This window comes from Dasypus novemcinctus, chromosome 9 (assembly GCF_030445035.2).
Source record: "Dasypus novemcinctus isolate mDasNov1 chromosome 9, mDasNov1.1.hap2, whole genome shotgun sequence".
Taxonomy (NCBI): domain Eukaryota; kingdom Metazoa; phylum Chordata; class Mammalia; order Cingulata; family Dasypodidae; genus Dasypus; species Dasypus novemcinctus.
Window position 1 is genome coordinate 61,078,982 of NC_080681.1, and position 72,089 is coordinate 61,151,070.

Here is a 72,089-nt window from a genome sequence, read left to right on the forward strand (position 1 = left end):
ATCCACATCTCATAAATTTTATAAGGATGATTTAACTTGGACATAATTAATGATGGAGTTCATGCTTTAAAAACTATATAAATGGGATTTCCACTAGGCCTCCCATATAAGAAGTGGGAGCAGTGGCTTTCTATCTCTCTTCTTTCCCTCAGTCATGAACTGTCAACCTATGTTGCCCTTCTCCTCAGTGCAATGGCGTTTGAAGTGTCCCTGTCTATGTTCCTACATGTTATCCAAGAGACAGACAAATTCCCTCCAAATGTGGCCTCAGTGTCCCATTGCTGTCATTAATATTACAGGTTCATTGACCTCAACCATGTGCTCTTGCCCTTTCTGCATTTGTCTATTTTATCTTATCTCTTTTATATTGCTTTTTTCTTTTCTCTCCTGCACATTGCAGTGTCCTCTCTCTGTACCCTCTTTTCTTCTGCTTTAGCTCTCAACCATGTTAAAGAGACTATTTACCTTAGAGAATGCTTTTATTTTGCCACCAGAGAAAAACCCACCCCCTCCCCAAGGGCTTCTTCTCTAACTTACTGTTAGTCGTAAGTCGTTTTTCTTCACTCCAGAACTACAGGGGCCATTGCTACACAGCAAGGATCAAAGCAGGCACACATCAAAAGCACCCCAGCTGAGAGGAACAGCCCCAAAGCTCAATGCCTCAGGCTCATTATCATCACTGCCTGTAAGTCATATATAGCTCATATCATTTTCCCTGTCTGCTGTTGCTTCTCCAGGCTCAGTGGGGAAATCTACTCTTCACCAAACTTTCTTAACAATTCAGGATAAAAACTCCCTCAACTTCTCCCTCCTTCCTTCTCTCACATTTACTAATGTATAAATAATGTCAGTGATAAATTCCTTTAACATTTTTCAGCCCTTACATTGTGCCAGGTACTGTGCCAAGGAAAGGGGCTAGAAAAATGTCTGCTCTAAAGTAGCTTTTAAAGTAAAGGAGTGAGACAGAAAACACATAAATTGACCATTCTAATATCATGTGAAAAAAGTCAATGGTAGAGCCATGCACAGGCTTTTTGGAGAATAAATGGATGTGGCATCATTTTTCAGGTGGGCAAGTTAGCCTCAGTTCAGTACTTAGTCAAACAAAGAAAGCAGGGGTGTAGAAAAAGAGGTGTGGAAGAGAAGAACTACCCAGACATGTACATGAGTGAGAATTAGCAGGATGTTTTAGGGAGAGAGGTAAGGAAGCAAATCAGGATTGCTGAACTATATACTTGAGTCAGGGAATTACTAAAAATAAAGCTGGAAAGAAAACATTGTAAATATTTATGTAAGTCACGTTCAAGAACTTGGACTTTATTCTATAAAGATGAACTAGACTAAAGTGTGGTAGGATGAATATTGGGTTCTTAAGTGTCCACATCCTAAACCTCAAAATCTGTGAATATGCAACCTTACATTTAAAAAATTAAAAAAAAAAAAAAAAGACTTTGAAGAGGTGACAAAGTGAAAGATCTTGAGATGGGAAGATTATCCTTGGTTTTCTGGGTGGGCTCAATGTAATCACAAGGGTCCTAATAGTCACAAGGGCCAGAGGCAGAGGAGATATGAAGATAAAAGCAAAGGTCAAGGAGGAGAAAATATGCTATGCTAATGCCTTTGAAGGTAGAAAATATAAGCAAGGGGATGTAGGCAGCTTCTAGAAGCTGGAAAAGATAAGGAAACAGATTCTCCCCTAGTCCTTCTGGAAGGAGCCCAGGCTGGGACCCATTTTAAACTTCTGACCTCCAGAACTGTAAATTTGTGTTGCTTTAAACCATTACAACTGTGGCAAGTTTTTGCAACAGCAATAGGAAATTAACACACTTCTTGTGAGGAGGGATTTGATTTTGTTCGCAGCTATACCCCCAGTGCCTAGAAGAGGTCTAGCACACAGAATGGCTCAATAAACATGAGTGGAGCAAGTGAACAGAGAAGCTTGACAATAAGGCTCCTCAGAGAGAGAACCTGAGGTCTCATGAACTTTTATCCTTTATCTGCTGTATCCTCAGTGCATAAAATATGCTTTAATGCTTTACCATATTGGTCTAATGTACTTTTCCAACAGATGCAAGGTCATATGCCAGGGCTTAACTGAAGTCACAGGATAAATAAGACCCTTCTTCTTGCATGATAAATTTTTTTTCTTTTTCTTTTCTTGCAGGTCATGAAATTTTGGAGGAAGAAGCATGCATTTATATAAATATGCTGCATTATACGGTAGATTATATGAATTTTTTAGACTTTAAAGAAAGTTGGTTCTTGGTTCTTTAAAGAAAGCTAGTCGCTTGAGTGTAGGTTCATTCTCATCCAATCTTAAGACTATTTTGATAGCAAGATTTGAGAGACACATGTCTACCGTTCATGCTGAACCACTCAAACTCTGTGAGATTGCACTCTCCTCTCTCATGAGAAGCATTTGAGTGCCTTCCTTTTACTTCATTTCAAAAATTGGCATGCTTTTAAGCTGGTTCTACTTTTTATTGCTTTGTTTCCTTGTAAATCTAGGTTTCTAATGAACTACATGACCTCTTGTACAAATCATTTAGCCTCTTTAAAGGGGCGTCAGTGTCTTTATCTATAATCTGAGGAGTTTCCACCAAGAAATCTTTATGGTCTACCCCAATTTTAAAATTCTTTGATAATATGTTCTAGTTACTAGCCAATGGCTAGTGGGTGGTTGTGAGTAGCAAATGAGCAAATATTTATCATCCAATACCTTTCCCTTAGCATTAGTTACAGTATGCATCAGGTAGCTATTTTTACATTAAATGATCACCATCAGAATTTGAGGTTTAAAAGAATGACCATTTATTTAGCTCCCAAATCTAATTCTGAAGGTCAGCAATTTCAACTGGGCTCAGATGTGTGTTTCTTCTGGTCTCGGCTAATCTAGGATGGCCTCAGTTGAAATGCGTTATCTTTGCTTCATGTGGTTTCTCATCCTCTAGCAAGCTAAACTGAACTTCTTATGGCAGAGGCAGGGTACCGAGAGAGAGTAGAAAAGCACAAGGCCCCTAGAGGATTAGACTTAAAATTGGCACACTTTTACTTCCACAGTATTCAATTGGCCTAAGGAAGTCACAAGACTAGCTCAGATTCAAGGGGTGGGAAAATAAACTCCATCTCTCAATAGGAGGATACAAAAAAACATTGTAGAGGGAAAGAGTATAAGGAGAACATAATTTGGGATCACCAGTGTCATCATCTACCACATAGTCCAATGACTCTTTCCTTTTTTACCCCTAGCCTCTTAATTACTCTCATCTGAATGACAACAATAATAATAGTTAATATTTATTAAGCACTTATTGTTGGCACTATTTGAGTACTTTCCATCAATAAACTGTCCAGTTTAGGTATGTTTATTATTGCTATAGCACGATGAGGAAATTGAGGTATGAGGAGGTCAAATAATTTTCCAGGTCCTTCCTTCTACAGCAGGGAAAAAAGTCTCAGGGGATGAGTCATTGTATGTTTATGAAAATTGAGCCACAATTTAACAATTCCCTAGGTCACCTGAGCACCCCTATAGACCCTCTCATCGCGCCAAAAGGCCTTGCATTTGCATGTGATTCAGAGGCTAAAAAGCACTTGAGAGAATGAAGTAGTCCCACCATTGTTAAATAGATACTTGCACACATCAGCCAATGATTTTAAAAAACAGACTTTTAAAATAATCTTTAATGAACAGAATTCCTCTGAATAAGATTTCCAGGAATATGGATCAAGTGACCAATGATGCCGGCACCAAGGATACCAAGACCCACAGGGACTTTTAATCTGCCATACTGAAGTAAACCTCTAATCTTCAGAACATTCTAGAGGAAGCCCACCAAAGTCACTATAGAGCATCAAATCTCTCCTCAGAGCTACAAATGGCCCTCAATGATCTCAACTTTGACACACACTCTGACAAATAATACCGAGGTCCTTGACCTCTTTACTTCACCTGCCTCTGGATCCTGCCCTTTTAACTGTTCTTTCCCTGATACAGCCATCTACCTTCAGTTGTACTGTTTGCCTCAGCTTGCCCTTAAGCCCTATTCTAATGTTTTTCAACCTTTTCTAATCTATCAAATCATTTCCAGTGAATCAGAATCTTCAGGGAAAGAATCTGAATTTTTGCCAAGCACTTCTGGGGATTCTTATGATCATGTAGGTTTGGTAAATACTGCCTTATCTCTTGTCTAACCTGACCTTAACTGTAGTCTAGTTCTACTTGGCTTGACTGAGTCTTAAAAGTTAGGTTCTTGAAAATTAGTTTCCATGCTGAGAAGTAAATTCTGCCTGGGAATTCTGGGCATTTTGTTTCAACATGTCACATATGACCCTACTGGGAGACAAGACCTGGACTCCCCACTCTCAGTAATTAAAGGTGATGTAGAAAAGTGCTATCTTGCATCCATATGGGCTTCTAATGGGCTGTTAGGAGTAAATATATTCTCTGGATGGTGAGAAAGAATAAGACTTATTAATATTTTTAAATGCTTTAATATACCTCAAATCTAGTTGTTGTACCCTGTATCAATGCAATTTGACTTTTGACTATTTCAGAGTATATGTTAGACAGTTTTTAAGATGTTTTCATCTTTTTGAGCTTAATTTCCTAACATGTAAAATAGGAAATTTGGACTAGGTTAACTAATCTCCTTTAAAGACTAAGGTCTTGGCTTCAAAGAGGCAGTTTAATCGAACAAAATATGACAAGGCTTTAATGTAACTGAAATGTTTATTGAATTGATAGTATTTTCATTGTACAGACTGGTTGATTTAATTAAGACCTGGGGACCTGGCTAATGTTTTCCATATAATCCCAAGTTTGGATGTAGGGGAGGAAGAAAGAAGGAACTCCTTGTCACTTCCTTTCCTCTTTACCTCCTCTCTTTCCAGCCCTTCTGAAAGTGTCCAATGGTCCAGGGATTGGTTGGAATAATTTTCACCAATTCCAAAGTAGAGAAATTTAATTATGTCCTTCAAAGAAGAAATTGCACACATTCCCATTTCTACTTTTATCCCATTTCAAATTCTAACTTTATTGATTCTTTTCAAATCTATAATTTCTTAGCTTGAATGTTTTGCAAACATAGTAACCTAAGATATGTCTTTTGAAAGTACCAGTTAAAATATAATTACAGTGCAATCGTAACCCTTCTAAATCCAGTTATTAAAAGAAATTCCTGATTAAATAAAACATCTCTAATTAGTGAATGAAAAAAATTATTACATTAAGTGCTCAAAAACTTGTCCTCATGCAAAAACAATAGCATGGAAATTCGACTTATCAGTAGATGATTCAAGAAAAGTATTAAAATGTTCTTTCAGAAGCATGATTGTTACAGTTCAAAGAATTTTTTAAGGTCAAGATTCTTTAGATAATTACCTCAACAGCATGCAGCCTGGGCAGTTATGATTAATTTAGCTAAAGAAAGATTATGAAGGATTTAAAGTGAAAAGAAATATAGCTAGCAAATCTGATTGTATGCACATTTCTGTATTTATGGATAGATGCCAGGAAAAGATATTGCAGCAGTTTCATGGCATATTTCACAGCCTTAATGTACATTTTTTGCCATTATCAGCAGTTATAAACTAATAGACAAAAGTTGCATGGTACACTCTCAGAATCTACTAATCTGTCTCATTTTTCTCTCATCTTATTTTTTCATATGGCAAGATAAGCAGAGTCTTGAAGTAAGTAATTCAACAAGCCTGATTTGGGCATCTTAAATGGATTTGTTCCCACTATTTCATCTTTTCATAATTACATTTGATCTTGAATGTAATGTCTTGGTAAATGTTTAATTATAAAATATTATTAAAGCCTTATCTTAGCCCTTACAACATTTTCTCTTATGCATGGCTTGTATCCTTCTCCTACCCCAAGCCATTGTGCCATTCTGTTGATTCCATACCAGGGCCTTCTGAGAAGCAAAATACTCTGGCAGAAGTTCCCAAAGTGACATCTCATTTTGCAAACTTGATTTGAATTCTTTTTTTCAGCTATTCTCTCAGAGTTATTATTTTACTGTAATGAATTAGATTTGACAGTGATAATAAACTGCTTTCCAGTCCTCTATTTATTAATTCATTTTCCCACTGTGTTCTAGGCATTGCTTGAGATTCTGGAGATACATTCAAGAATTCTGCTGCCATGGACATGGCCCACAATTTGCTGCTGCCATTGTTTTTCCTTTTCATATGGGATCACAGAGCTGTCTTTGCCATATTGCGAAGTAACTATGAGTAATGCTCAAGTGGACATAAAATTAGCTTCTCTTTTGAGTCAGGAAGTAATACTGCTCACTTGTTAAATGTGCAGGAAACAAATACTTGAAAAACTTAATGTTGTCATTAGAAGATTATTATCAAAACTTTAGAAAACATATATTGAGCACTTAGCCTAGTTTCATTACACACAACCTGTTACAGCCCAGCTCCTAAAGAGCACAAGGCAGGGTGGCAGCAAGACCGAAGGACACACTCGACCAAGAGTCAGATGTGAGCATTATTTATGGGGAATGCTGGACAGGCGAGGGCCTTCCGTGGTGGCAGCCGAAGAATCAAAGTGGTGGTCCACAAAGAGGCAGGAAAATGAGGGGCAATATATAGGGTCTCAGAACAATGACTTTTCATAACAGAATTTATGCTAGGGTCATGTGAAGCACATAAATGGTGTCTGGTGATGTTGTTGTAGAAAGGAATTGTACAGCTAGGAGAAAATTACAGTTTCAGATACCATTTTACATTGTTCTCCTGTGAGGAGATTTGTTACATTTTAACTTGTGTACTGGAGCATGCAAGTACCATGTACTGTGGGAAGAGTTTCCCTTGTGGGGCAGAAGCCTGGGCTAGAGACCCACTGGACTCCTACACTGCCCTTTAAACCCAAAGACCTATTTATCCAAAATAGCTTCCTTGACAGTAATCCCTGGTATGAAAATTTTCAGCACTCATTCATCCTTTCATCTACTCATTCACATGTGCCATGTTCCCTACACTGTGCTAGACAAGGAGAACAAAACACTAAACAAGATACCCCAGTTCTGATCCCTGAGAAAGCTCACTGACTGGTTGGAGAAAGAGGCAAATACATTGCCAATATCATATAACAAGTTTCATAACTGGGGAGTATAAAGATATAAGGGAACACATACATTGTGTGTTTTTTGTTATACTGTCTTTCTTTGCACTAGAATGAAGAACCATAAAGAAAGAAACATTGTCTTGCTCACTACTGTATACACAGTGTATTACAGATCTTAGATGATCAAATAGTATATTGACATGAATGAATGAGGAGCATCTAACCTAGACTTGTGGGGAAGGAAAATAAAGTCAGGGAAGTAGAGAGCAAAATCAAAGCTGGAATCTAAATTTGGATTCAGTAAGGACAAAAGTATGGAAGAAAGAAGAAGAGGTGGTAAAGGGGTTAAGGGATGGTAGTGAGGAAGGAGAAATGTGGAGGTGCGAGCTTCAAACAAATGAAATAGCACGTGCAAAGTCCTAGAGGTTAGAAAGAGCAGGTAACAGTTTATCAATTTCTATACTTGCAAATTATCAATATTCCCTTAAAAAGTAGTTTAAAACATTTTGATCATGTACCCCTATGTGTAAAATTATTTTAACATGCACCTGGAATAAATGTATATTTATTTATAAATTATGCATATGTACTACTTATTGAACTATAATTTAAATACATTATAAAATACATAGAAAATAGAAATATTTAAGGGACATTTGTAAGTGGAAATTTTAATATTTTCATATTAAACTCCTGTGGATCATTATCCAGATCTACTATCCCCTTTAGAAGCTACTGTCTGTTTTAGTTTCCTAAATGCTCCTGGGAGGAATATATCAGAAATGGGTTGACTTTAATAATGGGAGTTTATTAGGTTAAAGGCTTACAGTTCTGAGGCTGTGAAAATGTCCAAATCAAGGCATCATCAGAGATGCTGTCTCACTGAGGATTGGCTGCTGGCAGTTATTGACTTCTCTCTCAGATGGCAAGACACATGGAGGCATCTGCTCCTCCCCCAGCTCTTGTTGCTCCAGCTTCTGACTGCTACATCTGTGGCTTCCTTTCTCCCAGGTTCCTCTCTGAGCTCCTAGGTTTCTTCTCTTCATCTTGCTTTTTCTCTGTGTGTCTCCACTTTCAGTCCTCCAGTAAGAGGACTAAGACCCATCCTGGGCCTTGCCTCACTGAAGTAATCAAATGAAAGACCCCCCTCCCAACTGAATTCAATCCAATCAAAGAGTCCCACACTCATTGGAATGAATTAGCTTCCAGAACACGGTCTTTCCCGGGATCTACAAAAACCTTCAAACTATCACACTGTCCTAGATAATGGAAATGGTTCACTTGACTCTTTCTAAGAGGGAATGCTCAGACTGTTGCACTTCCATTTATTCAAAGACCATTTATTGAACCTCTATGTATGCCAGGCCATGATACCAGCTTTGGAGATAGAATGATGAGTAAGCTACCGCAAAGGGTTTGCAAGTTGCTCACACTGGAAGAACACAGAAAAAAGACCCAAGTTCATGGTTTGGCATATGGGCTCATTGAATGTAATAGAGGACATAATTTTATTTCCTTCCTTTTCTCCATGCTTCTGTCTCCCTTCTCCCTTCCCTTCCTGTCTCTCTCCCTTTCTGTTACAAAGCCTTACAGTGAAATCCACATACAGTTACTTCAATAATTTTTTTTATTATTGTGGGTAAGATAACAATGAAAGATAAGGTTTGGTTGCATATCAAAGGTCAACAAACCCATTCTTGGGAAGACAATAGGGAAAGCTTCATGGAGAAATAATAATCAGCTGATATCAAAGGGTAAATAAAAGTGACCTTAGTTCAGAGGAGCATACACCAAAGCCTTAGAGTGAAGATCATGTATTCTAGGAACTGCCAATATTTCAATCTGGCTGTGAATTTGAAAAATGAAGCGCAAAAGCCAAGAAAAGAACCTGGAGAAATAAGTCAGAGCAGATAATATTAACACTTATATGCTATAAAGCATGCACTTTAGTATGAAGGCAGTGGAGTGTCATTGCAATGTTTAAAGAAGGGTATTAATGGTATCATATTTCAGTTTCAGTAGGATAATTTTAATTCAGTAAGGGTATTAAGGGTATCATATTTCGATTTCTGTGGGGCAGGATTGGTAGTTGGGAGACAATTTAGAAGCCTGTTGATGGTCCATGTGAGAAATGGGATAGTACAAATTACAGTGGTACAATTAGCAATAGTCTTTCTTAGGTTTGCTGCTTCCTGTATTATCTACCTCTTCCTTAGAGGTTTGCTTCCCCTTATGCCTTCAGTCTTGAAATTCCAGAATCTCATTTCCCCACTTCCAAAATTCACAACACAGACCTTCTGAGCTGTTCCATGTAAAACCCTGGTGAATCTCTGAAATTCATTTTTTTCATTTTTTATTTTTAAAGAGACTTTGGATTATATAAAGTTATATAAAAAATATAGGGGATTCCAATATGCCCCACCCCCTAATCCTCCCACACTTTTCCACATTAATAACATCTTTCATTAGTGTGGTACATTGTTACAATTGATGAAGCATTGCTACTAACTATGGACTATAGTTTAATTATAGTTTACACTCTGCCCCACGCAATTTTATAGGTTATGACAAAATGTATAATGGCCTGCATCTATCATTGCAATGTCATGCAGGACAATTCCAATGTCTCAAAAATGCCCTCATGTTACACATATTCTTCCCTTTCCCTTCCCTCAGGAATTTTAAATGAAATTCATTTTAAAACAAATCATTTGGTGAACTTTCAATTCCAACCAAGATTGAGCACTAGGGACCAGAATTACCCTCCTGCCTGACACAATTAAAAAATCAAACAACAGTGTTCAAGACTCTGGATATCAGGCAATGAAGAACAATGGTGATGGGGAAATAGGAAAACAACAGGGTTAGCCATCCAATTGTACCAGGCATGAAAAAGTTTCCAGGTGTGGTACCCAGAAAGGGAATCCAGACAGAGACCAGCAGACTCCCTGAGTTAAGGAAGGACCTGAGAATCTGGGGAGAACAAGGTGACTAGAGCTCACAGTAAGGAGTACCTGAGAAAAGAAACTTTCCAAGAGAGAACTCTGAAGCACTACAGAGGGTCTTCTTTGAGTATTTAGTTGAAATAAAGATTAATGCTTCTGTGTGAAAAAATTGCCCAGGGTCGAAAGAGAATTACCTACCTGAACAGATTAGAGATAACAGAGCCAGGCACAATAATCTCTGTTCCCAACAGCTAGACTAGAAAACCTCATGATTCATGGGGAATTGGGGATAATACACAAAAGAATCTCACCTTAGTACGGGCACTAATACCAAATAATACAATACTGGGGAAATTTAGCCTAGATTGAACAAGGTTTCAGTCCTGCCTAGTAAATCTAAAAGGATCAAACCATTTCCAATAATACTGAGCCCTAAAACAAAGCTCAAGAATATTTATGGTAATAAAAATAAATCTAATACCAGTGAGGTAAAATTCAAAATGCTTAGCATGCAAAGAAGCAGGAAAACACAACCCAAAATAAAGGGCAAAATCAGTCAGTTGAAACTTACCCAGAAATGACACAAATGTCATTAACAGATATGTATATTAAAATAACTACTAAAACAGTATTCCATATGTTCAAAAAGTTAGATCAAGATATGGAATATATAAAATGAAACCCAAATAGACATTCTACAGATGTAAACTACAAAATATCTGAGATGAAAAAGATACTGAATAGGATTAGCATAAAAATACTACTTGATTAATCCAAAATAAGTCAGAAAGAAAGAGGGAAAGGGAAACAATAGAAGAGATGAACAGAGAACAAATAAGATGATAGACTCAAGTTTAACAGCATCAATAATCAAATAAATGTAAATGGTCTAAATATCCCACATAAAAGGCACATATTGTCACACTGGATTGAAAAAGTGAGACCAAATTATATTTTTCCTAGAAGAAATGCAGTTTAAACATAATGATAAAAAACAAATATGTTAAAAAATAAAAGACAGGAAAATATATAGCCTACTAATACTAATCAAAAGAAAGCTGGAGCTATAGTAATATCAGACAAACTAGAAATACCACAGCAAAAAATGGCAACGATAAAGAAGGCCACTTGATAATGAAAAAAGGGTCAGTTCATTGAGGGGCATAACAATCCTAAACATTTTTGTATCTAATACCAGAGCTTCAAAACTCATGAGACAAAAACTAATAGAACTAAATGAAGAAATACACAAATCCACAAACATTATGGGAGATTTCAAAGCCCTTCTTTTAATATTTGGAAAAAAAAAAGTAGACAGAAATCAATAAGGATATTAAAGACTTAAACACTATCAACTAAATTGACCTAATTGACATTCATAGAACTCTCCATCCAACAACAGCAGAAAGCATAGTCTATCTAAGTATATACATTAGCATTAGCTTGAAAGACCATATTCTGGGCCATTAAAAAAAAAAATTTAAAGATTCAAGTCATGTAAATTATGTTCTCTGGTCACAATGAAATTAAACTAGAAATCAATAAAGGATCAATAAAAGAAAGAACTCTAGAAAATCCTCCAAATATTGGGAAGCTAAATAGTACTCTTCTAAATACATCTTGTGTCAAAGAAAAAAAGAAAAAGAAAATTAGATAGCAGTTTCCCCCCCTAAGATGGCTCCCTTGTCTTTTTACTCATTGTTTGTGCTAGTTGTTTTTGCTCATTGTCTGCTCGTTGTTTTGTTTTGTTTGCTCATTGTCTGTTCATTGTCTGTTTGTTTTTTCTTTAGGACGCACCAGGAATGGAACCCAGGACCTTCCATGTGGGAGGGGGGTGACCAATTTCTTGAGCCACATCCACTCCCTGCTCATTTTGTTATTTCTTGTTGTCAGCTTGTTGGTTTTTTGGTGTTTTTTTTTTTTGTCTGCTCATTGTCTGTCTTCTTTAGGAGGTATCAGGACCTGAACTTGGGACCTCCCATGTGGGAGGCAGGTGCTCAACTGTTTGAGCAGTCATCTAAAGTAGTGCTTAGCAGAAAATTTATAGCACTATGTGCCTATATTAAAAAATAAGTATTCTCAAATCAGTGATACTGGCTTCTACATTATGAAACTAGAAAATGAAGAACAAATCAAATCCAAAGTAAGAAATAAAACAAAGGGAATAAAGATCATAATGGAAGTTAATAAAATATAAAATGGTACCAACTAGAAAATCAATGAAATTAAAAACTGGTTCTTTGAGAAGTTCAATAAAATTGATGAGCCTTTACTCAGTCTGATCAATTGAAAAAAAAGTAGAAGGTACAAATTACTACTGCCAAGAATGGGAGATGTTCCATATGTACAGATTATACAGATATTTGAAAAATAATATAGGATTATTTTGAGCAACTTTATACCAGTATATTCATTAACTAAAGTGAAATGGCAAACTATGACAGTTCAAAGGTAAAGCAATTAGGTTATCTGTTGTCTGCATAGCCCTATAGCTATTTAAGAAATAGAATTGACAGTTAAAAACATTCCTAAAAAGAAAACCCCAGGCCCAGATAGCTTCACTGATGAAATCTATAAAACATTAATGAAGTAATAATACTAATTGTACACAAACTCTTCCGAAATTTGGAGAGGAGCTAATTCCCAGCTCAATCTATAAGGCCAGCAATACCCTTATATCCAAATCAGGCAAAAATATTACAAGAAAATAAAACTATAAACCAATACCCCACATAAACATAGATGCAAAAACTGTTAGCAAAATGTGAGCAAATAGAATACAACAATCAATTAAAAATATAATACATCTTTCTGGTTTTTCCCAGAAAAGCAAAATAGGTTTAGCATCCAAAATTGACCAGTTAATCACCACATTAACAAACTAATAAAGAATATTCATATGATTATATCAATGAATACATAAAAAAGCACTTGACATTATCCAATAGCCATTTCTGATTAAAAACTCTCAAAAAGAGAAATAGAAGGAAATTGCCTTAACTAATAAAAGGCATCTATCGCATGATAATTTAGGTTGGGCATTTTTCCATATAAGCTAAAAAATACCTACCTTAATTTTAAATAAAATTTGTATAGTATACTCAAAAAAAAAAAAGAAAGAAAACCTACAGCTGGCATACTTAATGATGGAAAAACTCAGTGTTTTCCCCTTACAATCAGGAACAAGAAAAGGATGTCCTCTCAATCATTTCTATTTGACATTCTGCTGAAGGTTCTTCCAGTGCAGTAGGAAAAGAAAGGAAGGAAGGAAGGCAAGGAGGGAGGGAAGACATCCAGACTGGAAAGGAAAAACAGTCTTCATTCATAGGTAGCATGATCTTCTAAGTAGAAAAATCTGATGGAATCTACAAAGTAGTTACTAGTACTAATGAACTGGATTAGAAAGGTTGCAGGATTCAATAAACAAAAGTCAAACAAACAGAAGAAGAATTTAAGAAACAATACTATTTGCAATAACACAATATTTAATAACCACTTACTAAGTGTTGGGCTCTAGGATACAGTCACAGTCAGGGGCACGTCCCTTAGAGACCCTTTAAGTGGGGAAACAAAACAAACATAAAAAAAGATGGAACGCTCTGGTAAAGACAGGAATTAAATGTGGATATGAAGTCAGTTATCAGCAGATTTTTCCTGTTAGGCAATCTATTCTCCCATTATCTGAACATCAGCCACCAAACAATCTTGTAATACCGTAAACTGGATCAGCACAACCAGAATTCCTACTGCTATTAGAATGGCTCTTTGTCTGATGTTCACATGCCTGCAGTTAAGAGGATAAATTTTTCCTAATCCACTTTTGAAGTTCTTTTGTCTAATAAACTAGTTCTCTGGCCTAGAAAAAAAAGTCTCTCTGTTCTAAAAGATTTCAACTGCCCATTCCTCTTTGAATTTGAACTGATTGGCAGAACCTGAGAACTTGCAAGTGTACCATAGAACTTCAATAGCCAGGGCCCCCCTAGCCCAATAGGGCTGGTCTGGAATCCCCTTTCTGGCTTTTTTTTTTTTTTTTTGCATATGAATAGGGCTAGTAAATTAAATTCAGAGTATAAAAATTATTTTAGGAACAATATTTCAAATTCTTTATGAAAAACAATCTATTATTCTTGTATGCTCAGTTTATTAAGCCATTTCTCCTAATGGCCTTTACTTTGTTCAGCAAACAACACTATTTATCGAGTTGCAGGCCCTGAGCATAATAATGGATAAGTGTTGAGGTATGCTTCCCGCCAGGCTTTGCATTTGTAAGATAACAAACACCAAAGCACATTCTCACTGAGGCCAGAGACCACAAGTAATTTAAAAGTTTATGGGAGCAAGGGTAGCTCAGTTTTTGAGCACCAGCTTCACACGTTTGAGGTCCTGGTTTCAATCCTGGTACCTCCTAAAAACTTCAGCATATGCAAAGCAAGGGATATTCCATGAGTGTGTGGAGGTACATACCAGCAAGAAGGCTCTCTGATGTCTGCTAGAGGGAAAGAGAAAAGAAATGAGCATCCGTGGTTAGGGCAGGGCATGTGTGTGTGAGTGTGTGTGTGTACCACCCCCTTACCTTCCTTGATAACTTAAAATAGGCAGACTGAGCTCTGGGGGCAGTGAAGAGACTAGTGAGCAGACCAGAGGGGCAGGATGGGTTGTCTTGAATGTGATTTAGGAGAGATGCAGCAGAAATTGGTCCACACCCAGTGAAGGTCTATAGGCTTCCCCTTTGAAGAAGCTTCTGGGGTAGCCATCCTAAATTGACAGACAGATGTTTGACAATTTAGCCAGATGTCATTTTTCCGGGGATGATAATTCTATTTCTCCACAATAAGCAAGAAACTCATAATTTAAAATGAAAGACAGACTTGCTAACAAATGAAACAAGGCAATGTTTGTCTATAAAAATAGACTTACATATGAGTTTCAGAAAAACTGCAAAGGAGATTCTGTCTAAGGCATCACGGGAAGGTGATACTATGTCAGGATTGTGATGCAGAACTAGGAATTACCAGGAATTTACCAGATGGAAGAGGGAAATTAGGGAGTGGAAGGCAAAGGGACTAAATTGTACGAAGGAAGGGAAATATGAAACAGTAAACAATCCATGAAATACGATGAATAGTTTGGTATAACTGGAGCCCAAATGTAATAGGAAAGTGGCAGATGATAACAAGTAAGTGGGAATCAGAGTCTGGAAAATCTGATGCTTAAGTGCTTGGGCTTTATCCAGTAAGTTACATGGATCTCTTGAAAGGTTCAAAACAGGAAAGGGATATGGTCAGATTTTCCTTTAAGAGAACTAATGACCACCATTATGGTTGGAGAAGGGTTGAAGACCCAGATTAGGGGCAGGTCAGGTCGAAAGTTTTCAGGAGCATCTGTCTAAAAGGAGCACTAAAAAATCATTAAGCATGTAATAAGATGGAGAAAAAACATTTATTAGAGCTTCTATATGCAGATAAAAGTAGGCATTATAAGAATGAAGACTCTGGAATCAGACTGGCTTGGTTCAAATCCTGCCTCAACTTAGCAAATTCCTCCAGGTGCTGCAGGAGGGAAGAGGCAGGATGGACAAGTGAACCACGTGTAGAAGGTGAATACCTCATGACATCTCAAATTTAATGGTTCCTCCTCTAGTCTTGGGAATGGTATAATACTTATCCAGTTGCTCAATCAAAAAACCTAGAAATTCTATTTGGTTTCCCCATGTGCAAAGCTGAAAAAATGGCCCCAATTTTTTACCCTTCCCTGAATCCATGACCTTTGGCATGTAGCACTGTCATTCTTCTCACTAAAAAGTTAGGGATTATTTTCACATCCCTTGAAATCTGGGCTGCCCTTCTGATTTCCTTTAGCCAATAAAAGTTGGTGGAAGTGATAGTGCACCAATTCTGGGCCCAGGCCTTAGTGAGCCTTGTGTGTTGCCACTTGCTCCCTTCAATCTATACCCAGGCTAGCCCCCTGGAGGATGGAGATACATGGGGCAAAGCTAAGATACTCAGTCATCCTGGCTGAGACCTGGATCAGCTGGGGGATAAACACTTAAACATGTAAAACATTGTGGTTTTTCAGAGCAGGTATAACTCAGAGATTGCATGTAGGAGGTCCTGGATTCAATTCTCAGTACTCCTTTAAAAAAAATGAGAAAACATTGAGGTTTGTGGTTAATTTTTATGTTATAATATTAATGATAGATAAATGATATACCCATAGTTCATTCTTTCTACCCAACCATATCAAATCTATGATGAAACATCTACAAAATCATAAATCCATCTATTTGTTTCCCATTTCCATTGCCAACATCCTTGTCTAAGAACTATCAGCACCTCGCCTGGACTGCTGGCTTCCCTGTTTACACTCTATACTCCTTTAATCTATTCTTCAAATGGTAGTGACACTTTTTTTCTCAAAATATGAATCAGATCACCTCACATCATTCCCCTACTTAAAATCCTTAATATCATCTCTTTACTCTTAAAAGATTATTCAAACCCTTACCATGACATAAAAGCCCTGTATGGTCTACCTAATTCCAGAATGAAAAAGGAACTTTTATTAATATTATACTCTCAAGAATAGTTTCTTCAAAGGAATGTGGAATCTGTTCTTATTTAGAAATCTCTACTTGCAGAAAGATGTTTTGCTGTTTTGATTCATAGAATATTTTAGTAAGTGTACCACAATGTATCAAAATTAAATTGTTAGGTAGATAAATAAAAAACTGAATGCAAGATCTGATCTTAGCAATGACAAAAAATTAAACTAGGAAGTAAGAGATGAGAATGATAGAAAAAGTAACAATAATATATTGAAGATTCAATCCACACAATTAGAGAAGATAAAGTCAAATCTGTAAAAGAGGTCTGCATTTGGGGCTTCTGGAGCAGAGATCAAAATTGATGTCTTCTTGTGGAAAGAATAGATAACAGTTAAATCTCTAGCTTTACTCCCACAGTAGTACAGGTGAAAGTGGATTACCTCTGAAGTAGGAGACAATGACTGGAGGATTAGACGTAAAACCAAACTTCCTGAGAACAAGGGTTGGTAAGTATTAATTCATATTTTTATGGAGCACTACTGGCTAAAAAGATGCTTTTGCATAGTTTTTCCACTTTGTACCTGAGAAACTTGAGTTTCTGTGAGGGTCAGTACACAATAATTAGTTTCATCATGAATTAAATCAAGCATACTAAGTTGATGATTCGCACAGTCCATGCATATGTAAGTCTTCTAGGAATAAATTGCCATGATGTGTACTTTTGAAAGAAATATTACTCAAGATGCTGATAGACTTCTAGGATCTCTATAGACTGAAAAGTAAAAGTGCAAGACAAAATGCAAAATTCAGTTCCTGTTCTTAAACAACGTGACTACAGCCCCAGAACACCAAAGGTAGCACTGGGATGCCTAGAAATGTATTGGGTGCCGTCTTGGCACCAGTAAGATTGGATTTTTCATCTCCTAGGATGCAGTCTTCAACAGAAAGAGCAATTTGCCAATAGCCCATCACTCAGCTAGTGGTTTTCTAGCACATGACTCCCAGAAAGCCTACTCTTTATAATGGGAGATGAGAGTAAAGAAAAGCAGCTAATTCTTGGTATTCCTGGAAATTCTATTCAATGGACTGACACTGAATGGGTATCACAAGGTAGCCCATAGCTCTAGTCAAGAAGAGGCTTTTCTGAGAAAAGGACATCTAACAAACATTTCCAGCGACTGAATGTCCTTCTAATGCTTACTTCCCAACTGCCCATTCTCCTGCCTTCTCTCACTTTGCATTCTTCACCAAGATTGTCCTCTCCATCTACTCTCTGTGCCCATACTCAGCCCCTCCTGCAGAATCCAACTCTCTCCACCTCTTATGAAGCCTTCAGCTGTTACAGCCCCTACTGATCTCTTTCTTTAATGAACACATTGAAAGTGAAATTCAGCATCTCTGCATCCCTGCAACATCACCCTCCCCCTCTACACACACTCACGTTTTGCCTCATCTCAATCATTGTACCATACTAAAGCCAAAAAATACCTTTTCTCTTACTTTCCTAATGCAGTCACCAATCACAAATTATGATAAATCCCTCTTTGAAATATCTCTTGAATATGACCATTCGTGTCCCCCTCCATCAGGCTACCTTCACTTGTTTGGCCTCCCTCAAATTTATCTTGCTCAAATCTCCCATCTTAATATATTTATCCACAATGTAATCAAAGTTATCTCAATAAAATTCAGATTGAATCATGCTGTTCTTCTGAATAAAACATTTCATTATTCTGGTCTGTTTTTAAGATAGGGTTCTCAAGTTCTTAACAGGATTTACAAGGCCCTGCAAAATCTGGTCAATGATTATCTCTGCTCTAATCCCACCTCTTGCCATTTCCCCACTTTGTTCTTATATCTAAATTTTAGACATCTCTATGAGAGGTGCCTGAACACCCCTCTTCCCAATATTCTCCCTTCCCTGTACCTGACCAACTTTATCATTCATATCTCAGCTTAGACATTTCCTCAAAGAATCCTTCTGGGACCAGGGTAGATGACCCCCTAGTTGCTACCACAATAGTCTATTTCCATCATTTTATAGACACAAGGATCTTAGTTATAAACCATGGGGCCAACTCTAGCCAATTAAAGAACAATGCAAGTATTTTAAATATTAGGTAGCTTACTACCCAGCTAGTAATAATGATGCAGAATCCACTGTAAAATGGCTTTGGTAGAGGCACCATTGTTGCCTTGGATGAGCAGAGACTTAGCTGATGCAGGGCATTGGGTAATACCCCTAGGACCTCTGCCACTGCCTCCTCTAACCTGGTCACAGACCTGTATGTAGCCTTGCTTCAAGGTAAGCTGGGAAAGTAAGCTTCTGTCTTCCATCTTGTGGAGTTCTGGGCAAATTCGATTTTACTGAAAAAGACAGAAAAAGAGATACACAGTTTAGCAAAAAACAAACAATGTTTAGCAAAAATTATTTAAATGATGTTGTTTACTATATTTGTAAAACAGTGAGTCATAATGATATATTCCCTGGGTCTGGGTACATTACGATTTTTCTGCATGGGTACCTATATCTTTACTAATGTTCTTCATCAACATTCATAAATGAAAAATGTGTTTGTGTGTGTGTTGAAATATCTCACAATAAAGGTGGATTTTGCATTTTATCAATATAATTCTAATAATTTCTGCTCTACACATTTTCAGGCTATATATTAAATTCATAAGAGTTTGGAATCTTCCAGGTGAATAGAATCTTTTATCATTATGTGGTGATGATCTCTATCCCTTATAATGTTTTTTGCCTTATGGTGTATTTTGATATATATTACCATAGCTACTATAACTGCCTTTGGTTACTACAATAATACTATAGTAATATATGAGAAACATATATTACTCCATTATTTTACTTTCAACCTCTCTGTAACATTTTAAGACTGTCATAACAAGTAGATAGCTCATTTGCTCTTATATCAAGTCTGACAAACGTCATTTCATCTACTTGTATTTAATGAGATTATTGATACAGCTGGATTTGTTTCTATCACCTTACATTTTGCTATTTGTCTTAATTCCATACTTTTCAGTCTTCTTTCTTGCCCTTTGTTGGGCTGAATTAAATCACATCCTCCAGATTTACATTGTATTTTTGCACAATATTATTTCTGTCCCTTTATTTTAGCTACACAAATGAGACATTATTGAATTGTTTTAGAGAGACAATGTTTATTTAGCCTTATCTTCACATACGTCATTTTTTTTGCCAACCATTTCTTTTTATATTTCATCCCATCTTTTAGGGATCATTTCTGTTCTTTCTGAAGTATAACTTTAATTTTTTTTCTTTGTAAAAATAATTTTATTAAGACATAATGCACAAAAGTGTACAATTTTATGGTTTTTGGTATAGTCACACAGTTGTTCAGCCATTATCACAATTTCAGAATGCTTTTGTATCTTCAAAGCAATATCTCATACTGATTAACAATCACTTTCCATTCTCTCCCACTGTCACTTCAGCTCTAGGCAACCACTAATCTATTCTTTGTCTCTATAGATTTGCCTATTCTGGACGTTTTCTATAAGTGGAATCATACAATATGTGGTCCTTTGTGACTGGTTTCATTAACTGGGGATAAGATTTTCATGGTTCATCCTTTTTGTAGCATGATCAGTACTTCATTCTTTTTTATGGTAATATTCCATGGTATGGATATACCACATTTTGTTTATCCATTCATCCATTGATGGATACTTGGGGGTTGTGAATAATGCTGCTATGAACATTTGTTTATAAGTTTTTGTGTGAATGTATGCTTTCATTTCTCTTGGATATATACCTAGGAGTGGAATTTCTGGGTCACATGGTAATTCTATGTATAATCCCTTGGAACATTTCCTAAAGTTGATGCACCATTTTACATTCCCACCTGCAGTGGAGGAGGGTTCCAGTTTCTAACTACTTCTTAAAAAGATTTTCAAACAATGTTTAAGCCCTGCCTTCTCTCTCACTGCCTCAGTTATCTGGAGATCTGTGGTGTGTTTCTCAGCTTTTCTCATTGCTGGGATAGCAGGTAGCTTTCTTCATTCTTCTGTAATATCAATTTCTACTCATCTCTTGGCTTTCTATCCTCCAAAATTTGATGTCTTATTTCTTCCCCACCCTCTTTTTCCTTGTAGATGTACATTTATTTCTTTTTCACCCACCTATGAAGTATATCTTTAAAAGTTCCTCTGGTATGGTCTGCTGTTGGTAAATTCCCTGTTCTTCTGTAGATACCATTGTTTTACCCTTATTTTTGAAAGATAGGTGTGTTAAGCACACAATTCTAGATTTCGGCACACAATTCTAGATTTCATGTTTTAATATTATTTCACTGTCACTGGGCTTCCATTATTGCTTTTAAGAAAATGTTGACAGTGCAATTGCTATATTTCTGTAGATTTTCTTTCCAAGTGCTTTTAAGATCTCTGTGTCTTTGCTGTTTTGTAGTGTCACAACAATATAGCTAGATGCAGATTTCTTTTTTTATTTATGCTGCTTGATGTAAGTTGCATGCTTATTAGGCTGACTCTGCTCATGTACAGTTCACAGAATCTATTTAGTTTCTATACAACAGATTTTCACCATCTTAGAAATTCCATATGGTTCTTCTCTGATCTTCCTGATCATTTTTCATAGTCTTGTTGTTCATGCATTTTGTAATTCTTTCTTATATTTCTTTAAACACTGCAAACATTGTGATTACATATTCTGTGTCTGATAGCTGCTATTACATAATCTGAAGTTTGTGTTTTCTGATGATCTTTACTCACAGGGCCTTGTTTCTTTATGTGTTTGATGATCTTTGATTGGAGGTATGTATTTCCTTGATCTTATTCATGGCATTCTTGTGGGTCTAAATTGGGCTTGTTTTCCAGCAAAGGGGATTTGGCACAAGCTGAGAGTGTCAAGTTCTGCTCCCTCAACTTGCCTTTTGCCCAAACAGTTAAGGTAACTGATCAGTTATTTGATCTGTGAGCTGATAATTGGTTAGCAAGTTGATGCTGGTTCTCAATTGCACTAGCTTACTGTTCACTGCTTCCCTCTAGTTTCTACTTATTTTGGGGATGAGGGAGGATTTCTGGAAGGCTGCTTTGGTTTATTTCAAATCTGGTCTGTTTATCTGGAATCTGGTTGTTTTGTTGCATGAGGGAGCTTCAGAAAATCCAATCTGCCATATTGCTTGAAGAAAAAGTTCTCTAGACTGCTTCTCTATGGTCATTCAGGAAAAGTAGCATAAATTAATTTTAAAATGGTTAATGAGTTTCTCAAAAAAAATGTTAAGGTGGTTAGCTGGGGACTTCTTTCGGCAGTACCATATCTATGCTGGCACTTAATCAGGGCTTAATAAAAGAGTGTGGAAACATGAATGAAATAGTGCTAAATATTCTGTGAGTGCAGAACACATATCAGTAGACAGGAAGGTGAGGTGGAAAGTAGGCAGGCATTAGTGACAAGCAAGGATATGAAAAGAGTTCATCCTCAGCAAAGCAAAAGGACATAAAGTACTCAGGCTTGGAAGAATTTAGGCACTGAGTGGGAACTATAAAGATGACCAGAGAGGGTTAGGGAACCACAGTATGCTTCCATAGCACTTCATACTTGTCCATTCTTAGCACTAATCAATTTTTATTGACTACCTTGCTAGTTGCCTGTTACCCTTGCATTTATAAGATCGGTGAAGACAAGGATGGTGCCTGTGTGTATCAGATCCACAGACCATCTATAATAGATTTTTTACAATAAATAAGTGAATTAATGAGTGAGGATGGGAATGAGGGCATAGGGATGGTAGAAGGAGGTGGGTGCCAGGGAATGGCGGAGTGACTGGATCAGCGCAGGCCTGACACTGGCTGCTCCCATTCAGCTTCTTTCTTCTAATCTGCTCATTCTCCTTGGAAGGATTGAGGTCTCTGGAAAACAGTCAAAAAGCTGTTATGGGAACAGCAAGCCCAAATAATGCTCAAGCATCAGGAGGATCTGGGCACTGAAAGCCACTTCTGTTCCCCCTCCTTCAGCTGCTGGACTGGGGAGGGTTTGAAAAAGCATAAATCCTTTCATGGGGATTTTGAAGCCATATAAATTCCCCATGTGAAGGGCTTGCTTCCTCATTCTGCAGCTGATGCCAGAACTCTTGATCCTCCACGGAGGAAAATGTCCATCCAGTGAGTATCTCTGGGAGAATTTTTTAAAATGCCCTAGTGGGATTGATGTTAAATGGGATATTTCAAGAATTCCTGAAAAGAAAGCATTGATTGATGACACATTTAGAGAAGACACTTGGGTGCTTGTGGGGAGAGTTTCCTCCTATTATATATTGAATAGAATATCTAGAATTCTGATCTAAAATACATTGGTATTTGTGTAACTTAGAATGGGACTTGGAACTGGTTATAAGCATGGGGATTTCAATTAGGCAGACGTGGGTTCCATTTCTTTCCCAGCAGTTTCCTAGCTTTGTGACTTTGGAAAAATTACCTAAATTCTTTAAGCCTCAGTTTTCCCATATGTAGAATGGGTATAACAATAGTGCATATGCCATTGTGTTGCTGTGGGGTTTCAATGAGCTAACAGCATACAAAGGTCTTTGTATCATTTGTGGCATATAATAAGTGTTAACAAATAACTATTATAACTAGGGAGTCTGATCAGATCTCTCATTCTGAGATATTTTAAATGGAAGGTAAAAAGTCAGGAAGTGAGAAAAATTGGAAACTAAATCTGTGGATCTGAGTATTTTAAAAAATGCCTGTAGCTTCTTGGGATTGGTAGAGATGTGATAATGGTATAATATGAGTGAATAATGCACGATAAGGCACTTGACTCTGAAAAGCTGTCTTTGGAAGTAAAGGTCTGAGCCTTTCCAAGAAGCAAGAGAAGAAATGATGCAGTGAAATGAGAGTAAGGATAGGGCAGGATAAGCTGTGGGAAGCACCCCGTCTAGGCTCCAATTTCAGGAAGAGAAGTGATAACAGTAGGATTTATACTTCTGAAATATAGGGAAACTTCAGAGGACAGAATTAAGTCCACTGTGACCACTGACGTTAAAATACAGATCTTTTCCCTTGACATCGAAGGAGGAGACTGAACTGGGGCCCTTCTTGAGTTCCAGAGCAATTTTCAATCCCCCAAGCACACCCCATGTACTCTCTAGATGAGGTTCATCTGGCAGTGGGACACTGGCACTGAGCCAGAGAGCATCCTTGCTCCCAGAGCTCTGCCTCTGTTTCCATAGACTTCTTTGAATATCGCCATGGGCCTCCTCCTGACCATTCCACCATTTCAGAGTGGAGCATCCTGCTGGCGGTTACAAGAAACTATTTGAAACTGTGGAGGAACTTTCCTCGCCCCTCACAGCTCATGTTACAGGTTAGTCTTACCCTCTCTCTTCTGTTGAGGTCTCTCTTCTCTGACTTCTCATTCATTGCCATCTCACAGTACTGGCTCAAAGTATGGAATACTGGGAGAGGAATCCAGGGACTTCAGATTTTATAGCAAGAACCCATTTTCTCTCATTTGTCCTTTTTTCATTTCTCTAATGTAGAAAATGCTACTTGACTGGAATTCCTTGAGGACTAGGACTTCATCTTTGTCATCTTTAAGCTGTCAGCTCCTTGCTCATTGTTTGGCACATAAAATGTCTTATAGATAAATGTCTGTCTTAGTGTCTGAATACATGAGGGTCTAGTAATAAACATCTGAGAATATTACACTAAAAGGTACTGGCTTCATTCCATTATATTTGAAAATTCTTGGTTCTGGAGTCAGGTAGATGTAGCTACTACTGGCAACTCCTTTTCTTTATAAGCTGTGACTCCTATGACAAATTACTTAAACTTTCTGAGCCTCAATTCTGTCACCTACCAAAGGCCAAATTTCACCTCATGGGGATTTTGTGAAAATTAAATGAAATAATGTACAGCGTATGATGGACTCAATTTCCCACACAAAGTGAGCCATAGATGATATTTATTATCACTACTGTTATAATCCACAGTCACCATGTGACCAGTGCAGGATCCTTGCTTGGATTTGGCCATAGGAATGGTCAGAACCTGGACAAGTCTCTTTATTCCCAATTTCCTCTTCTGTCAAATAGAAGGAATGAGCCAAATGCGCTTTCTCAACTAGACTTTCGCACTAACAACCTGGTTTCTCAAAATCAGAAGCTGTGTTAGCATGTACTTTTCATTTAAGCCATGTCTTCTTTCTAAGTTTTTGTCAAAAATATAAACCCTTAGCAGGAGGACTGCTGAAAATAATCTAATTGTTTTTAAAAATTGTGAAGGGGTCAGCAAACACTGCATGTTTCAAAAGGTTAAAGGCTGCAAACCTAACTGCTAAAGTTCAAAGACCTGAGGGAATATGCTGTGTACCCTTTATTTTGCAGATGAAGAAACTGAGACTCAGAGATGGCACACGGAAGATCCTGAACCCAAATACAATTCCTGATATCCAGCTCTGTGCATTTTCTGCTCTAACAGACTTTCCTCTATCGAGTTCAGATCCTTGATGGGATATAACTTTAAATTTTAAAAAGCTAAGATTCCGGGTAACTAGGAAAATCTGTTAGGTGGAAAATCCCATTCCCCTCAAGATCCTTTCCCTCTCTCCTTCCAATTCATTTTTCAAACTCTTAGGCATTGCCACATTTCCCATCACTTTGACTTTTAGAGAAAAGAGACTCAAATCAACAGGCATTTGGTAAGTGCTGCCCAGCATGAGAACCAGGAAGGAAACACTCTGTTGGCTTTATAAATAGGAGGCTGCCCGATCAGACTGCTAATAGAATCATTCCAGGGACTAGCCCAGTCCCAGGGCAGGGATAAAAAGCAAAGTTCTGTTTCTCGCCTTCATCACAGGTAGGATCCCCCTCTGGCTCACCGGCAGTCTCCTTCGATGTGGGCCAGGACTCTTTGAAGTTGGGTCTGAACCATTTTACCACCTGTTTGATGGGCAAGCCCTCCTCCACAAGTTTGACTTCAAAGAAGGACATGTCACATACCATAGAAGGTAAAGGAGCAGTAAGTCCAACTTCTCCTGTGGCGTGGTGTCTAGTTCAGTTTCTTCTCCTCGGCATGGGTTCTAGTTTAGCTTCTCTTCCCATGAGCTTTTTAACTTTCTGTACCCAAAGAGGACCTATGTACCTCTTCCCTCTCAGAATCCATCTGGGCCAGTGCACCTGCATGGACACCTGGGAGATATAATATGGGAATACATAGAAGCTAAGAACTAGGGCTTTGGGGTTCAACATGCCTGACTTCAAATTCTATATCCACCAGACACCACTTGCCTAGGTGGGCGGACTTTGGCAAAATGTTAACCTTTAATTCTTGACTTTGCCATCTGTAAAATGAGGGAAATAATAGTCCAACTCATAATTTCATTGCAAGGATTAAATGAGAATATGAGAGTACAGTGCCCAGCACATAAGGAGCATTGAGTAATAATCATTCATGTTGTTGTTACATCCTTATTATTAGACCATTAGCTATCTTGACTCCTTTCCTGTTTTAATAATCAGAGAGGCTACTAGGAAGGAGGGAGGAGTGCCGCAAAGGAGGGAAGGACCAAGTATAGCACACTGATGCAAGGGAGGGGAGGTTTTCTAAAAGAGGAGAGCTGTTGATAAAAGGTTTGGAAGACTGGCCACCACTCCAGGGGCCCCCATTAGAACCACAATTGAATGGTTGGTCTTATTCTTTAGTATTCAGACGTGGTAGTGGCTTTGCTTCAGGCATTTTGAAAAGACATCAAAATAAAGGGTAAAAGGAGACTGGAAGTAGTCAGAATAATCTCGGGGCATAATAGAAGAAAAACAGATCATATCATACTTTTATCAAGGTAAAATTAAGCTATGATGGTATGGAGTCCAGAGAAAGCTTGCATACCCCTTCTAAAGACTTAGTACTTTTCTATAAAAGTGCAACATCAGATTTTAATTGGGTCTCCACATTAAAGAAGTCTGCTTGTGCAAGAGACTGAATTCAAAAATATCTTCTATTATAAGTAGCAAAATAAAGTTTTTAATTGCAGAAATATACAAGACAGGCCAAAGGGACACTAAAAGGAGAATAATTCAGTGCACCTTGTTCTTTAGTCCCTCGCTAAGTGCAGGATGATAAGTATGTGCCACAGGGAGTCAGAGGTCCCATTTGGACAACTCATGGGTTTAATGTGGAAAGTGCATTTTTTTTCCAGCTCTGGTAGACTTGGGTTCTAACTTAGTTCAGCCACATATAGCAATCATTTAGTTTCTCTGAGCCTCAACTTCTTCCTTCATCATTGTGAGGTGTATAAGGCATAATATACATCGAAGCTCATGGCACATTTTCTCTTTCTCCTTCGGTTACCTAAAGAAAATGACCTGAGAATACTTTCCATTCATTATGCTGTGAAGGCTTTTTTCTTTGGTAAGGACACATAAAATGACCATTCTAGGCTCCACGTGGACTTTTCTGATTTCCCATCTATTATCTATGCCCTTCAGGTTCATCCGCACTGATGCTTACGTTCGGGCAATGACTGAGAAAAGGATCGTCATTACAGAATTTGGCACCTGTGCTTTCCCAGATCCCTGCAAGAATATATTTTCCAGGTTACTGAAATCAAACTGCATTTTTGGACATTTTACATTAGTGCTTTTTCTCTCATGGGTTGAAAGTTATTGGACTGAAGAATTCATTTGCTTCTACAGGTTTTTTTCTTATTTTCGAGGAGTAGAGGTTACTGACAATGCCCTTGTGAATATCTACCCAGTGGGTGAAGATTACTATGCCTGCACAGAGACCAACTTCATTACGAAGATTAATCCAGAGACTTTGGAAACAATTAAGCAGGTAGGACAGAGAGGCCAGATGATGTAACTTAGCAATTTAGAATTTGAAAATGAGAAGATCAGCTGTGCAATCTGGTGGGAAAAACATGACAGCCAGATAGATTTAAGTTCATCTTTGCTTTGCTACCAACCACTTACTTGCTTTATGGCATAAGGCAACCTTTATTTCTTTATCTATTAAATAATGGAGTAAAACAATTTAAAACATTGTTTATATTGATTAAAGAAAGTTATATAAATGCCTAATATATTCGTTCATCCATTCATACCACAAAAATTTGTGCTTTCAACATACCAGAATTTATGCTAGATGCAAGGGATATATAACTGAGTAAGATAACATGCCCTTCATGGCTTCTAGCAGCTAACATGGGACCTGGCACATAGTGCTGCTCAAAAAAATGTTTATCTATTATTAATAGTGAAAATTCTCCTATTCATGGTTCTGAACAAGTATTTGCCCCTTCTTCCAGACATGTCTCCAGCAGAAATAAAGTTCCATGCTAAATGAAATAGCACAGAGCAAAACATCAGCAATATTGGAAAGTGATACATTTTACTGAGACCTTAGGCAAGCTCATGCATTGCCTAATTTTAAAATGAATCCACATTTTCAACCAATATTTATTAAGATGAAACTACTTGCAAGGCGTTGTCCTTGCCTTCAAGGAGCTTAATATCTAGATAGAAAAATCAAACACGTATACAACTTAACTATAATAGGAGACAGAACATGGTAAGCCAAGAGAAGGAAATTTTCCATGAAAGCACAGAGAAGAGATTACTCTGGCAGTAGTTGGGGGGGATGGGAGGTGAGACAGATCAATGACTTGCAATTGAACCAAAAGTTAAAGGAGAGCAACAACTTCAGTGAATTATGGAAAAGAACGTTCCAGATGGAGGAAGTTACCATAAAGGTGGAAAAATAGAGGGTATGACCATGGAAATAAAAGAACAATTTCTTGTGACTAGACTTGCAGTATTTCTCAGTGGGGGTGCTAGTGGCATTGGGTGGAAGGCAATTTATCATTGTGGGAACTGTTCCAAGTAGTGCAGAAGTTTGGCATCTCTGGTCCCATCCATTAAGTACCAGAGATGGCCGCAATCACTGTACAAATCCAAAACGTTCCCTACATTTCCAAATCTCCCCCTAGAAGGCAATATTGCCCCCAGTTGAGAACTAGTGATCTAGAGCACGCAATATCAAGGGGGAAAGTGCAACACAGAGTAAGATAAAACTAAAAGCTTGAATAATAGACTAAAAATTTGGAATGAGTTGTTTAGCTAATAGAAAGCTGTTAAAAGTTTTTCTCAGAAAAGTGGTATAAACAGAATTCTACTTTAGGAAGTTTAATCTGGAAGCCATGTGTGAGCTGCATGGGAAGGGAAAAGAGAAAAGGGATAGCTGGGAGACCAGTTAGGGGAAATTGAAAATTAGAAACACAATCAGTGGTAGTAGCAATAGAAAGAAAAAGGAGTCCTGGTGCTAGGCCTCAATAACACAAGCTGACTTATAATTCTCAACAGACTATTTACTAAGACTTAACATAGACTAATGGCTCTTTCTTGTGTTTGATGTGTGTGTGTAAATGTCCATGACTGTGTGTAGATCAGTTAGCTGAGTTTCCAAACAATTCATCTGACTCTATTAGTGCATCTTTATTCCAAATCCCAAGGTACTTTAATTGGAAATCTAAAATACATGATATGACTCCATGATAAATTTTATTAGGGGTCAGTTTCCACTGTGAGCAGCATGACTTCACATATAAATGTAGTTTGAAAAGTTGGAATATTTCAAAAACTATTACTGAAATAGCCTCCTATCTCTTCTATCTCCTTTTAAATACAACTTTTTTAATACAGCAGAATAATTCTTCTGAAAGCAAATATGAATGTGTTACTGCATCTAGCGCATCCATAGTTTCTGTTTTAGTTTCCTTGGCTGCTGAAGCAAATACCATGAAATGGGTCTGGTTAACAATGGGAATTTATTTGCTCATGGTGTTGAGGTTAGGAAAAAAGGTCCAAATCAAGGCATCATCAAGGTGAGGCTATAGTGTTCTGGAGCTGGCTGCTGGCAATCCTTGGTCTTCAGCTTGTCATGTGGCAAGGCACACAGCAGTGTCTCCTGGTCTCTCTTCTCTTCTAGATTCTGTTGATATTCAGCTCTGGCTGCTCTCTCTGTGGCTTTCTCTCTATATCTGAATTTCATTGTTTATGAAGGACTCCAGTGACAGGATTAAGACCCATCCTAAGTGGTAAGGTGGGCCACACCTTAACTGAAGTAACTTCAAGAAAATTTCCTACTTACAATGTACTCACACACACAGAAATAGGTCTTTAAATTTAAAGACATCTTTCTCTGGGGTGCATACATCTTCAAACTACCACAGTTTCAAAGATGAAGTCCAAACAAGGCTTTAGCTGTTAGCCCCTTCACACAACCGTATTGAACTATAATAATCCCCAAACCAGACATGTGTTTCACAATCTGCCTTCACGCTAGTGTTCCCACTCTGCACCATACCATCATCCTTCTCCACTTGGCTCATTTCCACTCATCTTTCAAGCATTAGTTGAAGTCATCACCCTTGGGAAGCCTTGCTTAATCAAGTCTGGATACATAGCCTTTCTCTACAGCTACTGTTTTTTTGTTTGTTTGTTTTAACTCTCTGCATGGCATACTGGCCATGAAGGAAAAGTTCTGCACCTGCACTATCCAAGTGCTGTTGAATACTTGAAATGTGGCTTTTGTGACTGAGGAACTGAATTTGAAGTTTTATCTCATTATAATTAATTTACATTTAAATTGCTCTTGGTGGCTGGTAGCTATGGTATTGTATAGCACAGGTCTATACTGAAGTTCTTGAAAGCAAGGATTGCCTCTGTCTAGCTTCTATCAGAGCAGTGTCTAGCACATACTGGAAGGTCAATGAGTACTTGATCAATGATTGAATGAATGACGGTCTTGTCTATTATTTAAATAAGGGTACTGAAAACTTCCTATGTTTTAAAAATATTCTTCTAATAAAATAGTTAGATAAATATACAATCTATTAATTATTCTTTCAATAAATATTTATTGAGTAGGGCCTGGGTAGAAATTCTAGTGCTGATTTTGCCAACAGGTGGCACTGCAACTTTGAACAAATCACTTGAACCCTCTGGGATCTCAATTTCTTCTACTATAAACTAAGAGGTTTATGTTTTATTTGTGGTTCTGAACTTCTTATGAGACTCCAAATTGAACGAAAGCACCAAATCCTTTTTCCAAAAACTCTGATTTAATTCCAGGAGATTCATGGTTCTCCTGAAATCTATTTGGGTTAAGACTTTCTGTACTAGCTGAATCCTGAGGCCCCTTTCAGTTCTAAATTCATGCTATGTGCAAGATACTGGGCTTTAAACTTAGGTCATACCATACAAAATTTCTATTTTTGTAAATCAAAAGTTATTGGATATCAGCAATTTCATACAATTTAGTCTAATGCAAAAAATATAAAGAAGTTCCAGTCTTGAAATTTATTGTTTGATGAAAACCTACCATATGCAAATAGAAAAGTAACTACCCAGAGCAGTGTATGCTAAACATCGAATGAAGAACCCAGTCAGAGAGTTCCTATGTTCCTATGTTGACCCCTCAGAACAGTGAGGGGTCAACATAGGGGTCAGAGGAAAGCTCTGCTGAGGAGAGGAGACTCAGAAAAGTGTAGGACTCAGAGAGATGGAAAGAAAGAGAAACTGAATTTAGGGTGAGGATGCAAAGGGTAGTAGGGGAAGAACAGATTTAAGAACCAAAGTTGTAATACAAACTCTTTTCTCTTAGTATGGATGACATTCTCTCTCCTTCCATAGGTTGATCTTTGCAACTATGTCTCAGTCAATGGAGCCACTGCTCACCCCCACATTGAAAGTGATGGAACTGTTTACAACATTGGTAATTGCTTTGGAAAGAATTTTTCAATCGCCTACAATATTGTAAAGATCCCTCCACTGCAAGCAGGTCAGTGTAACAATATTGTCCCCTCTTAAACAAGTATTGATATGGTAGAAAGTTACTGGAAATGCAGGAGGCCAAGGGAGAATATCAGGACAGCATTAAAAGTATATTTAAACTTTTCTTGGACTTTAACCAACTGCTGTCACCCCTACCCAACTAGAAGATCAATCTCCAAGGGCACCATGGCAAGAAATAATTACTTGAAAATACAGGAAGTAAGTGACCAAGTTATACTCAACAATGTTTCAAAGATTTAGTGTGTATGAGAGTTTGATCATTTTAGATTTAAATTTAAATCCAGCAAACATTCATGAGCACTTATTCATGATCCATGCAAAATTAAATGAATTAAACAATTATTTATGTGTGCATAGTAACATATACACACATATATGAAAGTATACCAAGTATTTATTTGTGAGTGTTTAATTCCCAAAACTATAAACAAATCTATGAACTCATATTATGATTCTAGAGACAGAATTATTTTAAAAAGGAAGGATAACATTTAACATTTTCCATTCATTCCTCATTCGATAACAGAGATTTGATAGCCATCTTCATGATAGAATTAATTGAAAGCATATAAATTTTTGTTTAGTATTGTTTAGTATAGTGATTCTCAGAATGCAGCCCCTAGACCAGCAGCATATGCATCACCTGGGAACTTGTTAGAAATATAAATCTTGGGTCCCATCCCAGACCAACGGAATAAGAAACTCTGGGAGTGAGGACTCGCAGTCTATACTTTAACATGCCCTTTCTATGATTCTGATGCATGCTAAAATTTGAGGACCACTAACTTAGTAGTAAATAAACGTTAATACACGCAAGAATTACTGCACAGAACTACTGATACAAAATTGTGAATACTATATTTTATAGGTAATAAAAGGAATTAAAAGAGGCGTTTTGACTATACTAAAATTTTGCCTCACTCCCCTGAATTAGAACCAATCTCCAGTTCTTATAAGATGTTATTCTATTGTACTGTGCCTAACACAACCATGTTTATGTGTAATTTTCCAAATCTTCTGCTATTTGGATTTCCTGGGTGACTGCAGTTTCACATGAAATTTTGCTAAGAAATGCCAATGACTGAACAAATGAAAAGAAGCTCTGAAAAAATATCAAATCTGAAAATGTATTTCTTTGCTTACATAAGCTGTTCTAAGTCTCTGTATAAAAAAATAAAAATTTTAAAAGGCTATTCCAAAGCCTTTTAAAAACCACTTTATTTCAGACAAGGAAGATCCAATAAACAAGTCAGAGGTCGTTGTACAATTCCCCTGCAGTGACCGATTCAAGCCATCTTACGTCCATAGGTAACTTGAAGGCCTGCAATGAATCTTCAGGAAAACTGAAATTTAAAGATCTGCTTTGCCTACCTTTGATACCAATCCTGATGACATTTTCTTGCAGAAACTAAATTTAAATGTAATTAATTTCATGTAGGCACAATTGATTGATGTAACTGAGCATACCACAAGTGTACATATTTTTTGTGGCTTGAGAATCACTCCTTCCCATTTACAAGTCCATTTGTGTTTCTGAACAGTTTCGGTTTGACTCCCAACTACATTGTTTTTGTGGAGACACCAGTCAAAATTAACCTGTTCAAGTTCCTTTCTTCATGGAGTCTTTGGGGAGCCAACTACTTGGATTGTTTTGAGTCTAATGAAACCATGGGGGTAAGCCTTTTATTAATCAAATCTGTGCTTTTTGAAAGTGTATTTCATAATGTACATTTTTTTCCTTTTTATCTTATTTTCTAAAGATTTATTTATTTTATTTCTCTACAACTCCCTCCCCAGTTGTCTGTTCTCTGTGTCTATTTGCTGCATGTTCTTCTTTGTCCACTTCTGTTGTTAGCAGCATGGGAATCTGTTTCTTTTTGTTGCATCATCTTGTGTCAGCTCTCCATGTGTGCAGCGCCATTCTTGGGCAGGCTGCACTTTCTTTCACGCTGAGCGGCTCTCCTTACATGAGGCGCACTCCTTGTGCGTGGGGCTCCCCTATGCAGGGACACCCCTGTGTGGCACAGCACTCCTTGCGCACATCAGCCCTGCACGTGGGCCAGATCCACACAGGTCAAGGAGGCCCGGAGTTTGAACCATGAACCTCCCATGTGGTAGATGGACACCCTAAACACTGGGCCAAGTCCACTTCCCTTTTTTCCTTTTTAAATGCATCAAAATGTTTTCCTCCATTTTCAAGGTTTGGTTTCATATTGCTGACAAGAAAAGAAGAAAGTACCTCAATAATAAATACAGGACTTCTTCTTTTAACCTCTTCCATCACATCAACACCTATGAGGACAATGGGTTTCTGATTGTGGATCTCTGTTGCTGGAAAGGGTAAGAAAGGACATGGGATAAATGTTATACTTCTGATTGTTTCTGGAAATTAGGAGCCTTTTACAGAGATGTTGTGTTCAATATTTAATCTGAATCACATATACAAAGGCAAGAGGGATGCTAAATTCACAAAATGTAATTGAAAAAGCAGTAGGGAGTTTGGGTAATCAGAAACACACGTTGAATATCAAAACCTTGGCTAATGATTGAAAATCATGAACCAGACCTGAAAAGAAAAGGTTCTGTGACCAGATACATTAATTTAACTTTAATTTGGCTTTAATTTGACAAAAGCCGTGGGAGCCCACTCTGGGGATGGGAGAAAGAGGCATTCTTTTTTCAGCATAGCCAAGTCACTAAAAAGATAATAGTCACTAAAGACATAGACAGAATGGTGGTGGAGAAGCAGGAGAGACAGTTATCTAACACTGCTGTTATTTAAACACACCCATGAGGCAGGTTTCTTTTTTTCAATCAAATGTGGGCTGTAGGGATTGACTGTAGTATACCTGGGTCCTTACAAGTTTCTGAGTTGCAGAATAAAGAACAGGCAGCATCTGTAGTCTTAAAAGATACAAATCATCTCTCCAAAATTATTTGTAATTATCTCTGCTCAGTTCAACTTCTTATTTTTTGCAGATTTGAATTTGTTTATAATTACTTATATTTAGCCAATTTACGTGAGAACTGGGAAGAGGTGAAAAGAAATGCCAGAAAGGCTCCCCAACCTGAAGTTAGGAGATATGTACTTCCTTTGAATATTGACAAGGTAAATTCCCTCTACATAAATTTCAGATATAGCCAGAATGCTTCATTCCTCTCAGGAATTGTTCTCCTTTTCCATGTTTATACATAAAGTCTAAATTTCAGAGCTGGAAGGAACCTTAAAAATAAACTATTTTATAACTGTGGAAGCTGAAGCTCAGAAAAGTGTTGTGATATAGCAAAAGCCAAACCATGCCAAATCCAGGATGAGAATCAGATTTTTGCCTTAAATCTGTTGTTCTTTTCATTTATACAGTTTTTTAAAAATATACTTTCTTAGTGAGTAATGCAGACATACTGACTACTAAGTTCTTTTGTCAAGAAAACAAATAATTTTTAAAAATTTGCAGTTCTGGAGAGAATTCAAAAAGTACCCCTGTAGGAAAATCAGCCTATTAATTTGATTTTCTACAAAGCTTCTGGAAATTTCACCTGAGGATAAAAATGTTAATAGTATTAGATAATCAGCTCTATATTTCTTCTTTCTCTTCTCTGTATACTGTAGCTGTCTTTTTAAAACGTCAGAATAGAATAAAGAATTTTTAGTGTTATGGAAATGCCAAAATCAAGAGAAATGATTTCTTCACATATAGATACATGAAAAAATGGACTCATGCTCCCTAGTTGCACAATGGGTGGAAGGGCAAATGAGTTTATATGGCTATGAGACTCCAAAAAAGAGTCAGGCGGTCATCAGAGGGGTAATGCTTTCAAATGCCTCAGTAGGGTACCAGAGACAGCCTAAGTAGATAGAAACCCAGGTACTGGTTCTCCTGAGGGCTACGGAGACCCACAGGTTCTATGGTCTTGGCGGATGGCTCTGGTTCAGGGCCATGTCAGTTGGCCCTACTTCGGAATTTGTGTTCCTGAGTGTGATGGAGGTGGACTCAGATATGATCTTTCTACACATGCCTCTTCTGTTACTTTTACTGGAACTGTGGTTGGTGTTTGGGTTGATGTATACTCAGAAGACCTGAATCTCTGACTGTCCATGTGACAGCCAGGTCATGAGCCTCAGCAGACTTGCAACTCCTACCCTCTTGTTTATTGGACTTACCCTGGCCAGCTAACAGGGAGGTGAAGAAGATCAGCCACCCACCAGGGAGCCAAGAGTGTCTACAACTGCAAGCAGGAGAATTGCATCCATCATCCATATGGAATCTAAGCCCCCTCTTGATGTAGAGGGGGACTGGACTTAACCATCCCAGGGTCCACAGGATGGAGGAATATAGATTAGAGTGGACTTACTGGTGTTCTGCTGGGGAACTATTGTGATTAGTAAGGGAAGAAATTGTAATATTGATGTGGAGAAAGTGGCCACGGTAGCTGCTGAGGGTAGGGAGAGGGAAGAAGTGATATGATGTGGGCACATTTTCAGGATTTGGAGTTGTTCTGGGTGGTGCTGCAGGGACAGATGCTGGACATTGTGTGTCCTGCCATGGCCCACTGGATGGAATGGGGGAAAGTGTAGACTACAATGTAGACCAGTGTCCATGTGGTGCAGCAGGGCTCCAAAATGTATTCACCAGGTGCAGTGAATGTGCCACGATGATGGAAGAGGTTGTTGATGTGGGAGGAGTGGGGTAGGGGGTGTGGGGGGTATATGGGGACCTCATATTTTTTTATGTAACATTTAAAAGAAAATAAAGAAGGAAAAAAAATTGTAGCAAAGACTCAGATCCATAGAAAATAAGCCCAATTCAGAAGTAGATACTATTGATCTTAAGCAAGTCTTATAAACCCTATAAAGAATGAGGAAAGGGGAACAGGTTGAAGTTGCATGTTAAAGATATGTGAAAGATCTATAAAGTCAAGGAGCAGTTAAAAAAAGCAAGACAATATTGAAATATAAAGTTGCTGGCTTTGATTCACTAGGGTATGAGGCAAAGGATCTGGAAAGATAGGTTAGGGTGATAATGTAGGAGATTTTAAAAGCCGCCTTTAGGTTTTATGTAAATGACAGGAGTCATTGAAATTTTCAAGTGTGGGGAGTATGTGTGTGACATGCTTCAGAAAGATCATTTTGGCAGCATCATGGAGGACACATTGAAAAGTGGGGAGTCTAGAGGCCAGAAGCACTGTCAGGAGAGCAATGACAATGCAGCAAGTGAAAGAGGATAAGGTCTGAATTCAGACAATAGCAACTGGGAAATAAAGGAAGGTACAAAGTTTACAAATATTTAAGAAAGAGAGCCAACAAGAGTTTGTATTTTGTTGTATGTGAGGGGTAATGGAGAGGAAAGAGCCAGATCAATTTCCAGATTTCCCTCTGGAGCATTTGAGTAGAAGAGGATAAAATTACCAGCATTGGAAACAAAGGAATAGGAGTAAATGGTTTTGAAGAAATGGAGTGACTCTTTTCTAGACATATTGAGTTTAAGGTGCCCATTGAACATTCTAGCAGAAATGTTCAGTAGGCAGTTGGATATCTAGGTTAGGCATTGGGAATGGAGATTATAGTTAAAAAAAAAACAAAAACAGGCTTAGTAAATACTCTTGTTTTCCTATTAGGAAGTATATCTCTGTCACATAATTGGATGTTCATAAAACGCTTACCTAATGAATGAGTTGATGGGTGTTTGTAAAATCTTATTTTGTTAATGATGATAAAATCACAAATATCTTTAAATTAAGGAAATGGAATAGGATAATTTATCTTAAAGAACACCCACCCCACTCTCTCTACAACACAAAACAAAAACAAAAACAAAACAAAAAAGAAGGAATTTTTAATTTTTTACTTATTTATTTTTAAAGATTTTATTTTTTATTTATTTCTCTCCCCTTCCCCACCCCAACCCCCCCATTGTCTGCTCTCTGTGTCCATTCACTGTATGTTCTTCTGTGACCGCTTCTATCTTTATCAGCGGTACCTGGAAGCTGTTTCTTTTTGTTGCGTCATCTTGCTGTGTCAGCTCTCCATGTGTGGGGTTCCATTCCTGGGCAGGCTGCACTTTCTTTCACGCTGGGTGGCTATCCTTATGGGGTGTGTGGTGCACGTGGGGCTCCCCTATGCGGGGGACACTCCTGCATGGCAGGGCACTCCTTGCGCGAATCAGCACTGCACATGGGCCAGCTCTACACGGGTCAAGGAGTCCCAGGGTTTGAACCTTGGACCTCCCATGTGGTAGGCGGATGGTCAAGTCTGCTTCCCAGAAGGAATTTTTTAAATGTATGATCATCCTTACCAGGAAAAAGACCATCCCAATTACAGAACAGGGAACTTTGGTGATGATAAAAATGTCCAGTGACACTCTCAAGCCCCACCTCCTCCTTATTCCAGTAGTGATTGAGCAACCACTACAAGACATCATACTAGTGACTTCAGTGGGTTTATCAACAAGATATACTTCTTGTTGGAACTCAGAAACTCATGCAACAGGAAGAGGAAGGTGACTCAGTAATGATAATGCACATGAGCACAATATGGGTACCATGAAGAGGGTTTAAGTTTCTTTGGCTACTCAGAAGATGGGACACTTGTACTTGTTTGGGGAGCTACTCAATAGTTGCCATGGAATGCAGTCATTTCAGATGAGACTGAACAGGACAATTTCAGAGAGGAGGAATAGCATGAAGAATGATGGAAGTGAGGAGGGCAGACATGCAGAGAGAACTGGTTGTGGTCCAACTGGTTAGAACATAAGCAGAAGTAGTGGAGTAAATGGATAAAGGTAGGTTTGCAACCTTGGAAGTCCTTAGTACCAAGCTAAGAGATGTGTACTATTTTGGGCAGGAAATTGGGGAATACGAAAGTTTTTGTGAATAGAAGTAAACCCTATTCATAGCATGTGAACTGGCAATCAGGTATTCTGACTTTTATGGTTAGCTCTCCTACTAAATGTCTGGCTTCCCTGAGCAAGTCAGTCACTTCTAAGATTCACCTGCCTGCTCTGATACTTAAGGGGATTGGAATAAACAAAACAGAGGTCAGTTGCAGCTTTACTGCTTTGTTTTCTAAAATGAAACTGCGTGCAAGTAATAGTCGAAGTGGAAAGAGGATGGGGATAGGAAGCTGGGATAAGAGACAAATAAAATCACTCAGGCAAGAGGAAAAAATTAGGCTAGGAGCCTCCTGGTGATACCCAAGAGGGTAGAGCAAACTAGAGGTCAAAATTTAGGTTCAATAAATAAATAAATCTAAAAAAAAAAATTTAGGTTCAAGGCAGTAAATCTGAGCATTTGGTAAACATGTGGGAGCAGTTACTGTAGGCTTCATTTTTCAAAGTTTGGTGCTGAAGGTAAAAAATAAAAGGTCATAAATTAGGGGAGGGAGAGGAGATAAAAAGATTGAGGGTATGAAGAGAAGAGCTAAGGAGGAGAAGGATATAAGAGGTTTTAAATTTATTTGTTAAGACAATGATAGTGTCTTTAAACTATATTTTTATTATTTTTGAAAAGATGGTATATTTAAATCATTAAAAATCATCATAATGCTATAAAAGGTAATACACTAGGAAATCTCACCTCCACCCCTGGCCCCATTCATTCCATTCCATTCGCCCTCACTTCTTACATCTAACATTTATTCGTTTCTTCCTTTCAGTTGTTTGTGCAAATATAAAATGCAATTATATATATATTTATTGCTTCCCATGTGCTTACGTTAAAAGTATTCTATATCCTCTGTTTTGTACCTTAAGGTTTTCATTTAGCAACATATACTGCAGATCTTAATTTCATCAGTTGTAGAGTATTCTTTTGGGCAGTGTACCCAAGTTTATTCAGCCAGTCCCTCACTCTGGACCATGAAGTTGTTTCCAGTCTTTAGTTATTACAGATAATGTCCCAAACAATAGTTTTTGTATGTATGTTAGTCCTTACATGTATTTATTTATTTCTAAGATAGATTCTCAGAAGTGAGACTGCTGGGTGAAAAAGTGAATGCATCTGCTAAAAAATAAGAAAGAAGTGAAAAAGAGGAGCTAATTTGTTATGGAAAACAAAAATAATCTTTACATATGTAAACATACACATCTAGCACCCATACCACTCCTTTCTTCCCAACATCACCACTACATGCTTTGTGTCCTTAGCATACAATATCTCATAAAATCTAATCCCCTATTATAATGGTCCTCACCTCTCACCCCTTCCCTATTCCTGAGAATCTTCCACTATTTCCTCTGAATCCATAATCCATCACCAGTAAACCCCTTCTATCTTCCTCTGTGAATGTTCCCTCTACCTTATTCCTTTAGCCCAAATCTGTCTCTCACCTGAGGATTCTTATCTTCCTGGCAACTCTCTCCAGTGGTGCCAGTTTCTCCTCCTACAGGCCTTGCACTACTAGGCCTGGAGCCGGGGTCAGTGCCCTCTTTGCTTCTTCCATACCATTTTCATCTACATCCATACTTTAAATCCCTAAGTTTTAATCTCATTTCAGTTGATTATATAGCAGAGTGGTACATGTACATATACATATATATACAACCCCCCTTTTCACCTGCTAACCCCCACTCACTCTCTCCTTCAGCTCAGTGTCACTCTCCCCAGGTCCTCTACTGTCTCTTAATTCTTGGCAGTTTTACTATACACCTTGTAAGTAATTCTTCCAACAACCTGTCTCCAGGTTCCTTGACCTCTTCCAATTATCTTGTCTTCCATTCTAGCTCAGTCACTGATGATCATATCCTTGACCTTGCTATAACCAATGACTTTGCTCCTTCCATAATCTCATTTTCATGCATGACACACATAACACATTCTGTTACCAACTCTTATCTTTCAGATCACTTGCCTTACCATGATTTCCATCAGGAACCTCTGATTCATTGAACCTAAAATTTCTTACTATCTATCAATCCCTTTGGGAACAAACTTCCTTCCTCACTCAAATTAAATTGCTGGTCATGAAGTATAATCACTCTCTTGCATAGACCCTCATTTCTCTTGCCTCTTTCTTGCTTTATCAAACTCATTTGTTAAAACCACAACCCTAGTTAAATTAACTCTTTACCTACACTATGCTTATATCACTGGAGCTGAACTTAAGTGCTGAAAACACACAATCATATTGATTTTATATGCTTGACTACAGACTTACTGCTATGTTTTCTGATGTGATTTACTTTCCTAGTTAAATATCTCACATCCTCCTCTCTTCACATTTCCAGTATCTCCCATCTCATGCTCAGCTGATGACCCTGCTTCCTTTTTCACTGACACAAATGAAAAATGTAGACTCTACCATCAATTCAACCCAACCACCAGCAACTATACTCACTTTCTGAATTATCCAACTTCCTATCCAAAGCTATTATCTCCACACATGCACTAAATCCCATCTCCTCTCACCCACTCAAGGACATTACTCTAGCAATTCTCCTGCTCTCTCCTATCATTACTCCTCACTTCTTTTCATGGGGTCACTCCCATAATACTTATTTTTCCCCTTTACAAAATCCATCTCTTGACGTCTCTTGCCTTACCTACTCTAATCCATATACTTCTGTTGCACTTCACAGCCGTAGTCTTTAAAACATTGCCTATTCTTACCATCTCTAATTCCTCTCTGTTCATCTTCTCTAAAATCCACTCCAAGTTTTTTAAAGCGTTCCTCTGTGAGGAAAATTTACTCCAACGATTGTATCTCATACCCTATCCTACTTGATCTACCTGCAGCATTTGACAAAGTTGCTCATTCTGTCTTCTTTGACATGCTTTCTTCACTTGGCTTCTAAAATGTCATAACCTCTTGGTTTTCCCTTTACATTAATGGCATCTTCTCCATCTCATTTGCTGATTCTTCTTCTTGCTGACCTCTTAATTTTGGAAGGCACCAAAAGTCCATCCTTAGTTGTCCTTTCTTTAATTTGTACTCACTCCCTTTGTAAAGACTCCTGCTTTAAAGTGACCTTCATTTATATTTCCAACTTTCCCTTGAACTCAATATTCTTATATCCTTCAGCAAACTCTAGAACTCCTTTTGGATTTCCATTTGACATCTCAATCTTGACATGACAAAAACTGAACTCATCTTTCCTAACGTAAAAATTTACCGTACTTGCAGTAGTCCCTATCTTTGCTATGACAATACCAATCTTTTAGTTTTACTGACCAAATACCTTGGTGTCACCCTTGACTCCTCTCTTAATTTCAGGGCTCACCCCTCCCCATATCCGATCCATCAATAAATCCTGTTGGCTTTGCCTTCCACCTCTCATGGACTCAAATGCTACTAACCTGGTCTGAATTACTGTTTTCTTTTGATTGGATTACTACAAAAGCAACCTAACTGATTTCCCTGATCCCATTCCTGCATGCCTCCCTACATCTAGTCTCTTTAGAGCAGCCATAGTGATTCTTTTAAAAATGTCATATGTGACTCCTCTGCTTAAATCCCTTCAATGACTTCCTATTTCTCACTCAGATAGAAATACTGAGTCCTCACAATGACGTATAAGACTCTACATAATCTGGCCCCTGTTACTTCTTTACCCTCCTCTCTTGTTCTCTCCCTTGCTCAGTCAGTTCCAGCCACACTGGTCTCCTTGATGCTCCTCAAACACTTTTCAGCCTACTTTTGCCTCAGGCCTTTGCAGTGTTTATTCTCTATGCTTGAATCTGCATTGCTAACTTCCTTGGGTCCTATGAGTTTTTTCTCAGATGTCACCTTTCGTATGAGCCCCACCTTGATAACCTATTAAAACTGCAATTCACCCACCCTTCATACTTCTAATCCCCTTACTGTGCTTTTCAACACCCCCATTCATGATATACTATGTAACTTATTTATTAACTATGTTGTTTATTATTTATCTTCCCGAATTAGAATATAAGCTCCATGAGGGCAGAAATTTTATTCTATGAAATAATCTAAATGCCTAAAAAAGTCTAACAAAATATATAATTGAATAAATGTTTAAGGTACTATTAAATGAACATTTTCTTAGAAGGTGCTCATAGTATCCATTCCTTTCATAAAATAATCTGCAAAATTGTCCATGTGTGCATGTATATGTGTGTATGTGAGTGTGACATAAGATCTTAGAAAACATCTAGTCCAAAGCTTTTTCTATATATTTTTTTCTGTTGACAATATAACTGTTTTTTTCCCAAACAGAATAAAAATATACCTAATAATGAGAAACAAAAGTTATAAATTAATCTCTCAGAGAGTTGAAGTCCCTGTTGTTCTGCAGAACAACATTTTTTTTAATAGGCCCTTCACAGGACAGTGTCCCATTCTACAGATAAGAAAACTGAGGGCAAATATGTTATGTGACTTTCCCTGTAATAGAGGGGCAGTGACTGAGACAGACAAAGACAGTTTTCCCAGTCCCATTCCAGGGCTTTCTTATCTACAGTTTTCTGCACTGCTCCTTACTTCATGTTGAATAAGAAATAAAGCAATCAGGAGACAAAATGCCAGAAGATTGCAATTAATGTTGCAAGATTTTTTTTTTCTGGTTCACTGAGGTTTCTATAATGTTCTTTTCTAGGCTGACACAGGCAAGAATTTAGTCACACTCCCCAACACAACTGCCACTGCAATTCTGTGCAGTGATGAGACTATCTGGCTGGAACCTGAGGTTCTCTTTGCAGGGCCTCGCCAAGGTGAGATGATCCAGAGAAACCCTCACACAGGAGGGACAAAATGCTCCCTCTGTACATGGAGATGAATTGAGTTATCCTTAATTTGTTCTCTGTTTTGTAGCATTTGAGTTTCCTCAAATCAATTACCAGAAGTATGGTGGGAAACCTTATACATATGCATATGGACTTGGCTTGAATCACTTTGTTCCAGACAGGGTAAATTAATCCATCTTATTAATATTGGCATGATACTTTGAGTCATATACTGGTTAGATTTTAAAGTGTGTTGGCTTATTTATTTATTTTTCTTCTTACAAGTAGCTCTGTAAGCTGAATGTCAAAACTAAAGAAACCTGGATATGGCAGGAGCCTGATTCATATCCATCAGAACCCATCTTTGTTTCTCATCCAAATGCTATGGAAGAAGATGATGGTAATGAAAGCATTAACAATGCTTTGGATATATCTAGGAAAGGAGTTGTTTGACTCTTCTCTAATGTTTATTAATCTCTAACATTCAGAAATGATCATTAAAACCACTGAATGGGACAGCACTAAATAATGTAAATCAGGGATGGATGACAAATGAGATTCATCTTGTGACTAGGTCTCATTGATTAACAGTAGCTAGCTGAAGACTTGAAGTATTGGCATCAAGATTAATTATCAATGTCCAGTTTAGATGAGGGAGAGGAGGAGGAGAAAAGGCAGCATGAATTCCAGGTTTTTGCCTTTCATAATCTGAATATATTTCTGGGAAAGAATAGAGTTCTAAGGAGGGAAATTGAGTATTCTAACACATCAAAGAGAAGAACATGGTTTTGTGACTAGTTTTGGCTTGTCGTTTCAGTGAGCTGGGGCTAGAAAGAGTTTCAAATCTGCACCTCATAATGTACCATCTTAATTGCAAAATACAATTCTTAGTTAAGTATTGGTTAGCTAGAATAGAGAGATAGATTAGGTTCTCTGAAAATTAAGATATGGAAAACCACAAAAAAAATGAATAAGAAAGAATTATGAACCCTTTCAATCACAGCTGTGAAAAAATTGCCCTCATTTTAAAGTGGAAAGATATAAACCTCTAGCTAGGTCTAGGAAATTATAAAAAATAGTGTATTTTATTGTTTTAAAAGTACATAATATATGTTTTTCATTTGATCATCACAACACCTTTTTTAAGTCAGTAGAGTAGATTTTATATCCTTGTGTTACAGACAAGCACAGGTCCATTCATTCATTCAATGAATAGTTAATGTTTTTAATACTATGTTCAACTGATTGTATTAGACTATTGAGATACCAAGTGAGCAAGGTAAACATGGGCACTCACTTCTTGGAGCTTATAGTCTAGGGGGCAAGAAGAGTTTTAAAGACCCCTTCAGTATGGTCACACAGTCAGGTTGTGGAAGAGCCAGAATGAGATGTCAAGTCATATGATTTCCCATTGAATTTTCTTTATTCATCAACATAATGCCTCCTATATTTTTCAATGACATTTAATCTATGGCCCTGGCTTTTATACAACACTATCTTATTTACTTCTGGTTAACAGGTGTGGTTCTGAGTGTGGTGGTGAGCCCTGGGGCAGGACAAAAGCCTGCCTATCTTCTGGTTCTGAATGCCAAGGACTTGAGTGAAGTTGCAAGGGCTGAAGTGGAGATTAACATCCCTGTTACCTTTCATGGACTGTTCAAAAAATCCTAAGCATGTTCTAGCAAGATATTTGGGTTTCTGTTTTACTTTCTAAAGTTCTGGTGACAAAACTAAGAAAAATATAGCTTCTGGTCCACAATCAAATTCTGTTCAATTTTAGCTTGCTGTAACTTGTAAATGCACACAAATTTACAGTGTTTTACAGAAAGCAGAGCTGAGCAAGCAATTCCCTTAAAATGCATATTTAGATAATCATATGTTCACTTTTAGATGGACAGACTATAATGGAAAAACTCTTTTATATATTTGGCAAACAAATAGGAAATGAATGTGGAGTTATTAGACTGTTTTTATTCCATTACCAAAATGTATTTTAGGTGCCTATCTCTTTTTTTTCTTTTTTTGACATTTAAAAGTGAAAGTCCTCTACAGCCTATTAATATGAGACTTTGCTGAGTAAGGCTACTATGATACAAAAAGGCTTAATTACTAGATGTCAAACCAAGCTTTTTCTGAAACCAGAGATTATCATCTAAGAGTAATTATAGTGCCTCTATTGCATATATATTCTCAAAGATTCTCAAGCTTAATGAATGTTAACATTTTCATTTAATATAAGCAATTTCTACTATTCATAGTTTTACAAAGAGGAAACCTATGTCTAATCAACTAATGGCTCTCAACCAAATATCCAAATTTAATTCATATATTAAAATTTTCTTCATGCGAGTGAAACAAGTCAGACACAAAAAGACAAATATTGCATGATCTCACTTTCATGAAATACCTAGAAGAAGCAAATTTCATAGAGATAGATACCAGGGGCTAGAGTAGGGAGGGAAAGAAAGAAGGAGTTATTACTTAATGGGTACAGATTTCCTGTTTGAGGTGATGGAAAAAGTGAGGATGTTGGTGATGGTGGCACAATATTGTGAATGTAATTGATACTAATGGATTGATTGTACACTTAAAAGTGGTTAAAATGGGAAATTCTGAATTCCATATATCTTACTACAATAAAAGTTTTTCAAAAGTTTATAAAACATCAGAATGTTTACATATAGTAGTGAGTAATTTCTTAAAAAACAGTATAAAAATACTTACAAATATATTTCTACTTAAAATTTGGGATATAGGATAATGTTGCGAGTTATACATTGTTGCCTCTTCTGTTTAATTATATTTAAGCGCTATGCAATCACCTAACCAAAGAGAGACTATACTATTAATAAACTCTTAACATTCACCTATTAATAAATTTTAAGAGTTTTCGCTTTTAAATTTACTTTGTACTCTTCTTGTTACGGGTTCAAAAATATGGTAATTCTTATTCAATATCTTAATATATATTCATGTATATATTTTACACTCAAAAGTATTACATATTGGTGTATTAAAGATGATCAGCATTGTGTGTGATTAGGTATCAATAGCTTGCAGAAATAGACTAACCAGGATATTTGATGCTTCTGTTTGATTTCTTGATTTAGATAAAATACAAACTTACTTATTTCTTTAATTATAAATACTTACAAAATATGTTTTTCAAGGAAAATTTTAAAATATAGAATAGTGGAAATTATAATGTAATATCATACCAAACTCATCTAAGCTCAAATATTGTTAGAATTTGTGTATTGGTCCTTAGCCTTCTTTCCCCTGTGTATTTTAATGTAATCATAATTTCTTTGTGGGTGATTCTGGAAACCTTAAGAAATGTAAGAAAAATGTCAAGCTATAACATGGAATATGACTGAAGATATATAGCAGTTCATTGATTTTGTCTCTAGACATGTACATAATTCCACAAAGATTCTGTTTATCCCTGTATTAATCAGCCAAAGGAGTGCTAATGCAAAGTACAAGAAATTTGTTGGCTTTTATAAAGGGTATTTATTTGGGGTAAAAACTTATAGTTACAAGGCCCTAGAGTCCAACTCAAGGCTGCCTTCTCACCAAAGTCAGTTGCGACATGTGGAAGTAGCATAGTTACTGATCTCTGTGAGGGTTCAGCCTTCCTCTCTCTCAGCTACTCAGCTGCTCTCTTCTCTTCAGCTGCAAATTTATCAGGTGAATTGCTCATCTCTCCTCAGGCTTTAACTGTTTGAGCCTTCTCCTTTCTGTCACATGACAAAGTTCTCTCCTCTAGCATCTATGGAGCTATCTCTCTTCCCAGGTGTCTTCTTGAGTGAGTGTCTATTTTTCAGCCCACCAAGGGGGAGGGGACTCAACCTTGAGTCTTGCCCTACCAACACAGTTGAATCAAAAGGCCTAAATTGATTTAATCAAGCAAACTTAAAACCTTTGAGTTTAATACAATCAAAGTGTATCACAGACAGAGGAACAATCCAGTTTACAAACATAATCTTTCTCATTTTGGGGGTGGTGAGATTCATAAATAATCTCAAATTGTCACAGTCCATTACTTTAAAAATGTAGAAAATAAGTTACCAAGCTTTATATTTAATAAAGTCTCAAAATTTAAGGCAATTCCTTATAACTATTACTTTGAAATTTGCCAATCCCTCCCTTCATTTTTCCCATCCATTTTCCATAAGGACAAGTGTCCTTGTTTGCTAAAGGCTACCAAGCAATATGTCAAAAATGGTTGGCTTTTGCAATGGGGATCTATTAACTTAAAAGCTTACAGTTCCGAGGCCATGAAAATGTCCAAATCAAAGCTTCATCAGACAATGCTCTACTCCACCCCAAAAACTGGACTTCTCTCTCACATGACAAGGCACATGGCAGTATCTCCCTTCTCCTCAGGGCTCTGTTGCTTTCAGGATTCTTCTCTGACCCAGTGTCTATATTACTGAGGCTTCTTCTCTCTGTATTTATCCTAGTAATAAAGAACTTCAAAAGGGGATTAAGACCTACCTACCCTGCATCACACCTTACTGAAGTAGTCTTAACAAAAGTCCTTACCTGAAGTGATCTAATCCAAAGGTCCCACCTATAATATGTTCATACCCACAGGAGTGGGCTTGTTTAAGAACACAATTTTCTATTCTTTTTTCTTGTCTTTTTTTTTTTAAAAAAATAGATCACACAAAATGTTATATATAAAAAATATAAGTGGTTCCCATATACCCCATTCCTCACACCCCCCACTCCTCCCACATCAACAACTTCTTTCATTAGTGTGGTACATTCATTGCATTTTATGAATACATTTTGGAGCACTGCTACACAGCTAACATATCCATTCCATTAAGTGGGTTATGGCAGGATATATAATGTCCTGCATCTGTCCCTGCAATATCATTCAGGACAACTCCAAGTCCCCAAAATTCCCCCATATCACATCTCTTTTTCCCTCTCCTGGCCTTCAGCAACTCCCGTGGCCACTGTCTCCACATCAGTGATATAATTTCTTCCATTGCTAGAGTCACAATAATTCTGTAGTAGAATCCATATTTTATTCCTCCATCCTGAGGATCCTGGGATGGCAATACCCAATCCAACTTTAAATTGAGAGGGGGCTTAGATCCCACATGATTGATGGATGGGATTCCCCTGCTCATAGTTGTAGATGCTCTCAGTTCCTTGGTGTGGTTGTTGACCATCCTTACCTCCTTGTCAGCTGACCTGGGTAAGTCCAATGAACTGGAGAGTAGGTGTTGCAACTCTGCTGAGGCTCAGGGCTCAGCTGGCACATGGAAAATACAGAGATTTAAGTATCCTGGGCATACACCAACCCCAGCACCAACCACAGGTTCAGCAAAAGTGGCAGAAGAGGCATGTATAGAGAAGTCACATCTGAGTCCAACTCCATCACAGTCAGGAGCACAGATACCAAAGTAGGAACTACTGGAAAGGTACTGAACTCCAGAGCCATCTGTCATGACCGTAGGTCCTGGGTGTCTCTGTAGTCCTCAAGAGCGCCACTACCTGGGCCTGTATTTCCTTTGGTTGTCTCTGAGTTCCTGCAAGATGTGCGTTAGCGCAATTCCTCTGACAAACTCCTGACTCATTTTGAAGCCTCTTAGCCATATAAACTCATTTGGCTTTGCCATTCCCCCTTTTACTCAAGATCTTTTTCTAGTTGCATCACCAGCCAGTGCTTGGTCATAATCCCTTGGCACCAGGGAGGCTCATCCCCAAGAGTAATGTCCCATGCTGGGGAGAAGGTAATGCATTTATGCTGAGTTTGGCTTAAGAGAGTGGCCACATTTGAGCAACATGGAGGCTCTCAGGAGTAACACTTAGGCACCCTGTAGTACTGGGCCAAGTGGAAATTTTAAGCACACAGTCTCATAAGCATAGTCATCAGAATCATGGGCCCATTATTAGCCCGTCCTTCTTCACTGGTCTTTGCCCTTGCACTTGTGGCATTGTTGCTGTTCCATTGTGGGATGTGACAGAGCTCCTCATGATGGAAACTCAGCACTCCCTCAGTTGTTGTATGAAACTCTACCGACTAAAGAACATAATTTTCTGGGGTCCACAAAAGCCTCAAGATACCACACAAAGCTTCACACTTAGATGTACCCCCATCTCTTCCCAGAGGAGGATCTGACTCTGAACTCTGTGTCCTGAGGAAGATCACCACAATGTTAAGAAGGAAAAGAGGAAGACCTGGCTAAAATAGTTTTTATATTTATTTTTTTATTTTTTAGGAATACTGGGGATTGAACCCAGGACCTTGTACATGGAAAGCAGGCACTCAACCACTGAGCTGCAACCACCCTCCTGAAATAAAGCTTAGCCAATACAATTTCACCAAATTCTGAAGTCTCAATTATAATTTAGCCATGGCTAATATTTATATCAAGAAGGCTTAGGAACTGCTTTCCAAGTCCAAAGACAGAACATGAGTCTATAATTAAAGTTTAAGTATAACTTTAATTAGAATAATGGAGTTTTAAACCAGGCAAGAGGAATAACTTAGAAACTCAGTTTGAAGGAATGAAGGAATCTGCTTTCTAAAATACTCAGCAACTCATCTGGAAGGGCCTAGAGAACTATGTCCCATGTAAAAACAGGGGATACAAGAAGGCAAAATAGGGAATGGCAGATTGTACTCCTCCTCCAAAAACTGTGGGAAGTTGAACACAGGGAAATACAAAGGTATAGAATAAGTGGAAACAAGTGTTAAAGAGGACCTTTAACACAAAACAATAGGAAATTCTGGGAAGTTGTTGTCAGAGTAGGCAGGCAGGACTCAATTATTTCACTATAACAATGGAGAAAGGGGCAAAAACTGTTTGAGGGAGATGCTTTGGGGGTCATCAGACCAGAACAGTGTTGCACAACCCCAGGACAGTGAGGGACAGAGAGGAAGAATGCAAAACAACAAATGTGAGTTACTAAACCCCATGGTAGTCAAAAAGTGCACCCATCTCCCACCCCAAAGACATGCAGCCAGGATAAAACCCCTGGCTCCCTGCAGCTGATTGAGAAGGGATCAGATATCTTCCTCCCCTGGAAGAGAGTGGGTGTGTCAGAGAGGGTGTGTCTGAAGAGAGTGGTTTCTCTTCAGTGAATTTGGCTAGCAGAGGCCTCTTTGAATTACTGGCAAGTGGAGGTGGAAAGAAACACCTCTGTGTAAAGGTTTGTTGAGGAGTACCATCTGCTGGCCAACCAGAAAACTATAAAGAGAAAAACTTCTTTTGGGTCTCTCTTAAGACCTACAAAGCCTGGAAGAAAATCTGCTCCTCATTAGTGAGTCCCTGGCCTGATTTTGATAACTTAAGCTGGACAATTTTAAACACTCAGAATAAGCTGAACCAAAAATCAAAAAGCCATGGGGGAAAAAAAAAATACTAGGCAAGAGAGAGAAATTGACTGTCAGAGTAAATTCACCAACATATTCAGATGCTCAGACATCAGCAAAAAATTACAAGCCATGGAGGAAAGAGGAAGAGATGGCCAGCCAAAGGAACAAACCAAATATTCTTATAAGATACAGGATTTTAAAAAACTAATCAATTATAATCACATAAATCTAAATCATTTCAAAGAATTGAGGGAAAACAGAAATAAAAAGGTAAAGGATATTAAGAAGACACTGGGTGAGCATAAAGAAAAATTTGAAAGCCTGCAAAGAAAAGTAGCAGAGCTTATGGAAATGAAATATACAATGGATGACATTAAAAACATATTAGAGACAATGAAAGCTTCAAGATGGAATTGATGATATCAAGGAAAGAACATTTGAACTGGAAAAGACAAGAGAACAGAAAGAGAAAAGAATGGGAAAAAAAATGGAACAGGATCTCAGGAAACTAAATGACAATACAAAACTCAAAAACTTACATGTTATCAGTATTCCAGAAGGAGAAGGGAATGGAAAAGGGACAGAAAGAATATTTGAGGAAATAATGACTGAAAAGTTCCCAAACCTTATGAAAGGCATAAATATCAATATCCAAAAAGGATACTTCACCCCAAACAGAATAAATCTGAATAAACCTACTCCAAGACAGCTACTGCTCAGAATGACAAATACCAGAGATAGAGGACACTGAAAGCAGCAAGAGAAAACCAAAGCATCACATAAAAGGGAATCTCAATAATATTAAGTGCTGACCTCTCATCAAAACCATGGAGGCAAGAAGAAAGTAGTCAATGTACTTAAGATACTAAAAGAGAAAAACTGCCAGCCAAGAATTCTATATCTGGCAAAACTGTCCTTCAAAAATGAGGGTGAGTTCAAAGTCTTCACAGACAAAAACTGACAGAATGTGTTACCAAAAGACCAAAATTACAAGAGATACTAAAGGGAGAGCTGCATCCTGAAAGGGAAAATAAAATGGCAGGAGACTTGGAGAAGAACATAGAAATGAAGATTATTAAGGATAAATTACAGGGTAAAAAGACAGACAATAGTAAGATATGACAATGGAAAACCAAAGGATAAAATGGATGAAGTGAGAAATGCCTTTACAGTTATAACATTGAATGTTAAAGGCTTGAACTCCCCAAATAAAAGATACAGACTGATAGAATGGATTTTTTAAAAATATATGAGCCATCTACATGCTGTCTATAAGAGACTCACCTTATATATAAGGACAAAACCAGGTTGAAAGTGAAAGGTTGGAAAAAGATTTCCACACAAATAATAACAAACCAAAAAAGAGCTGGAATAGCATACTAATATTGGACAAAATAGATTTTAAATGCAAAACTGTTATAAGGGATGAAGAAGGTCATTATATATTAATAAGAGGGGCAATTCAGCAAGAAGATATAACTATATAATAAATCTTTATGCACTTTACCTGGGTGCCCCAAGATACATGATGCAAACTCTGACAAAATTGACTGGAGAAATAGATGTCTCTATAATAATAGTTGGAGACTTCAATACACCACCGTCAGTATTGTATAGAACATCTGGACAAAGGATAAATAAAGAAAAAAGAGAGCTTGAATAATATGATAAATTAACTGGACCTAGCAGACACCTATAGAGCATCATACTCCAAAACAGCAGGATATACATTCTTTTCAAACATTAATGATCATTCTCCAGGATAGATCATAAATTGGGTCACAAGAGAGGTCTCAATAAAGAATTGAAAGATTGAAAGTATATGAAATACTTTCTCTGATTATAACAGAATGAAGCTGGAAATCAATAATGGATGGAAAAAGGGAAAATTCATATATATGGAGATTAAACAAGACACTTGTATAATCAGTGAGTCAAATAGGAAATTGCAAGAGAATTCAGTAAATATTTTGAGACAAATGAAAATGAGAACACAACATATCAAAACCTGTGAAACACAGCAAAGGCAGTGCTGAGAGGGAAACTTATAGCTCTCAATGCTTACATTGAAAAAGAAGAAAGAGCTAAAATTGAAGCTCTAACTGCATACCTGGAGGAACTAGAAAAAGAACAGCAAACTAATTCCAAACTAAACCAAAGGAAAGAATATAAATATCAGAGCAGAAATAAATGAAATCAGGAACAAAAAAATAATAGAATCAAAAAACCAAAAGTTGGTTCTTTTAGATTACCAACAAAATCAATAAATCCTTAGCTAGACTGACAGAAAAAAAGAGAGAAAATACAAATAAATAAAATCAGAAATGAGCAGGGGGACTTCACCACTGACTTCGGAGAAATAAGAGAGATCATAAAATGATACTACAAACTATATACCAAAAAACTAAGCAATGGGGAAGTGGACTTGGCCCAACGGATAGGGCGTCCGTCTACCACATGGGAGGTCCGCGGTTCAAACCCCGGGCCTCCTTGACCCTTGTGGAGCTGGCCTATGTGCAGTGCTGGTGCACACAAGGAGTGCTGTGCCACACAGAGGTGTCCCCACGCAGGAAGCCCCACGCGCAAAGAGTGCACCCCATAAGGAGAGCCGCCCAGCGCAAAAGAAAGTGCAGCCTGCCCAGAAATGGTGCCGCACTCACAGAGAGCTGACACAAAAAGATGATGCAACAAGAAGAAACACAGATTCCCGTGCCGCTGACTACAACAGAAGCAGACAAAGAACACGCAGCAAATAGGCACAGAGAACAGACAACTGGGGTTGGGGTGGGGGGGAGAAGGGGAGAGAAAAAAATTTTTTTTTAAAACTAAGCAATGTAGAGGAGAAGGACAAATTCTTAGAAACACATGAACAACCTTAGAAGAAATAGACATACCAATAACAAATAAAGAAATTGAAATTGTCATCAAAAACCTTCCAAAGATGAAAAGCCCAGAACCATATGGCTTCACAGGTGAATTCCACCAATCATTCAAAGACAGTCTAATATCAATCTTCCTTATGGTCTTCCAAAAATTGAACAGGAAGGAATGATACCACACTTACTCTATGAAGCCTACTTCACCCTAATAACAGTTAAAGATAGTATGAAAAAGAAAATTACAGACCAATATCTCTAATGAATATCGATGCAAAATTCCTCAAAAAAATACTTGCAAACCAAATCCAAAAGCACATTTAAAAAATTATATAGCAAGATAAAGTGAGTTTTACCCAGGTAAAACTTACACTGAAAGCACAAGCAACAAAAGAAAACATGGATAAATGGAACCTCCTCAAATTTAAACACTCCCGTGATAAAAGGAATTCATCAAGAAGATGAAAAGGCAGCACATTCAATTGGAGAAAATATTTGGATATCACATATTCAGTAAGGGTTTGATTTCCATTCTATATAAAGAGATAAAACTCCACAATAAAAGAACAAGCACTCCAATTTAAGAAATGGGCAAAAGACTTAAAGAGACATTTCTCCAAAGAGGAAATACAAATGGCCAAAAAGTATATGAAAAAATGTACAATATGAATAGCTATTAAGGGAATGCAAATCAAACAACAATGTGATATCATCTTACACCACATACAATGGCCATTATTTAAAAAACAGAAAACAGTAAGTTCTGGAGAGGATGTGGAGAAAGAGGAACACTCCTTTCACTGTTGGTGTGATTGAAAATGGTGCAGCCTCTGTGGAAGACAGCTTGGCGCTTCATCAGGAAGCTAAATATAGAAGTGTCATATGATCCTGCCTATACTAGGAATATAACCAGAAGAACTAAAAACTGTGACACAAACAGACATTTGCACACCGATGTTCATAGCAGCATTATTCACAATTGCCAAAAGATGAAAACAATCCAAATGCCCATCAACCAATGAATGGATAAACAAAATGTGCTATATACATATGATGGAATACTATGCTGCAATAAGAAGAAATGAAATTGGAACACATATGATAAATGGATGAATCTTGAAGACATTATACTGAGTGAAATAAGCCAGACACAAAAGGATAAATATCTCATGGTCTCAATTATATGAACTAAATATGAAGAATAAATGCATAGAGTTAAAACCTACAATATGGGCTATTATGAGACAAGAGGAGAGCTGCAAAGAAGTACTGATGCTTCATATATGTAGAAGTTTTAATTAACTTCTCTGCAAAAGCGTGGAAATGGATAATTAATGGTAACACATTGTAGTGAGTAGCAGCTGGTTTATAAATGGCTTGTGGCTGAAAAGTGTAGTCTAGGGATGCAAATGTCAATTGAAAGAAAGCTAGAGAATAATCTAGGGACTGAATAATACAGTGAACCCAGAAGAGGATGAGAACTGTAGTTAATAGTACAAATACAAGAATGTCTTTCTGTGAACTAGAACATATGTACATCACTATTGCAGGGTGGTGGGAATGTGGAGAAGCATGGGAAAAACACAATTAATGCAACCTAACATTAAGAAAGCGGATGTGATTTTCTTAATGGATGTGACTTTCTTAATCTATGTGGATGTGGCTCAACTGATAGAGCATCCGCCTACCATGTAGGGGTCCAGGGTTCGATACCCAGGGCCTCCTGGCCCATGTGGTGAGCTGGCCCATGCGCAGTGCTGCCATGCATAAGGAGTGCTGCCCCATGCAGGGGAGCCCCCTGTGTAGGGTGTCCCATGCACAAGGAGTGCATCCCACAAGGAGAGCCGCCCTGCATGAAAACCGCAGCCTGCCCAGGAGGGGTGCTGCACACACAGAGAGCTAATGCAGCAAGATGACACACACAAAAAAGAGAGAGATTCCTGGTGCCACCTGACAAGAATGCAAGCAGACACAGAAGAACACGCAGCAAATGGACACAGCAGACAATGGGGGTGGGAGGAAGGGGAGAGAAATAAATAAAAATAAATCTTTAAAAAATTTTTTTAAAAATAGTTAACAGTAATACTGTGATATTCTTGCATCAATGCCAAAGATGTACTGTGTTAATAATAGGAGTTACAGAAAAAATATGCCAAAAGTATACTATGGACATAGTTGGTGGTAATAGTCTGATGATATTATCCCTCTTTTTTTTTTTTTAAAGATTTATTTATTTCTCACCCCTACCCCTCCCCACCCCAGTTGTCTGTTCTCTGTGTCCATTTTGCTGCGTGTTGTTCTTTTTGTCTGCTTCTGTTGTTGTCGGTGGCACAAGAATCTGTGTTTCTTTGTTGTCATCTTGCTGAGACAACTCTCCATGTGGGAGGCACCATTCCTGGGCAGGCTGTACTTTATTTTGCACTGGGTGGCTCTCCTTACAGGTTCCCCTATGCGGGGGACACTGCTGCGTGGCATGCCACTCTGTGCACATCAGCACTGCACATGGGCCAACTGCACATGGGTCAAGGAGGCCCAGGGTTTGAACCGTGGACCTCCCATGTGGTAGACAGATGCCCTAACCACTGGGCCAAGTCTGCTTACTGATGATATTATCTCAAGATCTGTAACAAGTGTTTCACAATCGTGTGATGTGTTGGTGAAGGGCTGTTGTATGGGAATTCTGCACATGCACATGGCTATAAGTTAACAATTTCTGTAATAATAATATATATTTTTAAAAAACTACAGTGAGATATCACTTCACACTTATTAAAACTTCCACTATTAAAAAGTGGGAAAACTGCAAGTGTTGGAGAGATGTGGAGAGAGAGGAATGCTTATTCACCATTGGTGAATGTAATATGGTACAGCCACTGTGAGTGCCTGTTTGGCAGTTCCTAAGGGTATAGATTTGCCATGTGACCCAGTAATTCCATTACTAGGTATATATCCAGAAGAACTGAAAGTAGTGACACAAACAGACATCTGCACAACAATGTTCTTAGTGGTATTATCCACAGTTGCTAAAAGATGGAAAGAACCGAGGTATCCATCAATCAATGAATGGATAAACTGTGGTATATATACATGATGGAATATTATGCAGCTGTAAGAAGAAACAAAGTTGTGAAGCATATGACAACCCGGGAGGACATAATGTTGAATGATGCAAAGACAAATACTGTATGATTGCACTATTATGAACTAAATATATTGTGTAATCTCATGGAGTCAATAATTAGAAGACAGGTCACCAGAAAATCGAAGGACAGAGGGAATGGAAAGCTAAGGGTTAATCTGTGCAAAACTAGAAAAATTTGTCTGTAAATCTTTGGAAATGACTAGAAATGGTGAAAGCACATCTTAGTGTTTGTAACTAGCTGTGCTATTATATGGGTATGACATTGGTTGAAAGCAAAATTTAAGGACATGTACATTTCTAGGAGGAAAGCTAAAAAAATGTAACATGGGACTGTATAATATAGTGAAACCTCATGTGAAATACAAATGAGTAATATTGCATATATAAGACTGTTTTTACAGACTATAAATACAAGAGACAAAAACAGAATAGAAGCTATGAATGGCAGGGGAATCAGAGAGAGATTGAAAGCTGATAAGTTTTTGTTTGTTTTTCATTATATTATGATTTTAATAATGAAAATGCTCTAATAATGATTGAAGTGATGAATGCATATCTATGTGATTATACCAAATACCATTGACTGCACACTTTGGATGGATTGTATGCCTTATTAATATGTACCACTAAAACTGATTTGTTGAAAAAAAAAAAGATGTGTCATTTTAAATTATGCTGGAGCCAGGATTGTGTTTAAGCAACTAAGATCAAGATTAGCAATTCTTGACCATTTTTCTATTGTAAAATGAAGGTAAAACATCTGCCACAGGATTGTTAGGGGCAAATTATGTATGAATAAAAGCATTTCATAAATTGTCAATAAAAAGTGGCATTAATAAACAGGAATTATGAAATGACAGCTTTCTCTGCTATTCAACTTTTAAAAGTTATTCATTAGATACAATGCATTACCATTCATAAATAAATCCTGAATTTATGTATAACAAGTCAAATAGGTTTTTAATAAGTTTTATAGTTCATCTTAATTATTTTGCCAAATAGTCCTGGAAAGAAAATGGTATGAATGGACCCACAAAATACCTTTGGAACAATGTTCAGATTAAGAGAGATTCAAATCCTGAAATGACAACTGTCCTGTGACTGGGGGCTAGACCATAGTGGTTTGTTCAATTAAGCATCAGTTTTCCTCATCGGATACTTTCAGTGAATTAAAGATTTTTTTCTTTTCTTATTAAAAAAGTCCACAAAACCAAACAAAAATAAATACCTACACTAAAAAGAGAAACTATTCAATTCAATAAGTCAATCAAGATAAACATTTGACTAGGTATCAGCAAAAATTAGTCATACTAAGATACAGGAAGTCATAGCCCAGCCTAATAAACAAACTAAAAAGCAGGAGGAGATGCACAATATAGAACAATTAATCAAGGATATCCAAACAAATATTCTTGATAACTCAATGAAATGAAATAAGAAATAAAGGCTATCAAGAAGACACTGGGGGGTGGCAGACTTGGCCCAGTGGTTAGGGCGTCCGTCTACCACATGGGAAGTCCACGGTTCAAACCCCAGGCCTCCTTGACCCGTGTGGAGCTGGCCCATGTGCAGTGATGATGTGCACAAGGAGTGCCGTGCCACTCAGGGGTGTCCCTGCATAGGGGAGCCCCACGCACAAGGAGTGCGCCCCGTAAGGAGAGCCGCCCAGCGCGAAAGAAAATGCAGCCTGCCCAGGAATGGTGCTGCACATATGGAAAGCTGCACAACAAGATGACGCAACGAAAAGAAACACAGATTCCCGTGCCACTCACAAGAACAGAAGCGGACAAAGAAGACGCAGCAAATAGACACAGAGAACTGAGGTGGGGGGGAAGGGGAGAGAAATAAATAAATAAACCTTAAAAAAAAAAAGACGACACTGGGGGAACATTGAGAAAAAATTGTAAATATACATAAAAAGATAACATTATATGGTGATGAAAGTCACAATGCAAGAAATTAAAAATGCACTGGAAGTACATAAGAGCAGATATAAACAGGCTGAGGAAAAATTAGACTGTCAAATGTATAAGACTAAGAGAGTATACTGAAAGCAGCAAGAGAAAAAGAGGTCCATCACAAATAAGAGAAATTCAATATGATTAAGCACTGATTTCTCAGCTGAAACCATGGAAGTGAGAAGGTAGTGGTATGACATGGTTAAGGTACTGAAAGAAAAAAAACTGCCAGCCAAGAATTCTTTATTTAGCAAAAAATTGTCCATTCAAAAATGAGGGAGAGGAGGCAGGGCAAGATGGTGTCTGAGCAAGTACACCATCGTCATCTCTCCTACAAAGGACCAGCTGAGGGTAACAGAATCCTGCTGGGGCAGGCTGTTTTGGGAACCCACAAAGCAGGAGGTGTCTGGATATTGATCTGGAGAGACTGTGATAAAATTAGTGCTTGCTCAAGGTAAAACTGTGGGTTTCTAACACTGAACTCAGAAACTGTGGGAAGGTAAATCCCTTCCCCCTGGGACTATGGGCCAGTGTTCCTTGAGAATTCTGCATGGCAGAATTCCCAAGCCCTGTGTTCCCCAAATGTGTGAACCCCAAGCCCATGTTCCCTGAACCTCCATAACCCACATTTCACAGACCCACATACCCCGAGTCTACATTCTCCTGGGCCTCTTTTTCCCAAACTCAGCACTCCCAGAAATCCGGCATTGCCCTAGCCCTCCAGTCTTAGGCTAACTCTGGGAATGCGAGGGTTTAGGTGAAAGGTCCAGAGGGCCCCAAGGAGTAAAGATTCCATTTTCTGGTCCCCCTCCCCCTTTTATTGAGTTTGGAGGAGCATAGCAGCTGACTTGGGGAGAGCCTAGGAAGAGAGGAGAGGTGAATCTGCTGAGAGAGCCCAATTTACCTAAACACCCTGGGATAGTAAACTTGGTCTGGGAGAAGGTGGAGTCAGAAAATTAACCAGCCCCACAGTAGCACACCTTAGGGAGAGGGACAGCAGGATATGTTTTACAGGCTTCCAATAGCATATTTAGGGTTCCTGGCAAGGAGGGGGTGCTCTCTCTCTCAAGAAATTAAGAGACATTCTTTTCTGATATGAGTTGATTCACCCAGGACCCATTTGAATTTCCTATGGGAGCCCTCACACAGCCTTCCTGCTGCCCTGGGAGAGAGGGAAGTGAGGAAGGGAGAAAGGGGGAAGGTCAGACTCCTAAGCAATTTATTCAATTGCAAGAGGATTCTTTCCTTGAAGACTTGTCTGGTTCTTCTTGTTGGCTTGTTTTCTTGTTTCTCCTTCCTCTTTATCCCACCATGGCTCTTTTTTTCTTCTTTTCTGTTCTCTTTTTTTCGCTTGCTTTTTTTTTTCCTTTTTTCTCTTATTTTATATTAGGTGCTGTAGGCAACATTTCTTATTTGCTGTGCTTCCTCATCCTTAATTTCCTCTTTCCTGTATGTACTGATTTTGGCTACCAACACTATTCCCTTTTCTTTACATCTTTCTATCCTCCATCATTTATTATTTCTCTTATATTCCACCTCTCTTTGTTTAGCCCCCAATATTTCTGACTTTTACTCTAATACCTCTATTCTATTTTCTACCTTTATTCACCCTTTATATTATTGTTCTTTCTTTACTCTTTCCCTCTCTCCTGACCACACTGGTCTTTTAATTCATACTATATTCCCCCCATATTCAGTTTACTATCTCATTATAGGCACTCCACTTTTTTACTATTATAACTTTACACAGCTTACATGAGTTCAATATCCATTCTCCTAGATCTCACATGGTTCTTCTGCTAACATTCACTATCAATACTACTATTACATTTTTCTTTCCTTACCCCTTTTACTTTCTCTGGCCCTTTCCTTCAGGGAACTTAGCCAACAAGAAGGAAATAGAATAAGAAGAACAAAGTGACAAAGAGAAGACTTAACTTGCACAAAATCAACTAATTAAACCCTGAGATGAAGAAGCTAATCAACTGAATAAACCCATCAAGATAAAATGATGACCAGACAGCAAAAAATAACTACAAACCATACCAATAATCAGGAAAACATGACCCAATCCAATGAACAAACTAAAAACCAGGAAGAGGAATGGAACAACGAACAACTAATTAAAGCTCTCATATATCATGGACCAATTTAATGAAGTGAAGGAAGAGATTAAGGATATTAAGAAAACACTTGAAGAGCATATTTTGTGTAACCATACACAAAAAGATAATGGATATGATGGAGATCAACAGCACAATCCAAGAAATCAAAATTACACTCTCAGCATATAACAGCAGATTTGAAAAGGCAAAGGAAAGTATTAGTGATGTGGAAGACAGTACATCTGAAATCAAACAGATAATAGAATTGATCAATAAAAAGATAGAAAAAATCCAGCAGGGACTTAGGGACCTGAATGACAATGCAAACATGCAAACATATGCATTATAGGCATCCCAAAAGGAGAAGAGAAGGGAAAGGGGACAGAAGGGATGTTGGAGGAAATAATGGCTGAAAACCTCCCAAACCTACTGAGGGAGATACATGTACATATCCAGGAAGCACAACACACCCAAACAGCATAAATTCCAACAGGCCTACCCCAAGACATATACTTGTCAAATTATCCAATGCACAAGACAAAGAGAAAATACTAAAAGCAGCAAGAGAAAAGAGAATCATCACTTAAAAGGAGACTCCATAAGATTAAGTGCTGATTTCTCATCTGAAACCATGGAGACAAGAAGGTAGTGGTATGACATAGTCAAGGTAGTAAAAGAAAAGAATTTCTGACCAAGAATACTCTATCCAGCAAAGCTAGCCTTCAAAAGTGATGAAGAGTTCAAAATATTTACAGATAAACAGAAACTAAGAGAGTATGTCAACAAGAAACCTACCCTTCAAGAAATACTAAAGGGAGTTCTGCAGGAGGAAAGAAAAAAACAGGAGAGACAGAGTTGGAGGAGAGTGTAAGAACAACTAAAGTGACAAAAAGAGATAAAAAAAAATCAAACAACGTATGACAAACACAAATCCAAAGAAAACATAGCTAATATAAATAATTCCTTGAAAGTAATAACACTGAATGTCAATGGATTAAACTCACCTGTTAAGAGACACAGTTTGGAAGATTGGATAAGGAAATATGACCTATCCATATGCTGTCTACAAGAAACACATCTTAGACCCAGGGATTCAAGGAGATTGAAAGTGAATGGTTGGAAAACAATCTTACAGGCAAACAATAACCAAAATAGGGCAGGAGTAGCTATATTAATATCAGACAAAATAGACTTTAAATGCAAAACTGTTGTGAGAGACAAAGATGGACACTACATATTAGTGAAGGGGATAATTCTTCAAGAAGAAAGAACAAGCATAAACATTTATGCCCCTAACAAGGGCACCTCCAAATACATGAGGCAAACACTGGAGAAACTAAGTGAAGGAATAGATGTCTCTACAATTATAGTGGAGGACTTTAACACATGACTATCAACATTGGACAGAACACCTCAAAAGAGAATCAATAAAGAAACAAAGACTTTGAACAATATATTAGAGGATCTGGATATCATAAGCATACATAGAACATTATACCCATATACAGGAGGATATACATTCTTCTCAAGTATACATGGATCATTCTCTAAGATAGATCACATTCTAGGCTACAAAGAAAGTCTCAATTAATTCACAAAGATTGAAACCATACAAAATAATTTCTCTGACCAGAGTGGAATAAAGCTGGAAGTCTGCAAGGGCCAGAAACCCAGATTTGGCATCAAGATATTGAAGTTAAACAACTCACTCTTGGAAAAACAGTGGGTCAAGGAGGAAGTCTCAAAAGAAATGAATAACTACCTTGAAACTAATGATGATAACACAACATATCAAAACTTATGGGATGCAGCAAAAGCTGTACTGAGAGGGAAATTCATAGCCATAAATTCATACATCAAAAAAGAACAGCTACAATTGAAGAACTAACTGCACAATTAGAGGAAAAAGTAAAAAAACAACATACTAAACTCAAAGAAAGAAGAAAGAAATAACAAAGATCAGAGCAGAACTAATATTGCTTTTTTCTATCCTACCAAAACTGATCTACAGATTCAATGCAATCCCAAGAAAAATCAACACAGCATTTTTTAATGAACTAGAAAATCTAACTATGAAATTTATTTGGAAAGGAAATAGGCCCCAACTAGCCAAAGACATGGAAAAAGAAAAATGAAATTGGAGGAATCACACAACCCGACTTCAAAACATACTACAAAGCTACTGTAGTAAAAACAGCATGGTATTGGCACAAGGATAGACACACTGATCAATGAAACCGAACTGAGAGTTCTGATGTAGATCCTCATACATACAGTTATCTGATATTCAACAAGGACACCAAGCCCACTCAACTGGGAGAGAATGGCCTCTTCAACAAATGATGCTGAGAGAATTGGATATCCAAATGCAAAAGAATGAAAGAGGAACACTATCTCACACCTTAATCAAAAATCAACTCAAAGTGGATCAAAGACCTAAATACAAGAGACAAGACCATAAAGACCTTGGAAAACAATGTAGGGAAGCATCTACAGGACATTTTAATAGGAAATGGCTTCATGAATTTCACACCCAAAGAACAAATAGATAAACAGGACTTCCTCAAAATTAAAGCTTTTTGCACCTCAAGGGAGTTTGTCAAGAAAGTGAAAAGAGCCTACCCAATGGGAGAAAATATTTTGTAAACATATATCTGGTAGGAGACTTATATCCTGCATATATAAAGAATTATATCTAGAAAATAAAAAGACAAACAACCCATTTTAAAAATGGGCAAAAGATCTGAACAGACACTTCTCCAAAGAAGAAATACAAATGGCTAAAAAGCACATGAAAAAGTGCTCAAAATCATTATATTAGGGAAATGTAAATCAAAACTACAATGAGATACCATCTTACTCCCATAAGACTGGCAGCTATCAAAAAATCAGAAGACTACAAGTGCTGGAAAGGATGTGGAGAAATGGGAACACTCATTCACTGCTTGTGGGAATGCAGAAGGAACCAGCCATTCTGGAGGACGGTTTGGCAGTTTCTCAAAAAGCTAGCTATAGATTTGCCATATGACCCAGCAATTCCACTGCAATTCCACAATACCCAGAGGAATTGAAAATAAGGACACAAACTGATATATGCACACCAATGTTCATAGCAGCATTATTCACTATTGCCAAAAGTTAGAATCAACCCAAATGCCCATTAACAGATAAATGGATAAATAAAATGTAGTATATATATACAATGGAATACTTCTCAGCTATAAGAAGGAATACAATGCAAACCCATGGGATAACATAGACGAATCTTGAGGACCTTATGTTTAGTGAAGCAAGCCAGGCATTGAAGGACAAATATTACATGACCTCTCTGATATGAAATAAGCAAACCAAGCTGTCTCAAGAGCTAGAGACTAGAAGACAGGCTTAAAGGAATTGGGGGAGAGAGGAAAATTGCAAGGTGATACCTACATGGGTGAAGTCTATGATAAGCTGGAGTTAAGTATTTGTACAGGGAAGGGATAAGATGGAGGCATAGAGATAACTTTGTGTGGGGCTTTGTGGGCTTGAGGGTGGCTAGGCTTAGGAGGATGGGTTGATGGCCCAAGGAATTGGGGGGAGGGCTGGGAGGAACAGTTGAATATGGAAAACTGTCAGGTATATGGTTGAAGCCATAATGTTGAGAAAACTCTTTAGAAAATATAATAAGGAAGGATTTTGTGTATAAGGCGCTTAAGGGGGAGGGCATCTGGCACAGGGGCAGGTTTCTAGGGAGTGTTTGAATGCTCATTTTGTCATAGTGTGTGAAATCATTGAGTGGAGGCCATACAATGAGTGTGAAGGTGTACCCACATCCTGAGGAGACCTGATGTTCTCAAACAGAGGGAATTGTGTCCCTCGAGAGAATTGGTGGCTCCCAATGGTTAGGGCAGTCTAATATGTCAAGCACTCAGCATTGTTGCAGGCATCTGTAAATCTGGTCTTTTAAGTAGTGAATATTTATTGTCACTATGGGCCCTGAGGGGAGAAGGAAAGAGGTATAGAATGGATGGAAGCGGGTAACTGGGGGGGCAATGGAAGTGCTCCACAAGATCATGTAATAATGGATATAGGACATGTTAACTTACACCAAAAATGTGTAAAAGTCTATAAGCTAAAATGTAAATCATATTGTAAAAACACAAGGAAACTAAAAATTTAGAAATTTGTACAGTGTAAAATATAAACTATAATGTTAACCAAAATGGAACAATGTTTGAAAGCTATGTTTCAAAATCTGTACATCACCTGCACCAAATATAACATGAATATGTAAAAAGATCATTGCTGGGGAAGGGGAAAAGGGTTTGATGCTGGATATATGGGAGTCCCTATATTGTATATGTGAATTACTGTGATCTAAAACTTTTTTGAAGACAAAATTAAAAATCAGAAAAAAAAAAGAATGTAGACACTGAGGAAGAAATGAAAAAAAGTGCCTTGCCACTATAATATAGGGCAACACCTACAACAGTGATGAAAGGCAAAACATTAAAAACAAAGTTTTATAATATTTTTCATTTTTTAAATACACCAATTTATTTTTACTCTATTTTAGTATTTCTAAATTATTTTGTATATTTCTAATCATTAAACCCATCACTATATTTCATTTTCCTATTAATTGAATTTGGCAATATATTAAGATTCATTCCTGAAGAAGTTTTGGACCACAGAGAGGTTCAACTATGGCAGGGGAGGAACACTGGTATGTGGTGTTATTGATGGGGGGCACATGGTTGAGAGGGAGTTCTCCAGGGCATGTACATAGGGGACATAAAAATGTTCTGATATATGTTGGGTATTTTCATAGTAGTTTCAGTTACAAATGACAACTGAGGGAGTGCTGAGTTCCTACTCAGGAGAGCTCTGTCACATTCCCCAATGGAACAGCAATAATCCCCCAAGTGCAATGACAAAACCAACAAGGAAGGATGGTCCAATGATGAGTCCTTGATACCGATGACTATGTTTATGAGTATGTGTGCCTGAAATATGAACTAGGCCTAGAGCTTCAGGGTGCCTAAGAGTGACCTCTTGAGAGTCTCCATGTTGCTCAAATGTGGTCACTCTCTAAGCCAAACTCAGCATGTAAATGCATTACCTTCCCTCCAGCATGGGACATGACTCCCATGGATGAGCCTCCCTGGTGCCGAGGGATTACTACCAATCACTAACTGGTGATGCAACTAGAAAGAGACCTTGAATAAAAGGATCAACTCAGACCAGCAGAATATCTCAGCCTACATTTACGATTATGTATTAAAAACTGCTTTTTGACCTTGAATAAAAGGGGGAAATGGCAAAGAGAAATGAGTTTATATGGCTAAGAGTCTTCAAAAAAGAGTTGGGAGGTCATCGGAGGGGTCATGTTTATGCACACCTCAGCAGGATCCTAGAAATAGCCAGAGTAGATACAACCCTAGGTACTGGTTCTCCTGAAAGCCATAGAGACCCACAGGGCATATGGTTATGGCAGATGGATTTGGAGTTCTGTGCCATGTCAGTGGGCCCTACTTTGGAATTTTTGCTCCTGAGAGTGATGGTACTGAACTCAGATGTGACCTTTCTACATATGCCCCTTCTGTCACTTTTACTGAACCTGTGATTGGCACTAGGGATGGTATATACTCAGGGGGCTTGGATCTCTGGACTGCCCATGTGCCAGCTGGGCACTGAGTCTCAGCAGAGTTGCAACTCCTACTCTCATGTTCATTGGACTTACCCAGATCAGCTAACAGGGAGGAAAAGATTGTCAACCACCACACCAGGGAACCAAGAGTGCCTACAACAGCAACAGAAGAATTGCATTCATTATCTATGTGGAATTGAGCTCCCTCTTGATATAGAGATGGAGTGGACATCACCATCCCAAGGTCCACAGAATGGAGGAATAAAATATGGATTAGAGTGGACTTACTGATATTCTACTATAAAACTATTGTGATTAGTAATAGAAGAAATTGTAGCATTGATGTAGTTGCTCATCAGTAGCTGTGAGGGCAGGGAGAGGGAAGAAGAGATGTGATGAGGGGGCATTGTGGGGACTTGGAATTGTCCTAAATGATATTCCAGGGTCAGATGCTAGACATTATATACCCTGCCATAACCACTGAATGTACTGGCGGAGAGTGTGAACTACAGGGTAAACTATTATCCATGTGGTGCAGCAATGTTCCAAAATGTGTTTGCCAATTGCAATGAGTGTGCCAATGATGGGAGAGGTTGTTGGTGTGGGAGGAGTAGGGTGGGAGGGTGGTATATGGGAATCTCACGGTTTTTTTTAATGTAAAAATTTTTGTGACTTATGTATCTTGAAAAAAATACAATTTACAAAAATAATAGGGGTGGGGGATGGGGAGTGGGTTATATGGGAACCTCATGTTTTTTTAATGTAACGTTCTGTGTGATCTATTAACTTTAATTTTAAAAAGTGTTAAAAAAAATGAGGGAGAGTTCAAAACATTCATAAATAAACAGAAATTGAGAGAATTTTCAACAAGGGTCCTGTCCTTCAAGAAATACTAAAGGGAGTTCTGTGGGTTGAAAGGAAAAAGCAGGAGAGAGAGGGTTGGAGGAGAGATGTAGTAAGGAAGTTTATTAATAATAGTAAAATATGACATACATAAGCCAAAAGAAAAAAACAGCTGAAGTAAGAACTACCTTTACAGTAATAACATTGAATATTAATTGTTTAAGCTCTCTAATCAATTGACACAGACTGGCAGTAATATATATTATGTTATTTATTACTATTATAAATGAACTGTTAGGTATTTCTCTTGGCAAAATTACTGAGATATTAAGGGCTTCATGAACTGAGGAAGTTTGAAAATATCTGTTCAAGAGTTAGTTGGTAGAGCTCTAACTCAGTAGGACATAATCTAGAGGACTTTAATTTAAATAAACTGATTGTCAGAGCAAATTAAATGACAAAATTAAAAACCATTTTATATAGTCTAATATTGAAGTTATTTTAAAAGACTTTAGCTAATAATTTAAGAGAATAAAAATCATATCCAATATTTCTATTTTTAGTCAGTTATGAAAATTTCTTATCTTAATATGTTCACAATATTACAACAGATTTTAAAGTATATTTAAGAAGATAACATTAGATATCTCAAAACTTACTGTTTCCTCAAGTTACTTCAACTTGGATTCATCCATATATATATGTTCATTGCCTTCCAGAAAGTAAGCAAAGGGGTAGCTCCCATCTTCAAGAGCAACCCTTGCATTGGACCATATAAATATGAATTCAGAATCAAAGGATCTCTCACGCTAGAGGAAAAAGCATTGCTAAATGTTAGGGAATTATGTAAATAATGAATTTACAATTGGATTATAAATAATCAATTAATCCAAGAAGCAAAAAATCTGCATTATGACTGAAACTTTTATAAAAACAGAGAGCTGAAAAAATATTTAAAAGTTTAAATATGATGGCTAAGCTAATATGAAATGTAGACGAGACTGAAAGATTCTTTTGGCTATGACTGGTTGTAGCAGTTTGATATAGTTAAGAATTCAAAAAATAGATATTGGGTTATGTTTGTAAACTGGTCTGAACCTGGGCATGACTAAATTATGATTAGGGCTTCGATTGGGCCATGTCAGTAGGGTGTTGAGTCACCACCCCTTGGTGGGTGGAGACTCACAAAAAGAAGCCATGGCAAAGGACAGAGTTGGAGTAATACACTGGTTATGAGTTTTTACTTCAGTTTTATAATATGAAATAGGACTAACCCCTACCTGAACACTATACATGGTGCATAGTAGCTACTCAATAAATGGTAACTAATATTTTTAAGTTTGGGAAATGTGGGTTTCAGCAAAGTTTAACAGCTTTCTTCACTATATGACTTATTGGAATCTTTAATATTTAACATTTTATGATAGTCTACAAGGGGTAGAGTATAAAGTATATCCCAAGTCATTCAAGAACAGAACCCTTTCCATTGGAGCATATCCTGAGACTAATGTTCTGAGAAATATACTGGAAAACTGATAAGCCTCAAAGTTATTCACTGTATACAAAATATGCCAGAAAAAATATGGTAAGATAAGAACATTAAGCAAATTATGAGGGCAACTAGCTCTCTATCTGTTCCCTCCCTCGGAGTTGAAAAATGAGAAAAAAAGCCAAGTTAGCTTGTAACCTACTAATCAAATGTCACCCTGCAGTCGGTGTCATGCCAACTCTAATCAAGAGGCTAGCAGGAAATAATTACATTTCAAAATGCTTCATTTCATATGTAACTTTCATAAATATGCATTCAAATCTGTACTTTCCAAATCTACAAAAGAGCATATTTATCACTATTGTTGCTAATAGTATTATATAAGAATACTAGCTAGAAGCTCTTCAAAATGGTGGCATTAAGGACTTCTGAAAATTTACTCCTGCATATAAGCAATGAGAACACTGGAAAAATATCAAAACTCTCAAAATTCACCAAAGGATTGCAACAATCCTGGGACTTTTTCTTCAAGAAAAATGGCTGATATTGGTAAGAATAGTGAGCTTTGTGCTTTTAAAAATTTGCCCTATACCCATTTCTTCCTTCCCAAATTTGTAGTAGCCTTGAAAACTAGCAGCTTCAGACCACAATAGCTGTTGAAAACTGCAGCCTAGTAACCACTAGAGGGACAGCATGGGTATGAGGTTCCCTCCCCCACCCCCATCCCATTCTCAGAAACTATTTAACCTGTGTGTTAGTCAGCCAAAGAAGTGCTAATGCAAAGTACTAGAAATCTGTTGGTTTTTATAAAGGGTATTTATTGGGGGTAGAAGCTTACAGTTACAAGGCCCTAAAGAGTCCAACTCAAGGTTATTTCCTCACCAAATTCTGTTGCCACGAGTTGAAACAAAATTGCAGGTGATGTCTGCAAGGGTTCAGCCTTCTTTTTACCTCTTAAGGTTCATGGTCCCAGCTCCTTCTGATCTCAGCTGCAGGTTAGAGGGCCTATTTCTTTCTGGGTTCAGCTGCTCGTGTCTCTTCACAAGGTCAGCTGTAAACAATCAGGTGAATGGCTCATCTCTCTTCCCTGGGCCAGAGGATCAAAGTCCTCTCCTCTTTCATGTCTGTGGAGCTCTCTCTTCATGTGTTACCTTGTTCTGTCTTCTTGATTGAGTGTCCATTTATATAGCCCTGCATGCCCTAATGACTTGAACAAACATCTCTTTTTGGAAATCATAAATAATATCAAACTGTCAGACCTTGGGAAAACCTCATTCACAGGACTTGTCTTTATTTGACATGACTCAGCGCTTGCTCAAGAAGAAAAACTTTATCCCCAAGGCATTTATTGGAAAGAATCAGTGACAATTGTTTAAAATCATAACTGCCTGAGGCTACAACACCAGTTGGCGCAACAAGAGGCTGGCCAAGGGAAATGGACTTGGCCCAGTGGTTAGGGCGTCCATCTACCACATGGGAGGTCCATGGTTCAAACCCCGGGCCTCCTTGACCCATGTGGAGCTGGCCCACGTGCAGTGCTGATGTGCGCAAGGAGTGCGCCCGTAAGGAGAGCCGCCCAGCGGGAAAGAAAGTCCAGCCTGCCCAGGAATGGCACCGCCCACACTTCCCTTGCCGCTGACGACAACAAAAGCGGACAAAGATACAAGACGCAGCAAAATAGACACAGAGAACAGAAACCGGGGGGGGGGGGGAGCAGAATTAAATAAAAAAAAAAAAGAGGCTGGCCAAAATACTTAAAAAGTAAGTCTGAGAAGGAGATATCCAGTGGGGCTTTGAACACTCTGTCACATTTTCTTAGGGACTTAGAAGGCCACACACTTGTGTAGGACTAGTGCAGGGGTGTGTGCATGCCCAGAAAAAAAAACTAGAAAGCCAAAAATATTACCACTAGTTGGCTTTGAGGCCACATGGAAGCAGGAGGTGAAATCTAAGGCAGAGCTATAAATTGCCAGAGTATTAAAGGAATACCTTACTTCACACATAGAGCCTCTTGTTAAAGGATTAAAGACTTACTGGTTTAGGGCATGTCTCCCACAAAAGGCATATTCAAGTTCTAATACCTGGTCTTGATGTGGTTTGAAACCATTTGTAATAGGACCTTTGAAAATGTTATTATCAGTTATAGTGTGACGACCCTGAATGAGGGTGGACCTTAATCCAAAATGGCTGAAGTCCTCATACACAAAAGAAATTGAACAGGGAAGTAGGAGCTAGAAGGAAAAGCCAGAGAATGAGGCAGATCACCTTGTGATGGAGGCAGAGATACAAGCTAAGGAGCCTCAAGGATTGTGGTAAGCCAGCACCAGAATGCTACAGACTCTGGGAGAAAGACACCTGTCAAGACCTTGATTTTGGACTTCTAGCCTCCAAAACCATCAGACGATAAATTTCTGTTATTTAAGTCAATCTGTCTGATATTTGTCATAGCAGCCCTAAAACAGCATTTAAGTAAATTTTTATTCAATCTAACTGACCTTTAAGCTAACAGAGCAAAGACTTGAGTGGCCGCACATGACAAAGGATTCAGACTTCATGGAAAGTCCTGGAACATCACTAAAAAAGAGCAACAACAACAAACCCTGGGGTGGAGATGGGAGAATCTCATTTCCAGAGTTGCTTTATTATATCACTTAAAATGTCTAGCATTCAACAAAAAATTTAAGAGAATCGCAAAGAAACAGGAACACATACCCCATACACAGGTAAAAATGTGATCAGTTAAAACTGTAATTGACTGAGGAAAGCCAGACATTGGTTCCTTGAATTTCCACATGAATTTCAAGATCAGCTTGTCAGATATTGCAAAAAAACATAACTCAGATTTTGATATAGATTGTAATGAATTTGTAGATAAATTTGTATTGTATTGTTATCTTAACAATATTGAGTTTTCTAATCCATTAACATGGAGTGTCTTCATTTATTTAGGAATTTTTAAAATTCCAATAATATTTTGTATTTTTCAGTGTATAAGTCTTATACTTCTTTTGTTAATCTTATTCATAAGTTTTTCTTTTCAATGCATTTAAATGGAATTTGTTTCTTATTTTCATTTTTGAATCATTTATTGTTTTTGTATATTGATTGACATACAATTAATTTTTTTATATTGGTCTTGTATCCTTGTATTCTACAACATTGCTGAACTTGTTTATTAGTTCCGATTTTTTTTAGTGGATACCTTAGAATTTTCTATATACAAGGCCATGTGATATATAAATAGAGTTTAATTACTTCCTTACCTAGCTAGATGCTTTTCACTTCTTTGTCTTGCCTAATTTTCTGGCTAGAGCCTACAGTATAATGTTGACTAGACATGAGGACAGTTTTATAAAAGGCTGCTACCACTTGGGAAAATGGTTCCTCAAAATGTTAAGCAGAGTATTTCCATATGACTGAGCAATTCCACTAAGTATATACCTAAGAGAAATGAAAACACAAATTCACACAAAAACTGTTACATACATGTTTATAGCAGCATTGTCCATATTAGCTAAAAGGAGAAAACAATCCAAATATCTATCATCTAAGAAAAGGATTTTTAAAATGTGGTATTTCCAAACAATGTAAT

At 37.7% G+C, this 72,089-nt stretch overlaps 1 protein-coding gene across 4 annotated transcripts; it reads left to right on the forward strand.

Moving 5' to 3' along the window:
* Positions 1 to 22,494: 22,494 nt before the first annotated feature.
* On the forward strand, positions 22,495 to 46,495 carry RPE65 (retinoid isomerohydrolase RPE65). 4 transcript variants are annotated; one of them, XM_004483698.3, is made up of 14 exons: positions 22,495 to 22,744; positions 23,866 to 23,948; positions 25,442 to 25,592; positions 27,070 to 27,177; positions 27,277 to 27,418; positions 31,276 to 31,423; positions 32,664 to 32,745; positions 32,979 to 33,111; positions 33,638 to 33,777; positions 34,417 to 34,546; positions 42,987 to 43,101; positions 43,202 to 43,296; positions 43,402 to 43,513; positions 44,633 to 46,495. In XM_004483698.3, the coding sequence occupies exons 1-14, from the start codon at positions 22,734 to 22,736 to the stop codon at positions 44,782 to 44,784; spliced, it is 1,602 nt and encodes a 533-aa protein (XP_004483755.1). In that variant the 5' UTR covers positions 22,495 to 22,733; the 3' UTR covers positions 44,785 to 46,495. The 4 variants fall into 4 exon arrangements, with proteins under 4 accessions (XP_004483755.1, XP_071073489.1, XP_071073487.1 ...); XM_071217386.1 differs by having other exon boundaries at positions 22,545 to 22,744; positions 23,815 to 23,948; XM_071217388.1 differs by lacking the exon at positions 25,442 to 25,592 and having other exon boundaries at positions 22,534 to 22,744; positions 23,815 to 23,948.
* The last annotated feature ends 25,594 nt before the right edge of the window (positions 46,496 to 72,089 follow it).

Excerpts from the sequence above, each read along its gene's own strand:
- RPE65 (XM_004483698.3), top strand. Across the intron at positions 34,547-42,986 it reads TTCCTTTGAATATTGACAAG|GCTGACACAGGCAAGAATTT; the intron begins GTAAATTCCCTC and ends GTTCTTTTCTAG. Across the intron at positions 43,297-43,401 it reads ATCACTTTGTTCCAGACAGG|CTCTGTAAGCTGAATGTCAA; the intron begins GTAAATTAATCC and ends TCTTACAAGTAG.